We start from the raw sequence: 72,089 nt of genomic DNA, 5'->3' as shown, positions 1-72,089 counted from the left end.
TTTAAAATAATTCCCAATTTTGTTTAGCCTTTCTAAAATCAACTAGTGTAAACCACTCCGTTGGGGAGCTAACACTATTGATTTTAGATTAAGTGTATAACGTTATTTAATGTTCCAACGAAAAATAAAACATTAAATATCTTGTCATTATAATCTAGACTCTTTAAATCATGCGTAGGGCCTTATTTTTAAAGATCTAATTACAGTGAACATTTAATATTTTTATTTTCACGAGACAACCATTCTTGTAATATCAAGACTCTTCAAATCATGCGTGGGTCCTTATTTTTGAAGATCTAATCACAATGGTTATAATAACGAAGACAATGGGGTAATGTATAAAAATCCCCGCTCCCACTCAATTTTTAATCATTAATAATTAGGATTTTAAATTTATTCATTTACATGATATAATGCATGCAAAACGCTTTTATTTTAATCCAATTAAATTTAGAAAATATCTGGACTTTTAAATGATTCACTAATATTTAATTTGAGGCACACTTTAAAAAATAATTTACAAAAATAATTTTTCCATTCCCCTTTAGTGCCCTCTAATTAATTAGTAATCAAATTCAATTAATTTTCATATTTTAATTAATATAAATCAAGTCATTTAAATAAATATCATGGATCCAATACATAAATAATAATTAATTAACAATTATCTATTCCACACATTTCACACATCACATAAATAAATAAATGATAGATAAAGTAAATAAAATGAAATGGCCAATGGATTTAGCTTTTAACATTTAAAACTAAGTAATTACAAGGTGCTATAACTGTTGCACCCCATTTAAACTCCCACTATCTTTAAGTAGTGGAGAATAACTTTAAAATCCACTTTAGGGCAATAATTCACTCTTTAACGAGTGAAAACAACACAAAATAATCTTAAAAACCGAGCAGGGAGGTCCACCGTAAGGTCTTACTCACCTGTGGAAGACAAAAATAGGTCACGCACCCACCCACCAGCCAACACGCACTTGCCACATGCCTTCCATGCTCCCCACATGCTTGCACGCACGTGTAAGAGATTGCAGTAGGTGGCAACGCGTGCCACGCGCCAGTTGATGCTGGCAATATATGGTGCGTGATATTCATGGGCTATTATGTTTGGTAGTGCTGGGTGTTCACTATGCACTATGTAGGTGCGCCACATGGGATCATGTCTTACCACTAATCATCATCCAACGGCTGCTAGTGTAGCTGCATGTGCACCGCACCACACTGGATTGGTCTTCTACCTTGCCGGCGCTGCCTTGCCGCCGGCAACTCTCCGGTTGCCGGAAAACTGCTGAAAATCCAAAAAATTAAAAATGAAATTCCAGAATTTTTTTTGAATAATTCTAAAAACTTTTCAGAAAATTCCTGAAGCCAAAATAAACCCTCTTGGACCTTCTTGAAGCTTTATAGCATCCGTTGATGAAGATTACATGGCTTTAAAAAATATTTACAATTTGAAATACAATGGAAAAAATTAAATTACATCATTGAACTTTCAAACGGCTAAATCAAATCCTTAATTACATTCATCCAAAGATAAAATTACATTCATTTAACCTATAAGCTTCATCCATGGCCCAAACATACATCATCATTCATTCACAATTATGCATACATCATCATGTATCAATATATATCAACATATTTGAATATGCAAGAAACTTTTTCCCTAATTTAGAGAGAGAAATTCTACACTTCAAATATTTTCCAACCCCTTTTCCCTCTATTTTCTAGTCTATTTATAGACGGTTACAGCCACTCTTGAAGTTTCCTAATTGATTTCATTGTAATGGGTTGGTGTTGTCCATTTTCATTCATTTTGGGCCCAATCCCTTTCATCTTACCTCCAGTTCCTTCCTTGACCTCTTCGTGTTGGGCCTTCTGAAAGAGGGCTTGCTTCACTTTAGTGGTTATTGCTCGACCCGTTCTGAGCAATCCGAACTGAACCGAGCCCAGGTCATTTTTAATATCTTCACCTGCCCCCATAATCTCTTCCTAATTAATTGGGGTGAGATTATTGAAAAGACATAATCGTAATTTATGGCTCGGAGTAATGACATGGGGAATTGAACGGTTGGCTCAGATATCTATGCTTAGAGATTTGCTGCGCCACTTTCATTATAATTCCTTGGGTACTGAATTACTCTCACTTTCAAAAAACCTTAACCCCTTAGTTCTAATTTTCCTGCAACCATTCTCACTTTCGACCTTCATTATCATCTTATCTGATTGCCTCTACTTACGTTTCCCGGCGAGCTTCCCCTTAATTTCTCCGGCGGGTTTCTCTTTGTAATTTGGCTTTTGCTTTGTTACAGGATATTTTGTAATTTCTTCTCCAAGGTTAGTCTCTTTATTTGTTACTCCCTTTAAAAGAAAAGAACTTTTTATTTAGAAAGTTCTTCCCTTTTCTATGGCTTCCTTTGATTTGGACGCCATTCGTTCTAAGAACAACATCCCAAGCGACGTTTCCCTCAGACTTTATCCCACGAATCTGGATGGGAGCTTTGGTGAGGGTCTCCTTCCTGGGGAAATTCTATTATCTGCTCTTCACTTGAACGTAATTAGGTTTCCTTTACACCTTTTTTTCCTGCTACGTCTTCAACAAATTGGGGCTTTACCGTCTGCAAGTTAACCCTAATTTCCTTAAGGTAATATCAATCCTTTTGCTCTTGAACTGTGATAGGGATATTGACCCAGACATCATTGACCTCCTTATTTGCTATCGAATTAACAAAATCAAATACTATGAGAAGTATTTTCACTTCCACCCCATCGAGAAACGGTCTATCTGTACGGACAAGCTCTCTTCCGAGAAAGGTTGGAGGCAAAACCTAATTAGGGGTCAGTGGAAATTGGCAAACTCTATTCGCTCAATCTTTTCTTATTCCAACCACCTTTGGAGAGTGCTCCGTCTCTAACTATAAGAAGTTTAAGAGACATCCCACTGATTGCCATTGTGAAAATTTCCTTCCCCGTTTCTGTACTTTCCTTTGTAGATGCCCTCAAATAAATCATGACGAATTGGTTTACAGCGTTTGTAGGGCCAGACATGACATTCTGAAGGAGAGAGTATTGAATAACATCCCCTCAGCCACCGACTTGCTCATACCTTATAACCTCTCTGACATATCCCTCCTTGGATCTACCATGACCAACATCCGAATTCCTTCCTTCAGTAGGAGGAGGCGTTCTGCCCCCACTCCTATAACCACAACTGACACCCTTGCAACTACTTCACCTGTTCTGGTCCCATCCCAGGCTATCGATCATCTAATCGTTGGGCTTTCTGCACCAAACCCAATTGAAGTTGCACCAAACTCAACTGAAGTTCAAACCATTGTGCCAAGCAATGAACCATCTGATACTTTGGCTAAGACTTCCCCACATGGTGCTCAGAATACTGGGGACTCTTCTCAGAATTAGCTCTTCTCAGAACGGTGTTGGATCTTCTCCTGTCCGAGCTGAAGAATGGGCAAAAGGCCTATGCCCAAGGGTGGCTCTGATCAAAGTGATGTTCCTTTAGCCCAGAGGGCCTGGACCTCTTTCAGGGTCACCAGTCCTCCTCCCCCTCCTCAGTTGTCCATTTCAGAGGGTGAGTCAGCCAGAACCTATGGCTCTTCACCAACAGTTATCCCATGGCGCCCCTTCTTCTGGCGTGAGGATGGGTTAGTCATTGTCCCCACGAACTCCTAATTAAAGGACCTACCTACATCATTTGCCTTCTACAAGGGCCTCTGGACTCCCAAAGATATTTCAGATCAAAACAAAATGATCTTCAATGAGATATACCGGCGATTCCCTGCAGCCGCCGTTGAGGTAATTCTTCATTCCCTTTTAATACATTTCTTTTTCCATTCTGACCATTTCGTGGCTGGACTTATTTAAACACCTTTCCCTTTTTGCAGACTCTCTATGGGATGTTCACTTTTCAGAAGAGCATTGAAGCTCTAAACAAGAAGCTCAAGTCCTTCTCTGCTGCTTTTAATAGATCTGTTGAATCAGAAAGGCTAACCGAGGCTAGAAACTCAGAGCTGCTAGCTAAGCAGAATGAGCTGGAGAACGAGGTTAACGCTCTGAGGGCTGAGAGGGACGATTTGAAGGCTGAGAAGGACGTCCTAAAGGATGAATGTGATTCCCTTCAAGATGAGGTTGATATTCTGAAAACTGAGAAGAATGTTATTCAAATTGAGAGGGATGCACTGAGGACGGAAAAGGGGGACCTGCAACGCACTTTGATTGCCGAACGACTGACTCATTCAAATTCCGAGGAGAGGTGCTCAAATGAACGCTCTACTCTGTTGAATGTCATCGGAAGAGTTGATGGTGGCATGAGAGCTCTGTATGCTCGTTTTACCAGGATAGGAGCTCTTAAATATGCCGAGGGGTATAGAGATGGTTTCATTGACCGTTCCCCCCCTGAGGGTGAATCAAGCTCCTAAACTGGTCCAAATGAGCTGGATGCCTCCTTTGATATCAACCCACCGAATATCTATCAAGATCCAGATCCTTCCCCCGCTAAAGACGTATTCATTGAGTGCAAAGAAATCGCAACTTCAGGGGTGGTTCCACTTATTCGCCCTACTCCTATGAACGTTTCTCGTATCACCACCATTACTCCTGTCACTGCTGCTGTCACTGACAGAGATCTATCAGCTGATGAGGTCATTCACCTTGACTCTCCCTCCAGAGATGGCGATGCAATCAATGGCGGAGAAGACAACAATGAACCAGCTAGTGATGATGGGGGAGGCAACGGATCTAGACTTGGAAAGGAAGCTGCAGACTAGCGTTCTGTTAATTTTTTTTTTTTTTCCAAACATCAACTCATGTACTTCAAGAACCCTTCTTATGATGAATGAAATGATATTTCTATTTTGCCAAGCTCCCATCCTTCAATCTTGAATGAGTTGATAACTTGATGAGTTGATAACTTGATTCTTCTATTTGGTTTTTTGTTTCACAAGTGTTTGGCGTTCGGCTGGAATACCTCTTGCCACTTCACACACACTTACTTCCTTTTCTTTTTTTTTTCTTTTTTTTGTGTTTGGCATTCGGCTCTTAGTGCCAGTAGCCATTTACTTTGCCGAGTGCCTGACGATGGGCTAGAATGCCACTTACCACTTGGCATTATCTTGTGCAAGTGTTTGGCTTTCAGCTCGTAGTGCCAGCTACCACTTACTTTGCTGAGTGCCTAGCACTATGCTAGAATGCCACTTGCCACTTGGCATTATTCTGTGCAAGTGTTTGGCGTTCAGCTCATAGTGCCAGCTGCCACTTACTTTGCTGAGTGCCAATCGCTCGGCTAGAATGCCACTTGCCACTTGGCATTATTCTATGTTTGGCGTTTGGCTCAGAGTGCCAACTGCCACTTACTTTGCCGAGTGCCTAGCGCTCGACTAGAATGCCACTTGCCACTTGGCATTATTCTATGCAAGTGTTTGGCGTTCGGTTCATAATGCCAGCTGCCACTTACTTTGCTGAGTGCTTGGCGCTCGGCTAGAATGCCACTTGCTACTTGGCATTATTCTATGCAAGTATTTGGCGTTCGGCTTGTAGTGCCAGCTGCCACTTACTTTGCTGAGTGTTTGGTGCTCGGCTAGAATGTCACTTGGCACTTCGTATTATTCTGTGCAAGTGTTTGACGTTCGGCTCATAGTTCCAGTTGCCACTTACTTTGCCGAGTGTCTGGTGCTCGACTAGAATGCCACTTGCCACTTGGCATTATTTTGTGCTTGTGTTTGGTGTTCGGCTCATAGTGCCAGCTGCCACTTACTTTGAGAGAAAAAAGAATTTTTTGCTCACTTCAATTTTTGAAATCAACTAAACTTTTTTTATACATCTTTGTAAAGTCTACACACTTGTAAGAGCATAACTCTGAATGAATGCTACTTAAAATATAATTTAATCTTTCTACTGGTAGTACCTTTTTAGAGAGGTGGCATTTCATGGCTTGTCTCCAGCACATACGCCCCTTTTCCTATGGCTTTCGCCACTCTGTATGGGCCTTCCCATGGTGAAACCATCTTTTTGACAATCTCCACCTTCTTTTTCAGAACCAAGTCACCAGGGGCAAAGTTCCTATGTTTCACCATTTTGTTGTGACGATTCATGAGTGTCTGCTGATAAGATACGAGTCTTACTACCGCTGCATCTCTTTTCTCCTCCCATAGATCAAGATTAAACCTTAACATGTTATCATTCTGCTCTTGATTCCATGCTAAACTTCGAACAATTGGAACTAAGTGCTCAACTGGTGTTACTGCCTCGGTGCCGTATGCTATAACGAAAGGGCTTTCTTCGGTCGACCGTCTTGCGGTTGTTCTGTAAGCCTACAAGACGTTCGGAAGTTCGTCTAACCATTTTCCTTTTTCATCTTCGAGTTTTTTCTTGATGCAAGCAAAGATTGTTATGTTCGTGATCTCAGCTTGACCATTTGCCTGGGGATGGCTGATTACTTCCAACTTTTGATTAATTCCATACTCTTCCAGCAGTTCCGTCACTTGTTTGCTATCGAGATTAGTCCCATTATCCATAATGATCGACCTTGGAACGCCAAAGTGGTAAATAATATTATTCCAGATGAAGCGTCTTACCTGACGTTGGGTCACACTAGGGTATGGTTCTATCTCCACCCATTTGGTAAAGTAATCTGTTGCTAGCAGAACGTACTTGTTCTGCAACCTCGCGGTGGATAGAGAGCCAACCACATCCATCCCCCATTGTGCGAAAGGCCATGGCTTGGCCATTACGTGCAAGTCTTCAGGTGGTTGGTGGATTAATGGTCTGAACTTTTGGCACTTATCGCATCTTATAGAGAATTCTTCTGCATCTCTCGACATGTTCGGCCAAAAATACCCTTGTGTCATTGCTTTATGGGCCAAAGATCTTCCTCTTGAATGATTACCACATACCCCCTCATGGATAGTTCGCATGATTTTTCTAGCTTCTGTTGGGGTAACACATTTCAAGTTCGGACCCAAAAAAGACTATCTGTACAATTGGTTGTGCACAATGGCATACTTCGCGGCATTCGATATGATTTTTCTTGCTTCATCTTTCTATTCAGGCAGCACGCCATCATGTATAAAAGCTATGATTGGGTCAATCCAGCTTGGCTCATATGGTATAACATTAACTTGCTGAGCGTTCGAACCAGGCGGTTCATTAAAGACGAACGACTGGTACATCAACCGGGATGACCCTAACCAATGTTTCTCCAAAATTGGACACACTACAAGCCAACCGATCAGCATTTTCATTATATTCCCTTGGCAACTGGATGAATTTGATCTGATCAAAGTCTTTTGCTTCTCGCAGAATAGCAAAGCAGTAGGCCTCCATTGTCTCATCTTTGGTTCAATATTCCCTAGTCACCTGCCGAACAATTAGTTATGAATCACTAAAAGCAACTAGATTTTTGATCTTCAACTCTTTAGCCAGCTTCAGTCCAGCCAGCAATGCTTCGTATTCAGCTTCATTATCGGTTGCACTGAACTCAAGTCTGATCGCTTGGCTCAACGTGGTACCCTCTGGTGTTTGCAGCTTGATCCCAATTCTTGCCCCCATTTGATTTGAAGAGCCATCAATGAAGAGTTTCCATAAAGAACCTCTATGATCTTCTTCTAAGTCTTCAACATCACATTCAAGCAGGAAATTAGCCACTACTCGACCTTTGATGGTTATTCTGGGTTCGTATGTTATGTCAAATGAGCTCAACTCTATAGCCCACTTTATCATCCTTCCTGATAAATTTAGCTTGTGTAGGATCATCCTTATAGGAAAGGTTCTTAGAATGACAATTGGATGGGATTCAAAATAATGCTTGAGCTTCCTTTTCGTATTGACCAATGACAGGATCATCCGTTCGGCCTTTTGAGTACCTTCTTTCCGGCTCTGCCATTGTTTTGCTAACATAGAACACTGGGAACTGCTTTCCTTCTTTACAACGAACCAGAACTTCACTTGTCGTAATGCTGGACACACCAAGGTACATAAAAAGCTTTTCACCTGGTTCGGGATGTAATGACCCGTATTTTTCGGATAAATTTTTTCCGTTGTCTTTTCCCTTCTGAGTTTGGTTTCTTGTTGATTAGTGTCGTCTCGAGTGCTCTGGAGTGATTTCTGAGACTCTTTTATGTGGATTGACAACTTCCTTTGAGGACCGAGTTATTCCCACATTTTTCGTTTTTTGACACTATTCACTTTTTGTCTTTTTCCCTATTCCGTCTTTTCCTCATTTCTCACTCTGTTTGCGTAACCACACTTCTTGTGTTCAGAGTTGGTTTCTGACTTCATATATCTTCATTCCCAATGATTTCTATGAGATACGTATCTTTACTTTCGTGAGAAAGTACTCTGGTTGCTCTAGGTGTCCATAGGAGCATAAATGCAAAGTTCTTTGGAAACTTTTTCTTTTCTTGGGGTGTTTTTCATAAATATCTATTGAAGATATTTTATTTCAGGGGTATCTAAGAAAATATCTTTTGGAAGATATTTTTATTCTGGGGCAGTTTTGCAGTTTTCACTTTTTGGAGGGGTCATTGTGCAATTAATGAAAGTTATTGCTCAATTCCTTGTTTTGAGCCTGGATCCTCATATGGGATTCATTTTCATATTTCATTGAGTCATGGGCTCTTAGAATTTCCTCCTGGACGATGTTTTCCAGTTTCAAGGTTTCTGGCCCCGGTTTACGCCAAACTTGTTTTGGGCATAACTCTCTGCTCGGGACTCAGTTTTTGATGCTGTTTCTTCCGTTGCTCATATTTTCTCATTTGGAATCTTTTTTGTTCATAGAGTTTTGCCGTTTGAGAGCGTTTGCTCAGATTTCACTTTTCCGGACTCGGCGGGGCCCGTTCAGGACACTTTTTGAGTTTTTCTAAAAATAGGGGGTCTTTAAGTGAAAAATCAGATTTTTACTCTCTCTCTCCTCTCTCTTGGCCGGATCTAGAGGCAGCCATGGCTGCCATATTCTCTCTTTTATTTTGAGCTTCTTCCCTTCAATGATATACCTTAATGCCTTAGTGTTTATTGTTCCCCTCGGCGAAGCCTTCGATTCCAACCAATTGGAATCTTGTTTTGGCCATTTCTTGAGTTTGGGTTTGAAGTCAAGTTATGTTTTTGATGGGGCTTGCTTGGGATTCATGTTCGTGGTGTTGTCCCCGACAAAACCTAGGAGTTTAGTCAGATTCGGAGCCGATTTATTTTGGTGGGGATTTGAGATTTCATCTCAAATGGAGGTAGGGAATGTTTTAGGCTTTTGTGTGTGTTGTATTGAGTGTTTAACATGATTATACAACTTATATATGTGCCTTGTATCAAATCTAGAAAGTTAGTAATTTTTAATTCTTTGTAAAAAATTTAAAATTCATGATGATATATAACTTTGTTTTGAATTGTGGCGTGGTAAAAAATCTTGTTTTAATATGTTGGTTAACATATATTAAATTTGGATTAATTAAATAAGAATTGCTCTTTTTAATTAATATTTATCTTTTGTGAAAGATTAAAGTTCATGGCCGTACCTTGCATGAAATTGAGTTATATTATGCTTCTAAATTAAGTTTTGGCATGTTAGTTAACATACTTTAATTTGAGAGCATTTGGTTGAGTTTGAAAATTTAGAGACTTTAATTAAGAGAATTAATTAACATCTAATTTTGTGGTTTCATGGGCCTAATTAAGCTTTTGTATGAATATATGTAATGACCATAATATGTCTATTAGCATATATTAAATTGGGGCCAATTGGAAATGATTTGAAATCTAGAGAGTTTAATTATTTTGATGTAATTAGATTCTATCTTGTTTATCCATGGATTTAATCATGTTTTAGAAGGTGCTTCTATTTTAAGATCATGGATTTAGACTTGTGAAGTATTCACTTGATTGTGTTATATGCATTGAAGGGCATTGTTGTTAAATTTATATTCATGAGAGTATGTTTCTAATATGAATATATTGTTGGCTTGTGATTTCGTAGCATTATGGATATGAAATGCTTATTATGCACAATTGAGAGTTATATTGCTAACTTGTTACTATGTAGTAGTAATATGTATAAGTTATGAACTTATTTGGCTTATTTTGGAATCTTGGAACATTGTTGAGTTGAGATGGCTAGGGTTTGCTCTAGTACGGGGACGTGAGTCCTCTAAGTCATTGAGATAGTGCGCACTTAGGGTGGTCTTCCCTGCGAGTTAGTGCCCGGAATAACTATTGAGGTCTCGGCAAAATTCTGAGCGTAATGTCCAACTCTTCCACTATTTGTTTTCGCATTCAATTCCAAGTTGACAATCATGTTTACCTTGTTGACTTGTGGTTTTGGCTATTGGCGATTTTGATATTGTTAAGTATATCCATACTAAATTGATATATTTAGTTTATTTCACACTTTTAGATTTTTAGTTGATAACCTAGAGAATCTATGTCTTGATGTGTGCTATTATATATTCTAATTATGCTAAATTGTTATATTTAGTTGATGTTGCATTTTAGACTTCAAGTTGATAACTTTGAGAATCTATATGTTGTTGCTTTATGTAAGCATGCGCCTATGTTGTTGCTTTGTGTAAGCATGCTCCTATGTTGTTGCTTTGTGTAAGCATGCTCCTATGTTGTTGCTTTGTGTAAGCATGACCCTATGTTGCTAAAATTGCATGAATGAGGTGATTAATGCTAGAAATGATCTTAGGTAGTTAGGATGCTCCTTAAGTCTCACCTTTGACATAGACGTTAGGTCGAATGAACCACAATAATTAAATCATGCAAACTTGTAAAACGTAGGTCGATGCATGCTCATTTCCTACGAGTAGCTTTATGTTACTCACCCCTACGATACTGGGGCATATTTCAGGTACAAGAATCAAAGTTGAGGTCTTCATTATGCTTGGATGGTTTGTGGACTTGAAGAGTTCCATTTTTGTGAAGGTTGGCTTGGAATGCCAATTTTAGTCTTATATGCCAACATGTGTACATTTGATTCCTTATATGTAATGTGTACATGAGTACACTCTTTATGATGTATTTGACATATATGAGATGAGGCCGGAGGCCAATGACATGTAATTTGTATCCTATGTAAATTTTAACTTCTTGGAATATTATGAAAGTATTGAAAAATATTGAGTTTTTGCTTCACAATGTTTGCATTGGGTGTTGGAATTCCATTTTGATTCTTCCATTAGCATTCATTCACCATGTATGAAGTGTGGCCAAGGGCCAAGTGGCATTTTGAAACCATTTCATGATTTTAAATTCCAAGTTTTCGTTTCAAATTTCGTTTTTGGCATTTTGGCCGTTGGGGGGTCATATTTTGTATCGGCCATATTTTTGAGCCATGGACCATTGTAGCACATCTTACTAGATAAGTTACCTTTGCGTCCATGGTCGTTTCTGGGCAAAGCTTCTTCTTTGGTGAAATGAGCCTCCTACGGACTCATTTTACACTTTTGTTGCATATTCTGACCTAAGGGTATTTTGGGAATTTCCTTTGGGAAATAAATTCCATTCTTCACATGGTTGAATAGAAAATGTGATTTTAGGGGGGGGGGGGGTTTCTTTTTTGTATTTTTCCAGAAAATGTCGTCTTGACATCGGAAATCGATCCCGAAGTTCAGCTTCTGTTTTTCCATTTAGCAGCTTTTTGGACCCTCTGGACCAGTTTTCTTGGGAGGGCATTTTGGGCATTTTACAGTGTGTATTTTTTGATTTTTCACATGAGTCATGTAGAAAACTCGATTTTGAGGGGGATTTCTTCTTTGAGTTTTTTGAGAAAATGTCATCTTGGCCCCCAAATTTCCATTTTTTCCAGAAAAAACCCTGCTGCTAGGTTTTTGGGTTACACTTTACTGCCCTCTTCACATGTAAACGGTTACGAGGGGTTTTGTAACCGGTTACATGTGCATGGCTAGTGTTTTGGTTGTAAATTTTGGCCTCCTAACTGGTTAGGAAGGTCTCCTAACCAGTTAGATGTTCATGAATTGCCTCTTTTGGACCGTTTTGCCCCTTCTTCTTCCGTTAGCCATATCTTCTTCATCCGGACTCCGAATTAAGTGATTCTTGAGTCTAAATTCATTAATTTTTCGTTATCTTTCCAACGGTGTGCTCGGTGGCACCAACCTTTAAGCTGGAAATGATGATTTTGCCCCTAGGTTCATTCTTGTTTGTTTTTGAAACGTTGTTTCTGCATTTGATTCCTTTGGGTTCCGTGACCTCGTTGAGGGTCATAATGGTGTCTTAGAGCCATGTTGTATCTCTAGAGACCATTGTTTTATCTTTTGCCTCCGCACTTCGGATCCGTTATCGGGTCATCTTTCGGTTCATCACTGACACACCGGGTTGAAAAACTTGGGCCGTCATATAGGAGCAGATAAGACTGGAGGGTTCCGCATATATTCTTTCAAGCTGATCAGTGCATGTCATTGCTCATCCCCCTAGGCTTGTCTTCCATGGCCTCGAATTGTATCAAAAAATGGTTTACAGCAATCTGACAGCTTCAAAATGAATCGACTTAGTGCGGCTATCCGACCTGTAAGAGCTTTCACTTCCTTGACCATCTTTGGTTTTGCATTCTTGATCAGAGCTTCTGCTTGGGCTAGGCTAGCTTCGATTCCTCTATGATTAACCACGTGTCCCAAGAATTGGCCAAAGCTCAAGCCTAATGAGCATTTTGTTGGATTAAGCTTCATTCCATACCTTCTCAACACATCAAATACGTCCTATAAATGTTCCAGGTGATCATCTTTCTTCTTACTCTTTACCACCATGTCATCAATGTAAGCCTCTACAGTCTGCCCTATTTGATTTTTAAAAATCTTATTGATCAGCCTCTGATAAGTAGCTCCAGCATTCTTTAATCCGAATGGCATAACTTTATAGCAATAAGTTCCTCGTTCGATAACAAAAGAGGTTTTCTCTTCGTCAATCGAGTCCATGGGGATTTGATTGTAACCTAAGTAAGCATCCAGGAAGGTTAATTGTTCATATCCTGTTGTGGCATCCACCATTTGATCTATCTTTGACAATGGGAAGCTATCCTTTGAGCAGACTTTGTTTATATTGGTAAAGTCAATACATACACTCCATTTCCCATTCTTCTTCTGCACAACAACTACATTTGATAGCCAAACTGGGTATTGGATCTCTCTGGTGAATCCTGCATTGAGCAATCGATCAATCTCCTCGGTTATGACTCGATTACGCTTTAGAGTAAACCTTCGCTGCATCTTCTTTACAGGCTTTGCGTTCGGATCTACATTGAGGGAATGACAAGATACGAAAGGACTGATCCCTGACATATCTGAATGACTCCATGCAAACACATCTGCATTTTGAAATAGGAAACCAATCAACCTTTGTTTCTCCCCCACTACCAGTCTTGAACCTAGTCTTGTGGTTCGGTCTGGCTTCCCATGATCGATCTGCACATCAACAAGAGGTTCTTCTGTCATGATTGAAGGCTCCTCCCCCTACTATTATTGAGTGAGGGCTCTTGTAATTGCTATCTTGGGCTAACAGAACGAATGGGAACTTTTCCTTTTCCAACAGATTTTAAAGATACAAAGTAACACTAATTTGCCGTTACCTGATCTTATTTATATATATCAATCACCCTGTTTCCATTTGGGCCCGAGCATCGCATCACTTGATGCAGAGTTGACGGAACACCTTAGACTCTGTGAATCCATCCTCTTCCCATTAAGAGATTGTAAGATGGATGGATCTCAATGACCACAAAGCTCTCTGTTAGAACTCTCTCAGCAGCTTGTACTGTCAATTCCACTGTACTAATGGGCTCCACCCGTTTCCCATCGAACCCCAGCAATGGATTTCCGGTGGGTTTGAGCTTTTTTAGCATGATTTCGAGCAAGTCAAATGTTATTCTGGGCATGACATTCGTACTGCTCCCTGGATCAATCAGAACTCACCATACCAAGCACTCTACAATCGTCAAACTGACGACCAGTGGATCTTCATGAGGGGTCTGAAAGCGCAACAGGTCTACTCTATCGAACTTTATCTGAGTCAATGCGCTCTACTGGTACAGAGCATTCACATATCCTATTCTCCTCTTCATCAGTGCTTGGCGGAGGCGCGTCCTGAGGAGCTCCTCTGACTGCTCAAGTCAGCCATAAATTGCATTAATAATCTGAACGGGCTAAGTGTTATTGTAACTTGGCTTCTAATTCCTCTTTATTTGTTCTACCGGTCGGTTTTGCTTCGTCGCCAGCCCTTAAATATATCCAGCAAACTCTCCTCTTGCTATCAATATCTCCACCTGCCTCCTTAAGTTCCTGCATTCGTTAGTCTAATGGCCAAAGTCAATATGAAAAGCACAATGCTTAGACTAATCTCTCTGCTCAAGAGGTTATCTGATTGGTGGAGAAGAGCAAAACATATCTTTGTTTTCTTAGTATAGTCTTGCGAGAGTTACTCTGAGTGGAATGACCATCTCCTCTTCTCTAGGCCTTTTTTCTGCCTCCTAGGAGGTCTGACGCTGTGGCGAAGCTTATTTCTGACGGATCTTGGCTTTGGTCTTCTCCTCTGTTGATATAATCGATGTCTTCCTTGCATTAGCTATTTTTTCTTCTTCCAAAAACACAAAACCATTAGCTCTTTTATTCAGCTCGTCCATGGTCTTCGGCGTATTCACCACCAGGCTCATATGGAACGGTGTCCCTTAGTTCATTGCTAGCTTGAACACTTGAACTACCATGGATGGATGACATTCCATTACTATACTCTTGACAAGGTTGAACCTGGTGAGAAAAGCTTGAAGTCACTCATCCTCGTGCTGCTTCATTGTAAACAGGCTCGAAACATCCTAGGTCGGATACTTATTCCGATAATATTGACTAATAAACTTGTCACACAAGTCCGGGAAGCTAGTTATTGATCCTTGGGCCAAATTCTTGAACCAGTTAAGTACAAGTCTGGTCAAGCTTGTTGGAAAGCACTTGCACATCAGAGGATCATTCTCCGTGTTTAGAGCCATTTTCAATTAAATATGGTAAATGTGGTCAATCGGATCAGTCGTTCCATCAAACAGAATGAAAACCGGCATAGAAAACTTTCTTCATTCCGGAGCATTCAGGATCTCATCAGTGAATGGAGAGATGACTGTTCTGGCTGATGAACGGAGGGCCTCATTCTCCCTTGAGAACTATAGGGGAATCCTCTGGTCTACAGGTCTCCATTCAGAGCTCATGTAGTCATACGTCGCCATTGAAGGCCTGTAGGGTGGATCAAACGATCTCTTCTTTGTGAATTCACTCTGGCATGGTGACTTAGCTCTATGATGGCCATACACCATAGCTTTATCGCGCCTCAATCTTCCCTAACTTGGAATGAACGTTGCGGCTTTTACTCGCATGATCCGTTCACGATGCTGATCCAAATGGATAGATCCCTCTCGATCCTCCATCTGACAGATGTCTGGCGGTAAATCGCTTGGCATGATCTCTACATTATAAAGATTCACGCGATTGTTTCCTTCCGGATCATCTTGATGAACATCATTGGACTGCAAAACTCCCTATCCTACTAGAGGTGGACATAGAATAGCTGGATCTTCCCGACGTTCCATTCCAGCTCGTAATTCTGTATTCTCTCTTCACAGGGCTTCGATCATACTCATCAGTTCATCGAGCATCAACTACTGACCATTCTCTATTGGATTTGAGCTCTCTTCACCTATCATCATTCCTGACCGGAGCAAAGTCATCAACCGCCAATTCTGGATCAGATCTGAGCTTCGATAACGTGAATAATGCTAGATCTAGATTCAGACCAGTTGAATTCCGATCTCAATTGGCTAGATCTGGAACTCTCTTTGCCGCAGGCTTGCGAAATCTAGCTTTGCTGAGCAAATTGCAGCTGCGTAGATCTAACGCCAATTTCTCTGAATCAACTAGAAGCAAGACTCTGCAAAAAGAATCATGATATCACCGATCTGATTCAACTTCCATGGATCAAACTTCTTTTTCACAAATTAGTTTGACTTGAATCAATGTTGACTGAACACGAATCAATCCCCATCGATTCCCACAGACGGTGCCATTGAAGATGCAAGAAACTTTTCCCCTAATTTAGAAAGAGATATTCAACACTTCAAATATTTTCCAACCCCTTTTCCCTTTATTTTCCGTCTATTTATAGACGGTTACAACCACTCTTAAAGTTTCCTAACTGATTTCATTGTAATGGGCTGGCCTTGTCCATTTTCATTCGTTCTGGGCCCAACCCCTTTCATCTTACCTCCATATATTTCCTTCCTTGACCTCTTCATGTTGGGCCTTCTTAAAGAGGGCTTGCTTCACTTTAGTGGTAATTGCCCGACTCGTTCTAAACAATCCGAACTGAACCGAGCCCAAGTCATTTTTGGTATCTTCAATATTAAATCATATATCAACATACATCAATAAATATATATATATATATATATATATATATATATATATATACCCATATATAATTTGGATCTATGAATGATGATTTTGATAAAAACATGATCTCTAGTAATGAATCAAACCATTCTCTGCTACCACTGTTAGGAAACGTGCAAGTTTTAAAAAATTTCTGAGGGATTTTCATACATAGATCTTGATTTATCACATAGAGACAAGTTTTATTCAAAAATAAAATATGATGTATCATTCAATTAATAGATTGAATACTTACATCATGGTTTGAGTAAACCTTAGATCTCTCCTCTAAAGTGAATGTTCTCACTTATTGCAGATCCCTTTGCTAGATGACTTCTCCTTGAATCTCCATCTTCTTGATAATGATTTTGCCTTTAGGAATCACCCATAAGCCTCCATGAACGACCTTGGAAAACTAGGCTTGTGGGAGCCTCTATTAGATGAGAACAGTAACCCTAAAATTCTAAAGAGAGAAAATATTCCTTTTTCTTCCAAAAATCCTACCTAAAATATACATGGACCATTTATATATAGGCAACATAAAGATAAGAAAAGGAACCAATAAATCCTTCTCAATCTCTAATTACCATATCTCAAATCTAATAGGATTCCAATATCAAGTTGGGTTATGAGTGAGAATCCTTTGGGCTTATTATTTTCTTGGCTACAATGAATTAATAATTGGCCCGATCCATGCACCCAATTTAATTAATTCATAAATTAATTTCTACTCCACTAAAAGAAATTAATTGAACTCCAATTAAATAATAAATAACCTCTAAGTTAATGTTATACTTTGACCCCTCTATGTATAATTAGTTATCGGATAAATAAAGCCATCAATCCGACTACTTAATTAATATATTTATTTTGGTACCTTTGATTATTTCCGGCTTGATCACAATAAAACATTTGTTTGACAAAAATAATAATTTAAATAAATAAATATATAATAAATTATTTTGTCTAAAAACACACGAAGGCCTTCAAATTTACTTTGTTATCAACCATAATCAATACAAAATAAATACAAGTAGCAATGATGCAAATATTGAAAATATAATTCTCTAACTATTAATTACATAATTACCCAAAGTGTCAGTCTAAGGATTCCAAAGATTCCGCCAAATAAATCAAAGTAATTACTAATTAATAAAAGAGTCTATACTTCTCTCATGCTTAAAAGTCAAATGCCATGACGATGATAGAGAGTAATTACATACAACGGCTCTTACAATTTATCTCAACCTAATGTGGATCCAGTTCAAGTCTTAATTAATAATGAGTCCATCCATAATTACCGACTATGAACTATTTATGATTACTATTTAAATTCATGTATTGATCGCCATCACATACATTTATAAATATCTCTTGTAATCAAGTGGACACTATCAATTCCATAATGAATCGAAACATAATACCTTGAATTCACCAATTATATAAAACATAAATATTTTAGATATCTTAGGAACATATGTCACTATAATCTTGTTAGGAATTTTCTGTGCCAGGGCATATAAATCCCAACACTTGTCAGAGTTGTATTATATGTTCATACATATGTTAAGATAGCTGCATTGCATTAAACAACTGTGATTTAGCCTGCATTGTGATTTATACAGTCTCAGCAACTGTTTGAAGCTGAGAATGACAAGTGGCTGTTACAAGGCCATTTTGGTCTTTCTACTTGGAGTTCAGGTGTGTGACACGTTGCTGTGGTCCTAGAGTGAGAGTATATACACTATATTGCATTTCTTAATCACTAAGGGCCTGTTTGGTATGTGTAATGTTTTGTGGTGTAGTGTTCCAGGCCCGCTACAGTACCACTATTAGGGCCCAAAACATGTTTGGCACAGGCCTGTATTGGTTTCAACAGTCAGAACATTTTCTAAAATTGGGCCAAAAGTTGGAACAACAATTTGGTATTCTGGTTTGTTCCAAAAATTCAGTCTGCCCAGAAATCACTGTAGCGGGTGCAACAAATGCCAAAACTTGTTCTAATTTGAGAACATGTATAAAAAGAAATTACGTATATGTTTTAGGGCTAGGATTTATATTGCGCAGCTGAGGCAATTCGGCGACTCCAGTACGGCTGACATCTATAAATCGACGACCCTATTTCATGGTGAGCTCCTCTGGATCTTCGCATTTCATGTGTAACATACTTAATCCTTCTTCTCTCTCTAAAATTTCGACGGTGTGTGAAGATTGGGCTTGAAATTGACGACTGTGTATGAAGATCTGAAGAGCTCTCTCTTCATCACGTCTCTCCACTCTCGAATTATCTTCTCTTTTTCTCTAGCCGATTTACGCCAACGATATGCCGGTAGTCGTCTGTAACTTCCAGTGAGCTCCAGTTTTCTTCTCTGGCGACGATTTGGCAAGAAAATTTCTAAAATCTGCCCAAGCTCTCTCTCTATTTCCTCACTCTCTCATCTCGGGTATGTTGAGTTATTATAATTTTGTTTTTAATTTTTTTGAGAGAATTTTGATTTGGGCACAACCAGTATAATCAATGTAATTTTGTTTTTAATTGTTTTGAGAGAATTTTTAATCAATATATGCATGTTTAAAATTGGTATTTGCAATCAATTCAATAAAAAGAGTTTTACAAAAATTTGTTTGTTATTTATCATCCATGTTGTTTCTATATACAATATAAATGCTATAGTTAGAATTTTTAGAATACAAATGGGTATAACTCTGGAATGTTTGCCATCTAAAGAAAAGTTTCTATAATTACAGGAAATCTAATAAAAATATAAGCCAATATTTTAGTTAAAAAAAAAAAAAAATGGGCTGAAGGAATTCTAATTTCTGTGCAAGTTAGTGTCATTACAATTAGATATTCAGTTTATTCTTCTTTGTAAATAAATGAAAGATGTAATTGGTCTATATTTCAGCTTGCTTCATCTCCTCCATCAAATAATTGGTTTTTGTTAAAGATTCCAGTGACGTCCCATCATTTATCATTACTTTTTATTATTATTATTTTTACTCATAATTTTAATTTTGTCATAACTTGGTTGGCTCAATATTTTAAAGAAACTCAAATGTTAGTATACAAAATTTAATAAAGAAGTAATCCTGAAAATATTCTAAATCCAACAGCTGACATTGTGCAGTTTAAAAATTGAATATTAATATATTTATAACTTATTTATAAAGATAGAACATCTTTAAGTTAGGTTTTGACTATAAGCTATTTTGGTGAACATAATAATAATAAATGGTGAGACCAAGAGCATGTTGTGATTACACATGTATGATAGGTTAAAAAAGAAAGAATTAAGTTTCATTTCTATTTTCTCTAAAATATGTTGTAAATATTACTTTTTAAGTGGATACTTTATTTAAAGAATAAGAAGTACCCCCAAAAAGTCTTCTATTACATACATGAACTAAAATTAGATCTTTTTTAGTTTATCAAAATTAATATCAGAACAAGTACACATGTATATAATCAATATATGCAATGTTCTACACCTAAAGAACTCAGAATTAATTTCTCTCTTCCTGATACGAGTTATTTTAAGAATCTCACCAACATGCATAATTTATGGGACCAGAGTTGTTAATGACCCTTTTAACCTATTCTTATTAAAACTATGTAATTATGTCGTTTCTTACATTTTGTATTATACAAATGGATATTAGAACAATCATTGAGTTGTATGATGATGATGACGACGAGAATGAATATGTCATCATAATGGCATGTATGTTGCATTACTATATGAAACATTACCATAAACAACCTTGTAGGGATTCAATTTTAAGAAGGAAAACATATATATTGGAGATCTTGAATGATCATGGAAGTAGATGTTTTGAAAACTTTAGGATGTCCACCCCTATTTTTTTGAAGTTGTGTGGGGAGCTTAGGTCATTAGGGTTGAAAGACTCTAAAGGTGTAAGTGTTTATAAACAAGTTGGCATATTCTTGCTTACTTTAGCTCACAATGAAAGGAATCGTGTGGTAGCAGAAAGATTTCAACACTCTACCTGTATAATTTCAAAACACTTCCATTCGGTTTTACAAAAAGTGTGTGATTTAGGGAAAAAAATTATTGTCCCCCTAGATTTAACCCAAGTTCCTAACCATATAAGGAAGTTAAAAAAGTACTACCCTTTTTTAAGGAATTGCATAGGGGCAATTGATGGAACTCATATTCATGTGAACATGCTTGTGGACCAGCAAATCCCATTACGTGGTAGGAAGGGGGATATCACACAAAATGTAATGGCTGTTTGTGATTTTGATATGATGTTCACGTACGTTGTAGCAGGATGGGAGAGTTCTGCTAATGATTCTAAGATATTGAACGAGACCATTAATAATGAAGATATGCATTCCCCATAGCCTCCAGACGGTAAATGTCATACTTCTTACAATTTTGCAATAGTTATTTTAAAATACAATGGTACAATTGTTTATAGTTTGTAAAATGACAGAAAAATATTATTTGGTGGACTCCGGGTATGCCAATCAACCAGATTTCTTGGCTTCTTACGGGGTCAACGGTACCACTTCCAAGAGTACCGTAGAGCTTCTAGGCAACCCCGAGGTAGAGAGGAAACATACAATCACAGGCACTCGTCTTTGGGGAATATAATTGAGCATTGTTTTGGGATGCTTAAGATAAGATTCCCCATCTTGAAGCAAATGCCTCCATATAAGTTTGAAACTCAGGTTGCTATTGTTTTAGCCTACTACACACTTCACAACTTTATAAGAAAGGAGGCGCAAGTAGATGCAATATTTGATGATGCAACTATGGAGGCGCTGATAGATGAAATATTTAAAGATGAGAATGATGATGTTTAGGATAATGTGCCGCAGTCTCGGTCGCGACCAATGGATATTTTATGTGATCATATTTGCTAATACTATATGGAATACAATTCAGCACCCTTGAAATTGTATTTAGATGTTTATCATGTTTGGATAACTATAATAACTACTTTATTTTAACTATTCGTTAGAATTTGGATAACTGCAATAACTACTTTATTTTAACTCTCTTTTACGATTTTGATAAATGTAATAAATTGTGCCAAGTATATTTTAACTCTTTTTTAGGATTTGGATAACTATAATAACTACTTTATTTTAATTCTTTTGTTACGATTTGGATAAATGAAATAACTTGTGCGAAGTATACATTATACATTTTACCACTTGTATATGCAATCATGTATGATATACAGGGTGACGGGCCACCTTGTGCATGTGGAAGGGGTCGAATGAATCTTTATACGGCTGGAACTTTAAAGAATTATGGACGTTCATTCTATAGATGTACAGTTTGGGGGGGGGGGGGGAGGGGGTATACAATCCTTTGCATTAATTATTTTTTACATTACACATGTTATTGTCGCAGTGGCACTGTAACAATATACAAGCCTTTGATGTTTTAGTCACATGCTCGTTCATTTATATGGTTGGATGACATGCACGAACGTTTGCAAGTGGGTGGTCATGCGGAGCAAGAGTTGGAGGATGTAGTCACTGTTATGCAAGCTCAACAAAATAGGCAAAACTATATTATCTATGGTGGTTGTTGTTGTCTTACAACAACTATATTATTTATGTTATTACTCATGTTGTTGTTATTGGTTATTATGGCTGTTGATAAATGATGTAATATATTAGTTCAATTTTACTTCATAAACTTTTATTGTGCCTGTGGATAAGTGTTGAAAAGTGATGTAATATTTATAAAACTCGTGTGTGTAATATCTTCAAACTCATGTAATGTGTAATGTTGAAAGTTTATTTCAATTCGATATTGAAACAATGTATTCGACAATTATCAAAACAATATGCAGCATTCATAGGTTTTACAATTTATAATATATATTTTTGGTTTTTATAGATTAGTTAGAAAATATTGTAAACTAAAACTTAATAAACTAACATAAACAAAAAAATAAAATAAAATTATTAAAAGTTATATCAATTGTATACTAAAATTATACAATAATTAAATTCTACTTTATATTTAATAAAGTTATTAATAATGTATTGATGAAAACATTATTTAAAAACACTCTTTACCAAACATATTTCATGTTTTTATTTCAGTGATTTTGGTTACACTTTCACTCTTCCAAACATGTTTTGTTATCATATTCCTTAAAACGAAATACCTTACCAAACGTGTTCTACCATGTTTCTGTTCCAAAATTCTCATTACAAATTTTTATCGCCAAACATATTTTGTTCTCATCTCAGAACACTCCATTACAAAACACTTATTCTGTTTTAGGCTAAAACAAAACGCCCGGGAACACAAAGCATACCAAATGGGCCCTAAGTCTTGGATAAGAATGTTATTACATCCTTTACATTGTGAGTTGTAATTTCTGGTATACTAGAGGACAAACCAGCTGAGTTGTGACGGCCCAAGTTTTTTAACCCGGTGTGTCAGTGATGAACCAAAAGATGACCTGATAACGGATCCGAAATGCGAAAGCAAAGACAAAACAACGGTCTCTAGAGATACAACATGGCTCTAAGACACCCTTATGACCCTCAACGAGGTCACGGAACCCAAAGGAATCAAATGCGGAAGCGACGTTCCAAAAACGAACAAGAACGAACCTAGGGGCAAAATCATCATTTTAAACTTAAAAGTGGGTGCCACCAAGCACACCATTGGAAAGACAACGAAAAATTAATGAATTTAGACTCAAGAATCGCTTGATTCGGAGTCCGGATGAAGAAGATATGGCTAACGGAAGAAGAAGGGGCAAAACGGTCAAAAAGTGGACAACCAAGAACATATAACCAGTTAGGAGACCTTCCTAACCGGTTAGGAAGCCAAAAATCTCGACCAAAGCACTGCCCATGCACATGTAACCGGTTACCAAACTCCTCGTAACCGTTTACATGTGAAGAGGGCAGAATACTCAACAAGGAAAACCTGGCAGCAGGGGTTTTTCCGGGAAAAATGGAAATTTAAGGGCCAAGATGACATTTTCTGGAAAAACTCAAAGAAAAAACCCCCCTCAAAATCGAGTTTTCTACATGACTTAAAAGGAAAATCGAAAAATATGCAATGTGAAATGCCCAAAATGCCCTCCCAAGAGAACTGGTCCAGAGGGTCTAAAAAACTACTAAATTTAAAAACTGAAAGCTGAACTTCGGATGCGATTTCGGATGCCAAGATGGCATTTTCTGGAAAAACACAAACAAGAAACTGGCCTCATCTCATACATGTCAAATACATCGTAAAGAGTGTACTCATGTACACATTACATATAAGGAATCAAATGTACACATGTTGACATATAAGACTATAATTGGCATTCCAAGCCAACCTTCACAAAAATGGAAGTCTCCAAGTCCACAAACCATCCAAGCATAATAAAGGCTTCAGCTATGATTCTTGTACCTGAAATATGCCCCAGTATCGTAGGGGTGAGTAACATAAAGCTACTCGTAGGAAATGAGCATGCATCAACCTACGTTTTACAAGTTTGCATAATTTAATCATTGTGGTTCATTCCACCTAACGTCTATGTCAAAGGTGAGACTCAAGGAGTATCTTAGCTACCTAAGATCATTTCTAGCATCAATCACCTCATTCATGCAATTTTAGCAACATAGGTTCACGCTTACACAAAGCAACAACAATGGAGCATGCTTACACAAGCAACAACATATAGATTCTCAAGGTTATCAACTTGAAGTCTAAAATGCAACATCAACTAAATATAACAATTTAGCATAATTAGAATATCTAATACCACACATCAAGACATAGATTTTCTAGGTTATCAACTAGAAATCTAAAAGTGTGAAATCAACTAAATATATCAATTTAGTATGGATGTACTTAACAACATCAAAATCGCCAATAGCCAAAACCACAAGTCAACAAGGTAAACATGATTGTCAACTTGGAATTGAATGCGAAAACAAATAGTGGAAGACTTGGACATCATGCTCAGAATTCTGCCGAAACCTCAATGGTTATTTCGGGCACTAACCCACAGGGAAGACCACCCTAAGTGCGCACTATCTCAATGACTTAGAGGACTCATGTCCCCGTACTAGAGCCAAACCCTAGCCATCTCAACTCAACAATGTTCCAAGATTCCAAAATAAGCCAAATAAGTTCATAACTTATACATATTACTACTACATAGTAACAAGTTAGCAATATAACTCTTAATTGTGCATAATAAGCATTTCATATCCATAATGCTACGAGATCACAAGCCAACAATATATTCATATTAGAAACATACTCTCATGAATATAACTTAACAACAATACTCTTCAATGCATATAACACAATCTAGTGAATACATCACAAGTCTAAATCCATGCTCTTAAAATAGAAACAACTTCTAAAACATGATTAGATCCATGGATAAATAAGATAGAATTTAATTACATCAAAATAATTAAACTCTCTAGATTTCAAATCATTTCCAATTGGCCCCAATTTAACATATGTTAATAGACATATCATGGTCATTACATATATTCATACAAAAGCTTAATTAGGCCCATGAAACCACAAAATTAAATTTTAATTAATTTTCTTAATTAAAGTCTCTAAATTTTCAAACTTAACCGAATGCTCTCAAATTAAAGTATGTTAACAAACATGCCAAAACTCAATTTAGAAGCATAATACAACTCAATTCCATGTAAGGTATGGCCATGAACTTAAATCTTTCACAAAAGATAAATATTAATTAAAAAGAGCAATTCTTATTTAATTAATCCAAATTTAATATATGTTAACCAACATGTTAAAACAACATTTTCTACCATGCCACAATTCAAATCAAAGTTATATATCATCATGAATTTTAAATCTTATACAAAGAATTAAAAATTACCAACTTTCTAGATTTGATACAAGGCACATATATAAGTTGTATAATCATGCTAAACACTCAATACAACACACACAAAAGCCTAAAACATTCCCTACCTCCATTTGAGATGAAATCTCAAATCCCCACCAAAATAAATCGGCTCTGAATCCGACGAAACTCCTAGGTTTTGTCGGGGACAACACCACGAACATGAATCCCAAGGAAGCCCCATCAAAAACACAACTTGACTTCAAACCCGAATTCAAGAAATGGCCAAAACAAGATTCCAATTGGTTGGAATCGAAGGCCTCGTCGAGGGGAACAATAAACACTAAGGCACTAAGGTATTTCATTGAAGGCAAGAAGCTCAAAAGAAGAGAGAGAAGATGGAAGCCATGGCTGCCTCTAGATCCGGCCAAGAGAGAGGACAGAGAGAGCAAAAATCTGATTTTTCACTTAAAGACCACCTATTTATAGAAAAACTCAAAAAGTGCCCCGAACGGGCCCCACCGGGTCCGGAAAAGTGGAATTCGCGCAGACGCGCTCAAATGGCAAAACTCTGTGAACAAAAAAGATTCAAAAATGAGATAATATGAACAAGGGAAGAAACGGCGTCAAAAACTGAGTCCCGACCAGAGAGTTATGCCCAAAACAAGTTTGGCGCAAACCGGGGCCAGAAACCCTAAAACTGGAAAACATTGTCCAGGAGGAAATTTTAAGAGTCCATGGCTCGACGAAATGTGAAAATGAATCCCATATGAGGATCCAGGCTCAAAACAAGGCATTGAGCAATAACTTTCATTAATTGCACAATGACCCCTCTAAAAAGTGAAAACTGCAAAACTGCCCCGGAATGAAAATATCTTCCAAAAGATATTTCTTAGATACCCCTGAAATAAAATATCTTCAAAAGATATTCATGAAAAACACTCCAAGAAGAGAAAAAGTTTCCAAAGAACTTTGCATTTATGCCCCTACGGGCACCGGGAGTAACTAGAGTACTTTCTCACGAAAGTAAAGATACGTATCTCATAGAAATCATTGAGAATGAAGATACATGAAGTCAGAAACCAACTCTGAACACAAGAAGTGTGGTTACGCAAACAGAGTGACAAACGAGGAAAAGACGAAATAGGGAAAAAGACAAAATAGGGAAAAGACAAAAAGTGAATAGTGTCGAAAAACGAAAAGTGCGGAACTGACTCGGTCCTCAAAGGAAGTTGTCAATCCACAAAAAAAAGAGTCTCGGAAATCACTCCAGAGCACTCGAGACGACACTAATCGACAAGAAACCAAACTCAGAAGGGAAAAGACAATGAAAAAAAATTATCCGAAAAATCCGGGTCGTTACATGAGTTGGCAATGGTTTAATGGTCTATTCTCAAGAAGAATGTCAAAATATTCTCTAGTCAATGATTAGTTACAGGTGTCATATGTATATCCTTCTTGTAGTAGGACTTATGAAGTGAGCTCAAGTATATATATGTTATTATGGAATTTTTGTGATTCAAGCCTCTTGAAAAACCCTAATAGTGACCTATATTAAACAATACTCGAGAGCTTCACATGAACCAACATTTTTAAGGTTTTTGATGATGATCTGAACTTGAAATCTTCATAAAAGTCATTGAATTGATCGTTGTTGCTATGTTCATCATGGAGGTTAATTGCTGTCAAGTTTTGTTGGTGCAAGGGCTGGTTTAAAGGTTCATTTTGAGCCTGAGGTTGCTGTGGTGCTAAGTCAAGGTTGAGACTCGTATATTTGAGCTATTTACATTTGATGAGCACTTATTCTTGAACTTCACTTTGCTGCAAATGATTTTCATCTCTCAGACCTATGATTTCAGCTGTTTTCTGGTTTATCCTTGTGATTCATATACAGATTGTTTATATCTTGCTATACAACGTCTGGTCTAAATGCTAGCAAGTTTATATTGATGAATCAAGGCTGTTGAATTTGATTTCTGGATAAAACTATGGTCAGTTTTGGTTTTGACCTACCAAAACCCTAGTTCTTCATTAAACAGTTGTTGTCAAGACCTTATTGAGATTATATTGTGATACACATGTTGTACTTATCTTGTTTATCATTTGAGCATGTTTTTAATGGTGATATAAGGCTGTGGGATTGATCTCAAAATTTTTGGGACACAAAATTCCAGATTTACCCCTCAAACTCTAATTTCCGCAGAAAGGGTTCTAGAGGCTACAGATTAGTGTTTTGAGCTGCACAACCTCTCTTATCTTTTTTGTAAGCTTGAATTTGTTGATATACAATCTTTTATATGTATTTGGTGAGCTGTGAGAGCTTGCAAGGTCCAAGCATGGGTGTTTAAGTCAGGGGGAGTGCATGTGTGCACTGTGTTGAGCTATTGCGTGTGTAGAGACTGTGAAAACTAATGTTTCAACTTGTACAAGGGCGTGTGCAGAATGTGAGACAGTTGAATGTGTTTTTCCCTATTAAGAGGGTTTCCTTGTATATCTCCTGTTCATTGTATTTGCTTGTCAACATTGATAGTGTTGTGAAGTAAAAGGATTCACCCCCCTCTTGGTCCAACAAGTTATGGCTTAATATATATATATATATATATATATATATATATATATTTATATATATCTTCTTGATTGAATTATAATCTGCTCGTAGCAATTTGATTTCCGAATATGCATATATGTGAATTTCTCCATAGTTGAAGCAATTGACTATGTTACGAGGGTTGCGGTGAGTCAATCCCTAAGTTCTTCTCACTTTGATCTTACCTTTTGTTAATTTAGTTTATTTTAAGTTTTATTGCAATTTTGAAATAGAAAACAACAAAATTATCTTTCTCTCGAATTAAATTAGGATTGATTTTATGCTTGACAATCCATTACACTCCTTGATTTTATACTTGACAATCCAGCATAGCCCTATCCTATAAGGATTTGTTCTATTGCAAGTGGTCTTTTATTATTGACACACATCAAAGGGAATCAAGTTCATATGGAATGAGGCTTGTGATTAACTTTTTAGGAGTTGAAGGTCAGGTTGACATCGACTCCAGTTTTGATAATACCTTAACGAGGTTTGGGTTATGTGATTTATTGTGATGCTTCACGAGATGGTTTGATTATGTTTTGATGCAAATGGAGCAGGTATAGGTCTAGATAGTTGAAAACTCACGAGTTGAATTGTTTGACACATGATTTAGAGTTGGCAGTAGTGATTTTTGCTTTAAAGAGGTAGAGGCATCACTTGTACAGGGAGAAGTTTGAAGTGTTCTCCAATCATAAGAGTCTCCAGTATCTTTTCTCACTAAAGGACTTGAACATGAGGCAACAATAAATAGTGGAGTTTATGGAGGACTATGATTTTGAGTTGTAGTATCACCAGGTGAAGGCCAATGTCATGGCTGATGCCTTAAGTAGGAAGTCACATGGAACTTTAGCTAGTATCTCCATTTATAGGTGAAAGATGTTGGAGGACCTTGCTTGGGTTTCATTTGTGTGATGATGGTTCACTGACTATTTTGTTTAGCCTTGTGGCTCAGCCTACCATTCTTAGCGGGGTGATTAAGGCACAAAATGAGGATAGTGAGATGGAGTCCATTAGCAAGTGGATTTCAGGTGGAGAGATTATGGAGGATTGGACCTTGTATTCAGATGGAGGTCTTAGGTTCAAGGGAAAGACTTTTATCCCTTTATCTTAGGATTGGACCTTGTTTTGCTTTATTTTATATTGTAGTAATGAATGGCATATCTTTTATAAATTCTAAATTCCTAGGTTAAACAAGTGTGGAAGATTGCTTATGCAAATAAATTTTGTTCTGAATCTGTCAAATTAAAGTGGAAGTTATTATTTAGTTTAGCATATATAGTCTATTTCCTACACCAGTGCTTCTATGGTCATTGAATATAATCCAATTACTTTATTTAGCCAATGTGCTTTCAATGTACTTGCATCCTTACTATTCATTTGATCGATTAGTTGAAATCATTAGCTGATCGATCTAATGACAATGATTGAGAGTATTCATTGTATCTTTTTTCACAAGAATTTATAGGCAATAAATTGTCTGTTTGGGACTGAAATGGATGACTAATTCGGATATTGACTACTTGAAACAAGGATTTGATGATAAAAGAATTAGATTCAAATTCTTCGACTCATAACCAATGAGACTCTAAATCATCTTCCTTCTTCACTTGTCATCACTATGAATGGAGTAAGTCAAGTGGTCTCTCTCCAAACTATTCTACTACTATTACATCTTAATTTGGCCTACCATATTTAATTTTTAAAAATCATCTTTAATAACATTATTCCATATTATCTTTCCTCGCATCATCTCTTCTCTTATGTATGGGTCGCGCCATCTCACGCGGCCAACGTAGCTCTTTAGTGGTTAAGCTAGGTTAGTACAATGGGTGGGCATTTGTCCGCTGACCTAAAAGCTTAAATTATTGGGTAGTGTTGCATATTCACCAATTTATACCCATTTTAATTTTCATTCGAATTCGATATGGAATACCTCTAACATTTGCTCCTACCCGAACTCGAACCCAGACCCCTCCGGGCCGAGCGTTTGGCATAACACCTAATCAATAATTGGTTTGCCTCTAATGCTAACTATAAGGGGTGGGCGCTTACTCGCTGACATAAAAACTTAAATTATTGAATAGTGTTGCATACATACTCATTTTAATTCTCATTTGGATATAATGTGGGACACCTCTAACAACTAGCCACTTTGCATTGTTTTATTACTTTTTAGGGTAAATTACACTCAGACCCTCTGAGGGTAGGTCATTTCTCACATAGATGAAGATTTTGGATTTAATTTTCACTTATATTTGAAAGAGTGATTTCGTATTTTACTTATACCCCAAATGTCAATTTGTATTGATATCAGAGTACTTTTAGGTGTAAAATGACTATGCTACCCTTTGACCTTCTTATTGATTTTTTTTTTTTTACCAAACTACCTCCAAACACCCATCAATCCTGTTTATCCCTCACCCAATAAAATAATAATAATAATAACTCATTTCATAGTTCATTTACTCAAACATCTTGCTTTCATTAAAACCCCAGGACACTAAAAGAACAACCCTAAACCAAGAGGTGACATATCCACTACACAGAGAAGCCATACCAGTATACCAGAGACTAATCATCAGCAACCTGAAACACATCCTCCCTCTCCTCTTCTTTCAATATCTCATTTTTAATCTCACAGTTGATTTCATGGATCTTGTAGAAATTGAGAGGGAGATAGAGCCTGCTGTAGAAATTGTCCAAATTAATTCACTATAATACTTCATTGTCGACCAGATTATAGAATTTCGTTTAATTTTTTTTTTTTCATTTGTTGGAATATATATTTAGCAATGAATTTACTAATTTTCTAAATCAGATATGATCTCTCTCAATTCTAATTCACATTCTACCTCCCAATAGTGTTGTAAACTACTTTATTAGGAATCTGTGATATAGTATTGATCTTTAAGTATATCTTTGTACCCATATAATTATAAATTATTTTTGAAAAAATCAAAGAAATCATTTGAATTTTGTCAGAGCTTGATGGGGACGCGAAAACGGATTGGATCTTAGAGTGCTTGAATATATATATATATAGGGGCTTTTTTGTCATTCAAGATTACAGATGTTTGGTATTAAAAAATTGAGGGTAAAATGGTCAATTCGCATATATTAGAGGCCAAAAAGTAAATTGGGGTATAAGTGAAAGTTAAAACCAAAATCTTCATTTACCTGAAAAATAACCTAACTTCAGGGGATCTGAGTGTAATTTACCCTACTTTTTATATATACAAACACATATAGATACGGAGAGAGTGATTGGCTGCATTTTTTTAGGCAAAGCACATTTGTTGGCCCGTAGTTGTGTGGAGCCTGCCTTTGGCCAACCCCCACACGACTATTATTCTTGGCCAAACAAGGCCTCATCTCTATACAAAAAGGCATTATTCTAGTTTCGTTTTTTAGGGCCATCACAAACCAATGATCCTTAAGTGCATTTTAAATATAAAAATAATCAAGAGTCCTATTTCATGAAGAACCCACTAATATAACTAAAAATAAATACAATACAAAGATGAAGCAAACGATTCAAATGAGAGACATTTATCATTCAAACCAGTATATTTTGAGGATTTAAAGCCATTTTCTTCACCATGTTCCGATTCTTTGGTCAGCTATGAAACTTTATGTGCCCCATTTTCTTCCTCCTGTGATTTTGCAAATCCTCGCCTAACACCATGTCATGATGAGGCATGTCAGTCGAGTAAATAAGAGCTGCATTTGAAGTTTCAAAAATATAATGCAGAAAAAGCTGGTAAATGGAATATAACCTTCAATAGAACAATTTCCATGTAGAAATCACCTTTCTCGTTGCTTAGTTCACAATGTTTCTTTTGTCAGCAAAAATTTAAGTTGATAGGTTCCGTTGTAGGTGAAAAGTCTGCCCGAGACCTCAACTGTTGAATCTTAATCCCATTTACCTGCACAGAGATTTGAAAAGAGAACAAGTTACGGTCTACTTGGTTTGTTACGTACTCAGAAAACAAAAATCATTTCCAAAGAATTATTAAAGACAGTTAACTGTTTTTTAATTGAATTTTTAGAAAACAATTCTCAGAAACTGTCAACTAAGCAGATTTTTGTACAATTTTTTGATTTTCAGGTTTCAAAAAAGAGAAACTGTTCTCCTACTATTCCAAGAAAGCCCTTAGTTTTACAGTGACTAATATATGCTTCTATGAAATTGTGGTCTCAAATATAAATAGACTGTGGGCATATTAAGACAAGTTTTCCATTTGTGTGACTTGTCTGAATCCTTCTGTAGACCACCCAATCTCTGCTAAAAAATAGCATAATGAGACCAGAAATTTAAGTTCTCTTATGAAGGTGACAATGATGGTAAGAACTTGAACTCACATGCAAGTTTGAGTGTTTTTTTAAGAAACCTTAAACTACGGCATCGCAAGGACAAAACAGTGATTTGGAGACAAGAAAGAAAAAAATCATAGATGCCAAGCATTCAAAATTCAAGTTATTAATATAGCATGGAGTCTTCTCTTGGGACCCATATGTTACAAGTAAATGTACATGTTGGGATTATATGCCCTACAAGCCAATTAATTATTATTAATTCGATATTTTATTAATAAATATGATATTCATGCATTGGGCTTTACATATATTTGTATGAGATGCATTATAGTCCTCAAGTTGCATTATAAGTAACTTAAGTGTGTAAATGAGATTTACACACAGGAGATTTGGGCTCACCGGTTTCTTGCACCTTGGCATTGTTCGCAATCAGTGATAAAAGTTGGACACTTTTATCTGTAAGACTGTAACATACTTGACCTCTATAAGATAGGATGGTTTGTCTCGACCATTGGGGTAGTTGACTCTAAGGTAGTGTGTTAGTGTGCTTGGAGTACATTGAACTGGATTACCATAAGATCACACCATACAATGTATTGTCATTATTCTGGTGTGTTTCTTATCTACTAAATTCATAGGCTTTAAATACTGAGAGATTTAGTGAACTCAAGTTTCAGTACTAGTCACTTTGACTTACCAATGTGTGAGATCTTTTTAAGGTCAATACCACGGTATCTTGGGTGGCTAATGTTGGAGCTCCAGGAATACAAATACTCAACATGGAACCCACTCTCTTTATAAGAGTTAGAATATCTCCTTGATGCAATTTAATAAGTTTGATCACTGGAACCTAGCCAGGACATTTTAGTAAAATGTTTACTAAATTATTTTTCTATTATTTATTTAGAAAAATATTTATTTGAAAAAATCCTTTTATAAAAGAATTTAATTCAGTGATCATAAAAAAGATTAAATTGGTTACTCAAGGAATATAAAATATAAGTAAGCCTTAGGTAGGACGGTATATATTTTCCTAAGGCTACTTATGGATATTCGGTAGTGGAAGGGTTTATATGTAATTTTTAAATCTTAGAGTGCAATTACAATACTATTGTGGTGCTTATTGTAATTAATTGGATAAGATAGAGTTATGAGAGATAACTCTATCTCTATCCAATTAGAGCTAGAATAAAGAAGCCCTCTTGGATCCTCATCTCTAGTCGCAGACTTTTAACTGACTCTATCAAGTCATATATTTGGTAACGCTGCGATACAAAATTATAGAGTTACACGATATAATATACCGAGAGTGAGAGAAAAGGTAAGGGTTCCACAAACCTACCATTGGGGTCATAGAGATGAAGACTCATTAGTTTTCAAGGCCAAAGAACAAAGTGAATACTGTTTTCGAATACGATGATTATTCAATCGTCCAAAGGTGTGAAATCTCTTTACAGTATTTATTGATTTGTTGAAAAATCACTTGGTTGCGCTCCTGAAATTTTTTTAAATGCTTCCGTTGTGCCTTCAATTGGTATCAGAGCCACCCATGGGATTTTAATTAAATCATAGTGATGATTTGATTTTTTGATAAAAAAATCTATGTTTGATTATTTTTATTCATGATCATGGAATTAATTTTGATAGCATGAATAAATTGATGATTTGATTATTTTTATTCATGATCATGGAATTAATTTTGATAGCATAAATAAATTGATGTGTTATATTAGACCAGACCCCATCTGATTATTGTGTACCTACGGTTTGTTTTGGGTCAGTGCGTTGAGCAGCCGTTGGTAGCAAAAAGAGACTACCCAGCGGGAATTATCTTTTTGTTATTATTATTATTAGTGTAAAATAGTCCATTAGATGGGCATCATTGTTTTCCATTAATAATTTAATACCGAAGGTTGAACCTTTTCCATGGTGATTCACACACACACACATATATGTGTGTGGGACGCACCGGCTAGACAAAGGCTATATAAAATAGTGTTATATACGCAGTCCATATAGATTATTTTATATTTAATATAATGATGGGGTTCGTGCACAGTAATAGTCCTGTGATTCTTCAATATGTTATATAATCACAATTCATGTATGAACAGATTACAGACCACATTGGTAGTCAAAAGGTAACTTTTTGACTATCTAGATAATGATCAGACTATTCTTTTTGGTCCATTACTTTACTGTTAGTTCAATGATATATGCGAAATTAAAATTTCGCCTGTGTGCAGTATGTGTTATTTTTATGCAATCTGTTCATAAACTAAATTTACATTTGTATGTATAGTTGAGTTTGATCAAAGTTGCAGGTAAAGAATAATTATTCATCCCTCTCATGGTCTGGTATAATTTATTTTATTATATGTGATGTAATTAATTAATTAGAAGCGGTGTTTTAAAGGGCTAATCTAATAAGGATTGGTTTTCCCTAGCTAAATAAGATTAATTAATTTTATCTTGTTTAGGACTTTTGTGAGCCCTGAATTAGGTATAGAACAAAACCTTGTACTATATTTTTAAATTTAGGGTTGAAGTTCTTGAAGAGTTCAAGAAATGATTCAAACAAGATACAAGTCACAGGCTTCCAATGGAGGAATTTGGAAGCACAAGGTGATCATGAGATGACATTTAGCCGGCCATGAGAGGGGATTAGCACTATTTATGGTGCAACATGATTTTTATTTGCATGCTTATATTCATGTGATGGTTAGATGTTTAAATCATGAATTATTCTAGTTGTGTTTTAGTTAATTTTTAACTAAAGAAAATTGAAATTATTTATTTGGGTGGTTTTGGGAAAATTAGCACTTCTTAAAAAAATTTCAAAATTCTAATTCTCTGAAAATTAAATATTTTACTTTAATTAAATTTTGTGGAAAGTGTAGGATTATCCCATAGTTAAGTTCAAAAAATTGAGTTAAGTTGATCCAAATAGATTAGGCTCATTGGACCTAATATATTTGAAAAAAAAAAAAAAAAAAAAATGGATTCCAATATTGTTTAGATTAAAATTAATTTTTTGCATGATGATAGAATGCATGGAATTTAAAGAAAACTCTCTAATTTTAAAAAATCAAGTGGGAGTGGGATTTAATCTTAAATTCCACAGCCTTTCATTGTCGATCTATTGTAAGGTGGAACAAATACCTTGCCGCCAATTTTGGGTGCTCCTCCGGAAGGTATTTGTTTAACTGGTTACTAGATATAGATCTTGCATGATAGAACTAGCAGCAGGCGGATGGGGACGGTCACCATTAGGAGACGGACCTCATTCAATTGCACTACTTCTAGACAATGGTATACACGTGACTGAGTGGGAGTACACTCCACCTCAAGGGGTATTTTCACTTAGAGGCCAGGGATAAATCGATTGCCATATTGCATTTGGCATGAGATGCCTAAACAATGGGATATGGTGGAAATTATTTCCGTCTAATCAAGGTAGTGACATGATCTCTTGGTAGTGGCATGTTCTTATAGTCCCCTGAGAGAAACGAGTGAATACCTACATGAATTATGATTACCGATGTTTTCATTATATCAGAGGTTTAGAGAGGCCCACTGAGAGACTATATGAAATTTAAAGTTTAATTCTTGTTTCTGAATGTATGTCCTTTTATTTATGCGTGAATGTTTATATTTCAGATGTTGAATATTTTCAATCCACTTGCATCCACTTTTAAGGACAACAAATTAACCAGGTCGAACTATGTTAATTGGAAGAGAAATTTTCACACTGTGCTCACTCAAAAGTGCCCTCCTGCACTTAGCCCTAATGACATCTAGGAGCACAAAGAAATTCATTCTAGTGTTGGGGTTGTCAAGGTTAAGGGCAAGGAGCAGGATAAGTTCAAAGGGAATTGTTTCCATTGTGGCAAGGAGGGACACAAGAAAATGAATTGTTTAGTATATCTTGCTAAAAAGCACTCTGAAGATATTTTTCATTCACTTGTTGCTGAGACATGTTATGTGGCAGGATCTACAGATACCTGGTGTGTAGATTCTAGAGCCACTAACCATGTTTGCAATTCATTGCAAGGTTTCCAGGAAACCAGAAAGCTAAGTGATGGGCAAATTTATCTTCAACTTACTTCATAAGCAAAAGTAGCAGCAATATTAGTGGGAGTGGTTATTTTAAAAATAAATGGTAGGAGTTTATTATTGGAAGATTGCCTTTATGTACCAGAAAGCAGAAGAAACTTGATTTCTATTTCGGCTATTTCAAAATCTGGTTTTTCAGTACTATTTGATTCAAAAGTTTTGATAAAGAAAAATGGAGAGTTTATTTGCTCTGGTACATTGGTGGACGGTCTATATCTAATTACTCCTACACCTCACTCCTTGTATGATACTGAAATGATTGATACATCGAGTGTCTTACCACAAAAAAGGAAGATTCCTTCAAATAACTCTACATATCTTTGGCATTTGCGGTTAGGTCATATTAATCTAAATAGGATCCAAAGACTGGTTAAGGATGGACCTTTAGGCTTTTTAGTGGTTGAACCACTTCCAGTTTGCGAATCCTGCTTGGAGGGTAAAATGACCAAAAGGCCATTTACGGCCAAGGGGCATAGAGCTAAAGAGGTACTAGAATTGGTGCATATAGATGTATGTGATCCTATGAACATCAGGGCTGGAGAAGGAAATAAGTATTGCATCACTTTCCCAGATGACTACTCTAGGTATGGCTATGTTTACATATCTTTGGCATTTGCGGTTAGGTCATATTAATCTAAATAGGATTCAAAGACTGGTTAAGGATGGGTCTTTGGGCTTTTTAGTGGTTGAACCACTTCCAGTTTGCGAATCCTGATTGGAGGGTAAAATGACCAAAAGGCCATTTACGGCCAAGGGGCATAGAGCTAAAAAGGTACTAGAGTTGGTGCGTACAGATGTATGTGGTCCCATGAACATCAGGGCTAGAGGAGGATATGAGTATTTCATCACTTTCATAGATGACTACTCTAGGTATGGCTATGTTTACCTTATGCATCGCAAGTCTGAGGCTTTTGATAAATTCAAAGAGTTTCAGGCAGAAAATGAAAGGCAGACGGGTAAAAGCTTAAAAACTCTTTGATCAGATCGAGGAGGGGAATACCTCTTTAGTGGATTTGAGGATTATTTACGAGAAAATGGGATTATATCCCAAACATATGCACCAGGCACACCACAACAAAATGGTGTTGCTGAAAGAAGGAATAGAACCTTACTTGACATGGTACGATCGATGATCAGTTATTCAAGTCTACCTGTATTCTTTTGGGGATATGCTCTGGAAACGGCGATTTATATTCTGAACTTAGCTCCATCTAAAGCAGTTCCTAACACTCCTAAGGAATTGTAGACCGGGCGTAAGCCTAGTTTACAACATTTACGTATATGGGGGTGTCCTGCACATGTGCGGAAAGGAAAGCTTAAGAAGATGGGACCAAGATCAAATGTTTGTCTTTTTGTGGGCTATCCAAAGGGTACAAAAGGTTATTCATTTTATGATCCTAAAGAGCAAAAAGTATTTGTTAGCACGAATGCTATTTTTCTCGAGGAGGATTATATAATGAATCACCATTCTCGAAGCAAAATTGTTTTAGAGGAGTTGATAGATACACCAATCAATCAAGGAATGGACATAACAGATGTTCCTAATGAGACATCGGATACCACAAATCCAGAACCTTTTACTATACCGGAACCTCGGCGCAGTGGGAGGGTTATCAGGCCACCTGATAAGTTAACGCTCTTAGGAGAGTCTTATGAGATGATTCCAGAAGAGCAAGATCCCTCCAGCTATGAAGAGGCTATGAATGATTATGACTCGGGACTTTAGCAAGATGCTATGAAGGCTGAGATGGAGTCTATGTACTCCAATCAGGTTTGGGAACTGGTAGAACCACCTGCAAATATTAAACATATACATTGCAAGTGGGTCTATAAATAAAAAAAAAAAAAGGATCAGATGGGAAGGTTGAAACCTTCAAAGCAAGGCTTGTTGCGAAAGGGTTTACTCAAAAAGAGGATATCGATTATGAGAAAACTTTTTCGCCAGTAGTCATGCTTAAGTCTATTCGTATTCTCTTATCCATTGCAGCTCATCTCGATTACGAGATTTGGTAAATTGATGTCAAGACGGCCTTTTTGAATAGTCATCTTGTAGAAGACATCTATATGATGCAACCAAATGGGTTCATAGCAAAAGGCCAAAAGCATATGGTATGCAAGTTATATAGGTCTACTTATGGACTTAAGCAAACGTCTCGTAATTGGAGCATTCGGTTTGATCTAGCAGTCAAATCTTTTGGATTTGATCAGAATCTGGAAGAATCTTGTGTATATAAGAAGAGTGAAGGAAACGTAGTGGTATTTATACTTTTATATGTTGATGACATACTCCTAATTGGGAATGATGCAAGGTTGTTATCAACTGTAAAAATTTGGTCATCCAATCAATTTGATATAAAGGACTTGGGAGAAGCCAGTTACATTCTAGGGATTAAGCTTTTGTGAGATCGTAAAAATAGAATGTTGGGCTTATCTCGGGCTGCTTATATTGATAAGATATTGGTCAAGTTTGGTATGCATAATTCCAAGAGGGGTTTATTACCTTTCAGGCATGGAATTGCTCTTTCTAAACAACAGTGTCCTAATACACCAAAGGAGGAAGAGTGCATAAAGGCATTTCCTTATGCTTCAGCAGTAGGAAGCCTCATATATGCTATGCTTTGTACTAGACCAGATATCTATTTTGCAGCCGGCATAGTCAGCAGATATCAGTCCAACCCTAGATAAGAACATTGGATAGCGGTGAAGCACATCCTTAAATATTTGAGGAGGACCAGAGATTACATGTTAATCTATGGGGGTGATGATTTACTTCTAGTGGGTTACGCAGATTCTGACTTCCAGTCAGATAGAGATAACAGGAAATCTACCTTAGGATATGTGTTTACCCTTGGTGGAGGAGCCATTAGTTGGAAGAGCGTGAAACAATCTTGCATTGCAGACTCCACCATGGAGGCCGAGTACGTAGCAGCTTCAGAGGCAGCTAAACAAGCTGTATGGCTTAAGAATTTCCTCTTAGAGCTTGGAGTGGTACCACTGGCACGATCTCCTATTATCTTATATTGTGATAATAGTGGGGCAATTGCTCAGTCCAAGGAACCGAGGAACCACAAGAAAGGAATGCACATTGAGTGCAAATATCATCTCATTAGAGATATAGTTCAGCGTGGGGACATTGTTGGCACTAAGATTGCATCTGCAAATAACCTTGCAGATCCTTTTACTAAGACTCTACCTACTAGGGTTTTTGAGTCTCACGTTGAAGGGGTGGGTGTTAGATGTAATGGTAATTGGCTTTGAGTGCAAGTGGGAGATTGTTGGGATTTGTAATACCCCGATATTTTAAAGGATTTAGTAATTGGGTTTAATTACTTTTATTTTATTTTTAAATGATTTATTTGATTTAATTTGAATTAATTCCGTTTATTTTAATTTTTAATTGATTTGTTTTATTGAGTGCTTAGATTAATTGTTTTATTTTATTTATATTTTGTAAATTATTAATATGATTATTGTTATGTGTGTGCTTAATTATTGATTGAATTGTTGGCGTATTGATTGTATTAGTATGGTATGACTTAGTTATAAATTCTTGATTGTTTATGTGCTTATTGTAATTAGTTATTTTAATTTAAGTGTTTATTTAATTATTTTATTTATTTAAATTAATTATATTTGGGCTTAAGGGAAGTTAGACTAAAAGATGTGGTCTTGGGCTTATATGAAGCCTTATTGGGTTAATTAATAAAGGCCCATGGTTATTTAATTATTTAAATGATCATTTTTGTATTAATTATAAATATATAAAATTATATATAAATATAATTAATTAATAATTGTTATGGAAAGATATATATAGAGATATATGTTTATGGATATATATAGGTCTATATGATTTAATTAACCCATGGATTAATCATGGAAGGTATATATATATATTTGTAATATAATATGTGTTTATAGATATATATTATTTAAGAATTATTATTTTATTTGAAAGTCCTAGTAGGAATAGGATTTGGTATCTAATGTGTATAAATATACGCATAAGACTTTAGGGTTAAAAGTTTACACGTTAAAAAAAAATAAGAGAGAGAGAGAAAATGAGAAGGCCGACAAAGAGGAGGCCGGATTAGAGATGACATCGGATTTGGAAGAGGCAATCAAGACTTGAAGCTTCGGTTTCGTTTTGAAACCTTCAGGCGAGTTCTTTTCTAACTTTCCTCTTAGAACTCATAAGGATTTCACCTTGAGTATCAAAATCTAAGGTTAAATTTATTGATTAAATGATGGTTAGAATGGAATATTTAAAATATGAATTATTATATATATATATATTTTTGGAATTTTAGATTTCTATTGTTGTATATATGTGTTGTATATTTTGTTACATCAACAGATAGACTGGATTTGGATCCAAGAGGGGTTAATTAGTGTTTCTAAAATTTCTGGAATTTTTGTTAAATTTTCTGGAATTTTCTGATATTTTCTGGTATTTTTGGTAATTTATTAGAATTTATTTTTATATATTTATTGGAAATATATATATATGTATATTATTTATACATATATACACTGTTAGTGGAACGCCTCAATAGGGAAGCAATTCAGTGTGGCGCGGTACATAGAATAATGGTGCGCACACTAATCTAGACCACTAGATTACTTAAATATTAATAGATTGATTCAGTGCATTACGGTACATGATATGTTAATGCACATGCGGAATCCAGCGGTTTGATTTGATTGATGAAAGGGAGATAATCTGGTGCGGGTGCATACATGTGAGCTCAAGTGAGCTAATCTGGTGTGGGTGCATTTGTGTGAGCTCAAGTGAGCTAATCCGGTGTAGGTGCGCTCACAGTAGTGTTTGAGCTCATCCAATTATGTTGCCTGTTTGTGGCATAAAATTTAAACGGTCATAACTTAGTCATCTTAAATCGAAATTGGGTCATTCTTGAACTCAAATTCAAGGATTTTTCGTCCTCTTTATAATGGTATCAATTTCATTATCAGATTCTTATCATACTAAGAGATATTTACATTTTAGTGAAATGGTGTTGGAAAATTATTGAAACTGATATGGAGTATTTATGGAAAACCATTTGTGACGTTATTTAGTGACTTTTAATTTGCGTAAATGTCATTAATTAGTAGTTTGGTGATGGAATGAGTTATATATATACTTAATTATATATGTGTATATATGATTTAATTAATTTATGTGTAGGATGGAAGGAACTATATGTATATATATATTTATTAATGTATATGTATATATGATTTTAAATAATCAAGGATTATTAGTGAAGGTATTATACATATATATATATTATATAATATATGGGTATATGTATATATCATTTAAGATAATTAAATTATTATTCTTATTTGATATATTATATTAGGCTGGTTATTAAATTAATCTTATGCATATAATATGCATGAAATGGTTATGTGTGAATTAATTTATTTTTAAATTTAAAGTTGATACATAGTTGAATTGTAGGCATGGATGAGTTGCCATAGGCGTAAGTATTTTGCCTAAATATTTGTATGAATAAAATACATACACAGAAAGTATGGTCGAATTGTTAATTTAAAAGTATAAATATATATACTTAAAGGAGGCATGGTTGAATTGCCAATGTATAAATAAATATATTTATAATTGCATGGTTGATTTGCCAAATATGTAAGTAAATATACTTGTGGAGGCATGGTTAATTTGCCAATGAATAAATAAGTATATTTAAGGAGGCATGATTGAGTTGCCAATATATCAATGAAAATATTTATAATGGCATGGTTAATTTGCCAAAGTGTAATTAAATTGTTATGTGTTAGATGATTAAAATATCATCTATGGTTATTGTATGTATAGACTGGATTAGGATTATATATTCTTAAATTAGAATAATCTAGTACTTACTGGTTAGTGTATTATTTTATATTAATAAAATAATATTGGTGGAGACATGGATGATTTGTCAAAGCTGAGATTTTGAATATGTGATTTAGTTAAAATCATCATCGGGTTTTGGGATTAATTATAATATGCCTTTTATTATAATTTATTATTTAAATGATTAAACAACTGACTAGGATGGGATTAAGGTCAAAGGAGTTTTTTTTTTTTTTTTAAATGAAATGGTAGATTGATCTAGGTATGAATATTATTTTAATAATTATTTAATAGGTATGGAAATTTAATAAACCTATTAACGGATGTGATTAGTATAGTATATAAAATTATATATAGACATGTACATCGTGCTTTATTTAAATTAAAACTTTATTAAGTTTGGTTTGATCAGAGATGATTTGCTTATTGATTTTCAAAGGCCTGGTAGAGTGAACTTGCTTGTAGGGTTTAACCCACGATTTATTTTTCAGGTTATTAGAGGTTTCAGTCTCGAGGTTGAGGATCCGCAGCTGGGAGACTGTCATTCGTCTATTCATCTTGTGTACTTTTAAATAGTATTGGATTATTGGATAATGTTTTAAGGGGTCCTTGAGTTATGGGATTTCCGAGTTGTAATTGTTGGAGAATCATTAAGTAATATTCATTTATTAGTTTTCTTCAGCGGTTTATTTATTCTTTATTATTCATCTTTGTATTCTGTGCTTGTTAAATACTAAAATTGTTTTGATATTCCTTGATTTTGTGTGCGGACTTGATCAACCCGTGTTCCGAAATTAGGAGGTATCACAGTTGGTATCAGAGGATTATATACCCTACAAGCCAATTAATTATTATTAATTCGATATTTTATTAATAAATATGATATTCATGCATTGGCCTTTACATATATTTGTATGAAATGCATTACAGTCCTCAAGTTGCATTATAGGTGACTTAAGTATGTAAATGAGATTTACACACAGGAGATTTGGGCTCACCGGTTTCTTGCACCTTGGCATTGTTCACAGTCAGTGATAAAAGTTGGGCACTTGTATCTGTAAGACTGTAACACACTTGACCTCTATAAGATCGGATGGTTTGTCTCAACCGTTGGGGTAGTTGACTCTAAGGTAGTGTGTTAGTGTGCTTGGAGTACATTGAACTGGATTACTATAAAATCACACCATACAATGTACTGTCATTATTCTGGTGTGTTTCTTATCTACTAAATTCATAGGCTCTAAATACTGAGAGATTTAGTAAACTCAAGTTTCAGTATTAGTCACTTTGACTTACTAATGTGTGAGATCTTTTTAAGGTCAATACCACGGTATCTTGGGTGGCTAATGTTGGAGTTCCAGGAACACAAATGCTCATTATGGAATCCACTCACTTTATAAGAGTTAGAATATCCCCTTGATGCAATTTAATAAGTTTAATCACTGGAACCTGACCAGGGCATTTTAATAAAATGTTTAATAAATTATTTTTTTATTATTTATTTAGAAAAATATTTATTTGGAAAAACCCTTCTATAAAAAAATTTAATTCAGTGATCATAATGATTAAATTGGTTACTCAAAGAATATAAAATATAAGTAAGCCTTAGGTGGGACGGTATATATTTTCCTAGGGCTACTTATGGATATTCGGTAGTGGAGGGGCTTATGTATAATTATTTAGTAAACAGGCTTGTCGTAATTTCTAAATCCTAGAGTGCAATTACAATACTATTGTGGTGCTTACTGTAATTAATTGGATAGAATAGAGTTATGAGATAACTCTATCTCTATCCAATTAGAGCTAGGATAAGGAAGCCATCTTAGATCCTCACCTCTAGCCCCAGACTTTTAACCGACTCTGTCAAGTCATATATTTGGTAACGCTGCGATACAAAATTATAGAGTTACATGATATAATATATAGAGAGTGAGAGAAAAGGTATGGGTTCCACAAACCTACCATTAGGGTCATAGAGATGAAGACTCATTAGTTTTCAAAGCCAAAGAAGAAAGTGAATACTGTTTTAGAATACGACGATTATTCAATCGTCCAAAAGTATGAAATCCTTTTACAGTATTTATTGATTTGTTGAAAGATCACGTAGTTACGCTCCTGAAAATTTGTTAAATGCTTCCGTTGCGCCTTCAGTACAAACAATGCATGATGAAAACAAATGGTTTGAGAAGTCATATTTACTAAATTAAAGAAATATTGTAAAAACAAATAGATGTTTGAAGTTTGATGTAGTACTGCCCATAATATGAGCTTCATTCACCATCTCAGAGAAACAGAACATCATTAAAAATACAATGAAAAATTTAACTATTGGCAAATACTGGAGTCAATTAATTTAGTACACCACAGAAAGACCTAATGAAAACCTTGACTTTTGTGATGGTTATTCCATATATGTAATACTAAAATGCCAAAGACCAAAAGGGAAGTTCTCAAGAAAATATTACCACAAGGAGAAGAGGCAGTAAGAATCGAGAGCTCCACGAAGCTTCACATGCGCGATTTCAAGGCTCTTTCTCTCCGACATGCCAAATTGTATTTATGTACACCCTACTACGAAAAGGAAAAGGGAGAAGAAAAAACTGCAAGCGCAAAATTTATTATATGAATAACTGAATCCTGATGTAGTTAGTATATTGCAGAACATGAATTGAAGCCATGTCAACGAAAAAGCATAGCATAAAGAAGTAAAATGGCGCAGAACATGAAAGACGGAAGCATTCAGGATCAGTTTAGCCTTCACATTAGCAAGCAAACACCTGCAAGCATCTTCTTGTGACCGAGTGAAACACGTACACACACATGTAACTATTCGTATGGAAAATGAAGATGAACTTATTGAACTACAAGTCAAAACCTCTTGATTGTGTGGTATTACACGCAATTAGTACCGGAAATTTTTTAGCAGAATTATAGTTTTACGTAGTTGATTAGGTTTGCCCGATTACCTAGGCCTTATGCAGTCTATTAGTAAGCATCACCACAAGTACATAAAATTCTGTTATGTGAACAGAATTCATACAATTCCCAGCTACATAACTTGTTATCTTCCTATAAAAATTAAATTCAACAACAATTCCTAGCTACATAATTTTCAAGAGTTGCTAGAGGGAGGATATAAACATGTAAAACCCGAGAAAAGAGAAGAACTTGAAGAGGAAAATACCGTAAAAGAATGAGGATGAAACTCATGCATTCATATCCTCTGGAGGCATTTTCAATGGCTGCCTAAGCTTTCGCAGATGATGAGCTATCTCTGTCAAGAGTTTTGTCCCGTCACCGCCCTTCTGAAGTGTCATAGCAGTATGTTTCAAAAATCCACTATCTGCTTCAATGGCTCTCAATCTCTCCTTAATTTGAGACATTTCTCTCGTAAGGTCAGCCTTAATTTCTTGTCCTGCCAACAAGAAACACCATTCTATGAGATTAATGGATGAACAACATAATTCAAGCAACTACACCAATCCAAAGCGAAAAAAAGAAAAAGAAAAGTCACCTGTGTTTTTATCTTCATGCTTAGTAATGTCAGAGTTAGACTCTGAAGAATGAGGTTCTTCACCTGAAGAAAAATTAATTTTTTTCTCCAAATCTGTCAACTGGCCTAGAAGATAAGATCTCTCGCGGTCAAAATCAAACGATGACTCGTCAAAGGTTCCTCCATTTTCTTCCTGCAACGGCCCAGATTGACGCCCATTTTCTGTAGTTTGATCTACTTCACGAGGGCTTCCACATTCACTTGAGAAAGTTTGAGATTTGAATTCCTGGTAATCTTCAGCATCGAATACACATTCCTCACTGCTTATTTTCCTTATGAGTCCATATTTTTCTCTGTATGTCTCGAGCTCAACCGCCATATCCTTGACCTCATCCTCTCTCTTGATGAGCAAATTCTTCATAACTTGTATGGCTTCTTGGTCATACTCGGCCTGCTCATCCATCATTCTTTGATACTGCAAAGCCTCCATTTGAACAGCGGCTTTCTCTGCTTGCAACCGCGTAATCATGGCCATTGCATTGTTTGCTGCAACGGCAGAGGCACTTCTTTCTTCATCCAATTCCATGCACAAAGCTATCATTGACTTGCGATCCAATCGGACTTGTCTCTTCAATTGTTGCAAAATGGAGTCACGGTCAGCTTCATTCGTCCTGTTGGTGTCAGTTGACTCCAGAAATAACTCCGACTTCTCAATTTGCAGTTTCCTGGGAAACCTAGTAGAAAACCTAGGACTTGCTGCAGCTGAATCTGAAAGTGGGATACCGAAAAACTTGTTTCCTCTAGTAAAACTAGGGGTCATTTCCTCAGGTTCTGGTAGCAATGGCGCGGTGACAGCTTTGTTTTCTTCCTTCGTTGCTACATAATATCAAACACGTACACCGTCATTGCCACGGTGAAATGGTTCAAAAGTTATGCAGTGCCATGGGAACTACAAAACTCAGCAAGATAACTTGTACACAGTATTAACAATTGATAATGTAGGCATGGTCACAATGGATAAATAAACCAGTATCTAGTGGTAATTCCCAGTATTTTCAATTGAATTCATGATGATTCATTCATTCAAAAGGTTTTGCACTTACATGAATGATGTGCATTTGCACAAACACTTAGATGTTGCCAAATTTGTTAATACTACATGACAGAAAACACAAGAAGAAGAAGCCCTTTTTCCCCACCACTTGGAGTTGGCTACATGAATCCTATGTTTCCATTCCGCTCTATCTAAGACCATAACAGCAATCAAACCACGTTAACTTTGGCCTTCCTCTTCCCCTAGTATTACTCTCAAAGTGAAATATGTTACTCTTTCTAACCGACACATTTAAAGATCTTCTTTACATATGTCCAAAGATCAATCTTAAACGTATTTTCTCTCATTTTTTTCTTCAATTTTAGTCACTCCAACCACATGTGGTCCTTTCTAATTATATCCTTATATTTACTTAAAAAAATAAAAATAATAAAAAATAATAATAATAAAAAATACAAACATGTATAATATACTTTAAAATTTTAAGAGTTCATGTGTATGATTATTGCAAAAATGTAACTCAAGGGAAAAATAAATGAATTTAAAAATAAAAATAAAAAATAGAAGGAAGAAGTTGCAACATGAACTCACATTGGTTATCTGCATTTGATCCATCCTCATCTTCTGGATGCTCTGATTCGTTGTCCGAGATGAACTTGAGCTCCGTGTAACGGATGTGAGGCAGGTCAAGATTCCGGGGTTCCTCATATCTCAATGTCATCATTGGTGTTCGGGGAGAGGGAGCAGGAGCTTGCGAAAGAAGGCTGGCATTGATTGATGAACTCCGCGTCATGGTACTCCTCGAAGAGGATCTCATCCTCAGAGGCTCCCCACAACAAGAACACCTATAAACAGGACAAGGAGTAGGACTATTCCTCACATCGTCTCTCCTCCCTCCCGATTTCAGCTGAATCTTGTGATCATCCTCCACAAAGGAATCAATGTCCTTGTGCAGAATCCCAACTAGGGACCTGTAAGTGTCGCGGTCTGATTCTTTCTCGGTTGAGAACGAAAGGAGGCACCCCTCACACATGCTCCAAATGTCTGAGAGCGTCCGGTGGACGTGGCAATAGGCCAGCGACGAAATGTCCTTCTTGTGGGCTTCACACATTGTGTCATTGTAGTAGAAGTCAGGGTTTTTGTGAACCAGAAGATGATCAATCCTGGTGCAGAGCAAGCAGGGCAAACGCAATTCGAAGAACCTGGCGAATTCGTTGGAGAGAAACGCTAGAAACCCGATAAAGAACAGCAGAAATATCATCACCCATTCGAGGATGGCGTAAATCAAGAAATGTGGTAGCTCCCCTAACTCCTTCTCAACAAAACGCCTGAATGATCTTGATGAGGCCATTATACATGTACCCGAATCTAAAAACTACAATATTTTTTTTGTTCTATATATATATATATATATATATATATGAATCCTAAGACTTTATGTATATGTATATATGTATGTGAAAATTGAAGTAGGTGTTGATTTGAACAGATTGAGAAGGAGGGATCAAAGTGCAGGGAAAATGATGAGACAGATCATGACCTTGGTAAGGAAGAACTAGACCGAGACCGAGACCATGACCTCTCTCTCTATCTCTCTTTCTCTCTCTTCTTGTGTGTGTGTACGAAGAAGGAGAGAGAGATCGTTGCCAAATACAAAGGTTTCAAAAAAATTGGGTGTTAGTGTCGGTTTTGCCATAGATAGAAAAGGTGAGGCTGTTAGGCGGAAATTTTACCTGAATTAACGGTCATTCGTGCACTCTCCAACAAATTAAGACAACGCACAAACGTTGTCGTTTACAAAAAAAAAAAAAAAAAAAAAAAAAAAAAAAAAAAAAAAAAAATCAGATAACTTTGGGGCCCTCTACAAAAAATAATCAATCTGTGATGGCCCTCCACCACCATTCCTTGACATATATAGTGTATTTGGGCGGGGTAAAAACCCTAGCAATTTATACTTGCAAATACACTGACCTTTTTTGGCTTCACAAAAACTGTTTAAATTGGAGGAATATTTGCATAAATTTGATGAAATTTTGATTCAATTTATACACTGAAATTTGAAATGGGAAATTTTCAAATGACAAAAATGTCGTCATTAAGTCTGATTCAGATACGAAGCTCAGGACAGACTATCATTCTAATATTTTCTTACTGGATACGCCAAATTATTCAAACAATTTGATTAAGAACTTTGACAAGAAATATGGGTAAATAATACGCAATTAAAAGAATATATTCAACCAATAAATAAAAAAATAAAAATTGAACTACCAAATTGACTTTAATTGCAAGAAACATCAGCTCATGGGCAATATATAATGAAAAATAAATAAAAAATTTGAGGTTCTCATTATGTTCCAAGCTGAGGCTGCTCAATTTATTTGGACGTAAAGTATTTTTTGAAAAACACTTTCTTTGTTTTATGGTGTTTAGTTGTCGTAAAATTTTTACCAAGAAAAAAAATATTAAAATTTAACAAAAATAACTTATTCATCAATTTTCAATAAGTTATTTTACACGCTCCACCCGATGAACTTGACCTCAACCTCGACCTCCTTTGTTAAACACAAAAAATTAAAAATAAAAGAAAATATTTTACATGAAAAAATAAAAGATTTTTCGAGAAAAATATTTTAACCAACGAGCCTTAGGAGTCATTAGTTGTCAAACCAGACCTTTTCTCTCAAGAGTCAGAAATTTAATACCATTAACCAACAAGCATACAGCTAATGGGTGGGACAGTAACAGTCAAGCAGAATCAACATCAGTCCAGACTTGACTTCTACTCCAATTTAAGGTGCCTTGAGTTGGCAATTACCCTGTTCAAGTTTTGTCTGGCGCTCCAAAATTGATTCCACCAATGATCATGACAACCACTTAGCTTACAGAATTGCCTTGCCCGTGGCGCTTGCTCGCGCGAGTGTGTGTGTGTGTGTGTGTGTGTGTGTGTGTGATAGATAGAGAGAGAGAGCATACACATTACACAGCTACTAAAGTTCTGTAACCACAGAGATGACAACTGCCAGAGTTTTAAAACATACACTGAACCGGAAAAAATGCACTTGTATAATCTTCAAAAACAGTTGTCTGTCCCCAGGAAAGCAACCAAATTGCATATATCAGAATATAATGAAAAGGAATTATAGTCAAACCACCAATTGAATTAACCATTTTCCAGTTTACACTATCATCCCGTAAAATATTCACACAAGCTCAAAAATTGCTAGTATATCTAATTGACAGTACTGCGAGTGCTGGTGTGTGTTACATAAACAAAAGATATTTTTGATACAATGTTTTTTTGTTAAATTTTATAAATATGTCTAATAACAAAACTGCCCAGTCAAATAACCTTGGGATGTCGTTAGTTAACTAACTGTTATGGAGACCGATTAAAGAAAATCTCGATTGTCAGAAACTGGGACCAGCTAGCTTGTAAGCAAAACATTTGCAGACATGTAAGGCGAATTGCATCCCTGCACCTGAAGAGAATTGAACATTCTCAATAAGCGGGCTGTTAACAAATACACAAAGGTATGTTTTGAGGTTGATGATATCATGCAAATTTTTCTTCCTGCAATATGCAATATGTCAATACATTTATGAGATAAATGAAGCCAGGGATAGCCTGTCAAATATCACTTCACACTAATAGAGGAAATCGTTCTCTTTCATTTCTGAGAATTATGGGATGCATTTTCAATGATGTAGATATATTCAAACATAATTATATTATATATATATTCTGGAATCCATTCTGGGACCTGCTATCCTGTCTCACTAAATAAAGCCCAAGATTACTAGAAAACAGACATAAAGAAGAAAATTCCACAGCAGATATCCTGATAATGATCTATTCATAATTATACATGTTAGGACTATAATGCCGGCAAAATTGTCAAAAAGGTTTATGGACTTGTAATCATATATTTATTATTTATTATTATTATTTTTTTTTTTTTTTTGTGATTTTTGATTGAGTCAGTTTTGGTCAAAATGCCATGATGGTTAACAAAAAAATAATCATGATTTGTTAACAAAAAAATGGACAAAGTTTGGTGAAGAATGGATGGTGATTAAATGGTGATCGCATGCGATAGGTAAAAGGTAAACGATTTGATTAGAAAATTTAAAAACCTAACTCAAAAAACTTTTACTTTAATAAACTTTGTAGCATAAATGGCTTCGACTTTTCTAAAACTTGTTAGATTCAAATTAGGATACTTTCTGAAGTTTGCTACAAATATTTTACAAACAGAAAGTTAAGCGCCGATACAAACTTCTATGCATAGCTGTATTCAATAAGTTACGAACTAATGAGAAGAATTCATACAGTGATGCATGTATGACTGACTGCAGAAATTTTGGTTTTTAAATTCCAAAAATGTTTCTAAATTGCTATTCCAACCATGACCAGAAAAGAGAGAGACTTTAAGAGAAATGCCATGTTTGATCTCTCTCATATCTTCTAGACATTTCGTGAGCTTTTTTATCTATGCACATACTTGTTTGTTTGAGGACAGAAGGTACTGATGTGTATACAGTTGTTCTTAAAGTTGGACGAAAATCTAAAACAACTGCTGAAGGCAGATTTCATAACCACTTCACATCTTTGTGTCAAAATGCTACTCGTGCAACGTGTGATGCTTGTGGTGAACTAAGTCGCTAACCATCATTAAGGAGAGAATACAGATTAAGGGATAGAGATTGCATTGCCAGTAAGCAATGACTGAAATTGAGGATTCAAATTGTCAAGAATCAAGTGGAACTGCATATGACGGCATGTGGAACCACCGGGCAGTAGTGAATCAAAGAATATGAAAAGGCTAGTGGTCTTGAGGTAGAGTTGAAGTGTTTAACGGGCTTGTGACATAGTGATTCTTCTTAGTCAGAATGGATTGGTTAGCTTCAGATGGTGTCCTCATGGTTTTGTCCCAGTTGAATTTTTCACTATTTTTTGGTTGATTGAATGCTCAAATCAAACCCGCACCCCCCCCCCCCCCCCCCCCCTCTTTCTTCTCAAATAATAATTTTTTTTGTAATCAGTGAATTTAAAGGAACTTCAGCATATTTATCCAAAAAAAAAAAACTTCAGTGTGCACAACTTTCACTGCAGACTTGCTATTTTTCCAACCTTTGGCAAACAGTAACCCTAACAAGACCCAGTGTGCCACAATCTTATTATACTTATTTAAATGCCTTGTATAACAGTCAAACCACATATTACCCACAGTGGCATCCAATAATAAGAGATTAAACTGATCAAGAAAACCTAAAATGAACAGAACGTCTTATATATCAAGAAGGCCATATGAGAGTAAGGGATTGCATTCCTGAGAATGTTCCAGCTACCAAGTTTCTCCAATTGTCACAAGTAAATCCACATAAAGAGAATCAAGTATAATATAGTACGACAATGAGAGCACAAGTATTACAAGGGAATTTCAAACAATAACTGAAAAATGAATGAGCTTTCATTAAACAGATTTTACAGCGTGAGGGAATTAGTTACCTGCAACAAACAAGTAGGAATTTGGATAAACCCCTGTAATAAAAGATCAACCTTCTCCAGAATGTTCTGTGGAACAGGAGTAATGATGTAGAGTAACTGTTTCGAAGTGTCAATGCCTCTCACAATCCCTGGTTCATATTGAATCAAGAAATAAGAGGAGAACACAAAAGGTTCCAATAAATTAGTGCTACCATATTTCAGCCTTTACAATGAAAATAAATCCACTTTTTCTTTGAAAAGGATATAAACAAATGGAATTATAACCGTGTGTTTAATTCCATCAATTGAAAATAATTCTTGCAGACAACCCCAAGGGGTTGGCTCAAGTAGGGAAGTCACTTGGCCCTGTTGCCTCAGGAAGCATAGGTCTAAGGTTCGACTCCACTTAAGTGCAAACAATTCCTTGGAGGTGGGCGGTGTGAGTACCAAGGAAAAATAATAATTCTTGAAGACAACGAATAATATTATACGGTTCAAATTTCACTTGTAGTAAAAGAAATATGATTTACTGCATTAAAGGCAAACACTTCCGGTATGCAACCAATCTATGATTAACAAACATGTAGGATTATTTTGGGACAATCATTTTCCACCGAGATGGGTACAAGTATCCTTAAAGAAAAACATCAACAGAACAGGATGGGAACACTTTGAAAACAACAATGCTTATTTATCCATTGCATGCAATACCAGTTATAGCAGAACACAACAGCTCCCACTGGCTATTTTTTGATATTCCAAGAAAGTGAGCCACTCCACCATCAATATGCCCACATGCCCAAACATATAGATTTGATGCTCAGCCGACCCACACAGTGATGATGTGTAACTCAAGCTCTCAATAATTATGGCATAGCTATGTCATGCATGGTTCGATAATTTACAGCACCATTCATATATACCAGCCCAGTCTTCCAGCATAGCAACTAAACATATTGGAACTTAAATTTCATTTTATGAAACAAAAGACCAGCTCAACTCCTTCATAACTGTGAAGACTGAAGATCAGTGAGTGAGAAGGTTTTTAAAAATAAATAAATATGGAGAGGGACTTGGAAGACGAAGTGATAGACTAATATTATAAAAAGTTTACAGATCTAGTTTCCATCAAAACTAAAGGAAGTTCGCAAAATTATTTCAATCAGCAGTATAAAAATTAAATTCTTATTCTATGTGATTCCATGGGTAAGTAATGTCATTTTCATAGGAGATTTCTTATACTGAATCGTGTTCTACAATGGCACGTCCTTATTATACCACATCACCCCCAACAAAATGGTGTTAGCAGATAAAAAGTTTTCTCCTCCACTTTCTGAACAGTATCAAACACGAGTAATCTGTCCAAGGATTTTAAATTTCTTTGAGAGAGAAAAACAAAATATTTATATTTGTTGAAACATATAAAAGGTGAAGAGAGAAATTAAACATGAAGAACACAACAAAACAAAGCCCAAAGGGCCACATCACTTTTGTTATATTCTCTCTTAATCTTTGTATACAACGATCACCTCTATTTATAGGCAAAAGAATACAAGTGATAATTATGGAAAATACATTGATGGAAGATTTTTAAAATCAACCCCATTAATCACTCCAATCAATATTTTATCATAGGCTAAAATCTCTCCTACGATATTCTCATATCAAATATTCTACAATAATATTTTCCAACAACCCCTCTCAAGTTGGTACACGGAGATTTTAACTTAAGTGTCCAACTTGAAACTAAATATGAAGTTGTGAGAGTCTGAGACGAGTAAATCTGACACGAGTTGATCCGAAGATCCGAGACGAGGCGAGGGTTGATCATGAGATTCAAGATGAGTTGATCCGGAGATCCGAGACGAGTAGAGTATGGAGTAGGGTATGATAAACCTGCTTTGATATCATGTTAAAACATATAAAAGGTGAAGAGAGAAATTAAACATGAAGACCACAACAAAACAAAGCCCAAAGGGCCATGTCACTTTTGTTATATTCTCTCTTAATCTTTGTATACAACAATCACCTCCATTTATAGGTGAAAGAATACAAGTGACAAATATAGAAAATACATTGATGGAATATTTTTAAAATCAATCCTATTAATCACTCCAATCAATATTTATCATATGCTAAAATCTCTCCTATGATAGTCTCATATCAAATATTCTGTCAAGGAGTAATTTAAGGGTTCCTATTCATATATTTACACTTGCAATGCCAAAAAATAAATAAATAAGGTAGTAGTAGTATCACAAATTCAAAACAGATCATGACTGCACAAAATACTAAGGTGCCATACAATAAAGAACAGAACAAATAACAAATGAATATAGGTGAGCGACTACAGTGTGTGGTAGAAGTAACCTACCCAGACCAACACATGAAGGCAAATGTTCATAATCTGCAGAACTAACCGCCAAGCCGACAATGGTTGCATTTAAACTGTAGAAAGTTTCAGCAGTTGGGACCTATCATAAAGTATTGTATTACGAGAAAAGTCATCTTACCTGTTTAATGTATATGGATGGAGAAGTAAAAGCAACAATGTAGAAAATTTCTTAATAGAGAAAGTATAATTGTTGAAATTTTGTCCTGTTATGTCCAGGTAATACTAAATTGGACAGAATTGGATAGAATATATCAAAATCATTTCTTGTAAAATGCACCAAAACTATATTATTCCTCAAACAATATTGAAGCAGTTAATATTTGGTATCCAAACCTGACAATGGAGATGTTTAATCTTGACACTAGATATTGAAATTTCATAAGGAGGATGAGAGGCCAATGCATTAGCAAGATCCTTGATAAAGATAACATTCAAGTCAGTCGGAAAGCACTGCTTGAAATAATCCAATATACGCTGATCACGCAAATCGCGTGCATTATTTGATTTTAGAATCCTGGCAAGAAAATAAGTGGAAGAAGTAAGAAAACTTCATCTTCCAAAATTTCCAACTTTTCTAGGAAATAAAATTATATGTTGCTTACTAATTTATAAAATCAAACAGATATTGACTAGCAAAAGCAATAAAATTTTCCTTTTTTGATTCTTACACAATTTAATGACCTTGACATTCACAATAAGATGGAATATAGAAACAAGTCAAACAACAAATTCCAAGATTCAAGCTCAAATAATCTAGCCTACTAGAAAATACAATTACTAAATGAATAATATTGTGCCTTCATTCAAACTATGCCTTTAATACAGGCCCCTACTTCCCAAAGGGAGGTCAGGGATTCGAGCCTCAGTAGAGGCATGTGTGTGTGAGTACCAACTAAGAAAAAAAGATCACCATTGACATGAACAGATTAAAATTCAGGTAAGGCAACCAAACCAATACAGAAAAAAGGTCAACATGTGCCAAAGGTGACAATGTTTCTACCAATGATTGACAATTATAACGAGGAAAAATAATTACAACAGATAATACAAAACAAAACTTCATTTAGGAAGTAAGAGTTCCAGATCATATATGAAGACAGCTAAGAACATACGATCTTTTCAAAGAGTCCTGGCGAGCTGAGTTAACCTCAATTAGATTCACTGCGGTGTCATCTCCCTCGTCTAACCAGAATGGCCCAGTAGGCAAATTCTTACTCTCAGCAGATATGCATATCTTAACTACATGGGTAGGAGCAATATATTTTAACATATCCACCAGTATATCATAGCCAATACCTGGTACACGAGGTGAATGAGAAAATTACAGATGGATTGTTGTAGCAAAAAAAAAAAAAAGAAGATCATCAAGTTGATAATATCCAGCACACAAGTTGTATAAGACCAGCAAAGACGAGTTAATTATTATTACAATTAAAAATAATAGGAAGAAGGATATATAGAGCATACCTTTCACCCAGCCAGGAGTATTAATGACAAGGGGCAATCCAGTATTACCAGGGTTTTCCCTCTTGTTAAACATGCAGTACTTATTCCAATAGTAATCATATAGGGAAAATATAGATTTCAAGTAAGTTGTTGGATCCCTTTTCGAGGAAATGTCACCAAAGAAGAAGCATCTGCAACAAAAAAAATTCAGGAGAAAATTACCCTCATACGTACAATAATTCTCTTTCTTCGTTTTTTTTTTTTTTTTTTTTTTTTTTTTTTACTTATATACATTTCCTAAGATATATAAATTTCAGTGCATTCTTCAAAAATTATGACAGGCATGAGAATGCCTGTGTTTAATAGATGTAGCTTTATATTAGAATTATGTATGCACAGTGGTAATGTAAGAAACTATCCTTACACTTCTTAGCAAAAGTGCTAATTTTACATTTCTTAGGGAAAGATACATAAATTCAGTGAAATCTTCAAAAATTATCAGCAACTCTCAAAGACTAGATTGCATTAAATCAGACCAAAATCAAGAGTTTGTCTATCACAGGTCGAGTTCATTTATGGCACACAGGAAATTTTAAAAGATCACAATTCATACTTGATGTAGCAACATTCCATGCAAATTCTGAGGACCAAAACATCAGATCAATAAGCACAGTCAACTGCCTAATAATTAATAATCATGGGAGAGCCCGAAAATGGTAATTAAAAGGCTTATGAACTATAAAACTTTCAGTGATTTTTATTAACAAAAAAAACTCTTCACAACTACTTGATTTTTAGTATAAACATTGACATACAAAAACTAAGTTCCAAGAGTGATGAACTGAAAAAATAATAATAATAAACAAACAAAACAAAACAAACCAAACCAAAAAGAAAAACAAAAAGGCCATTACCTGGTATTCATATTGCAGGTACGAGGTGCTGAGAGTGAAATAGTAGAGACACACCTAACCAGTGCATTACTTTTTGCATAAAATTGACTACTGTCTCGCTCGAACCACATCCACGCACTTGTTAGCATTAATTTATGTTATTAAAAAGCTCTCTTCTTTATTACTATAAAATAATGTCATCATAGGTTTTGATTATATATACATCTATGTATGCATTTTTCTATTATACTATTTATTACTGCAAAAAAAAAAAATTAAAATTTAAAATTTAAAATGTTAATTATTAAGTAGAATTATTAGTTGTCATCATAGAAAGAGAGAGTTCCTCATAACATGATTAATTAATAGAGATTGTTATAAAATATAAACTATTAGAATGTCAAACTGTTGTATTTCTCTAGGAACTAAAATTTAAGTACAAATTTTCCGCCTCCAAGACAGCTAAGTTCAAGTAAAAACCACATTTTAAAAGCAATTAATAAATTATTTAAAAATATCTAAAACACCCAAAAATGTTCCACTTCCTAAGCAATCTATACTAAAAACCTAAACCTTTATCTTGTCATAATTATATTTCTTTCTTTATCAAGTATGCCCCTACTCTACCAATCAACAACCTTCCACCCATCTGATGAATAACCAGCCCACACCATGAGCAGCAAGGCATGCACTACCATTATCCTAAAAGCCTGCAGCTCCAATAGAATATTGGTGAAATTAGAGTTTCACTTCACTGTTTTTATGATTTTCTTTTTCTCAAGCAAGATGAGGGTTTCATCAAAAATTATACTTACTAAAGAAAACATAAGCCAGATATTCCCATATAATAATATAATTAGGTAAATAATTGAAGTATGAACCATCCAGAACAAAAGGATTTGGAGAGCAGAGAGAACTTTTCAGCTAAATCACAACAATTCACAAAATAAAAATACAATATGAATGCCCAAAGATAAACAATGTCCACACTATACATACATCAAAACAAGTCATGGTGCTTTCAAACGGACTTCCTTAGGGCAGTTTTTGCATACTAGTAACAACATCATAACAGTAATGACAATACAAATGCTGATGTGATAAAAGAAAACACATTTAACGAATGAGTCAATAACCAACAGCTATAGATATTAACGTCCGTATCAAATGATCACCAGAAACCTGATCATCCAGCCATGCAATACACTCCATACTGTGCAATTGATTATTACTTGAAAACCCCATTTATAAACCTTATTTGGACTAAAAGTATTTCAGTTGTTATTAGTCACATAAAGTGTTATCAGATCCACAGAATACCATAGAATCCAGAACAATCAAGATGAATTCCAGAATTCATACCTCTCGGGCGTTTTCAGGCATGCAATTTTTAAATCTAATTAAGGGAAAATAAAAAAGAGAACAATTGATTAGAAACAGGATAATTACATCAATTCAGATAACACAAAACTGACACTTGATAAATAAAAAAAAGAATTCAAAAACAATATATTAACCAAATTGATCAGAATGTAGACAGATACCTGTAGTTATCTTGTCAATTGTAGTCAGTGATAGACAACCAGGAGGAGTAAATAATGTCTGCCCAACATCTGTTTCCAAATAAGCTACTTTTTTGTATCTGATACAATTACAAAATAGATTTAGTAAATGAAAATGTTGTGTATCAAACACCATAAATGTCAGTCATGGGTTCATAAGGAAACTAATATTCATCTAAATAAACAACAGGGGAAAAAAATTAAAAACAAACTAATCATTCAGAATAGAATGAGTGTAATTCAGAATTGGTCCACAAGCATAAAATTCGTAATCCAGGCAAGTGTAGGAAATGAAATAGCTTTCACTTAAAAAAAAAACTAAATAAATAAATATAATTGAAAGTGCAGTTTTACTAAAAGCACAATCCCACATCAACATGTTAGTCTATGCATACTCAACCGAAATAATTTCAAATTCAAAGCAACCCTAGATAGGTTATTGAGGACATATCACGCATAACGATCAAATTCAAGAGTAGCTGCACAATAATCACTTTAATTTGTATAACCACTTTACAGAGTAACTTCTACTGATACAGAGACATATAAATTACAGAGTTCCTGTAGTAGAGAACGGGAAAAGCTGAACTGAAGAATTTCAAATTCTTCACATATGCACATACCCATATACCCATGTAATTTGCATTAACCAATTCCACATGAACATGTAAAAAAAAAAAAAAAAAGTTGTGTGTGTGAAAGAGAGAGAGATTGTGTTAAACCTTTGAAGGAGAATGTTGACGAGATGGCGAGAGAAGGTGGTCTTGCCGCTATTCTTGGGGCCGCAGATTAGAGTAACTGGAGGCGGCGAAGTGATCGAATCACCGATTGCTATTGTCTCTGCGGCGTCGGACCATTCATCTGGGATGAATATTGGCCTTTCTTCATCCATGGCTGCTTCTGTGTGTTGTGTGTAAAACCTTTGGAAAAAGCGAAATAGGAACCCAGTCCCATAAATTGGAATTACTTGTAATCTTTTCGGCGCTGCTCCTGATGAAACTGAAGCTAATCTCCCAAACACAAAACCCAAATCTTATCCTTCGACTTCGAGCATCCGAGAAGCGACAGAAGCCCTAGAACACAATTCCTTTTTTAAATTTTTTTTTTGGGTTAAGAAGTTCAGTGGCTAAAAGACCGCCAAACTGAACAAAATTGGGCCCATAAACCCAACCGTTTTATTTCTATTATGGGCCAACATTTTTTATTTCTGTATCAGCAATTTTTTTTATGTCGGATCAGCTTTTGTTTTGGGCCAAATTTTAAGGCCTAGTTTATAAGCAACCCCAAAGATTTGGGACCAAAAGCGGTTAGTGGTGACCATTGAGTTGGGTTAAAAGCACGGAATGTATTTGCACCATCACCATCTTCAAATAAAGTATTTTCTACGGTAGCACCATGAATAGCGCATAGCAAAGCAGTGCCTAATACACCGGCAACTCCCATCATATGAAATGGGTTCAATGTCCAATTATGAAACCCTTTAAAAAAAAGGATGAAGCAAAATAAAGCCGCTACGCCAAAACTATATAGGTTGGGCCAAAATTTGAGGCTCCAAATAAGTTAAATAAAAAGAATAAAGAAAATCAATTTGTGCAATTTTTTATTACAAATTTGTGATGGACCCATTACATTGTTATAAGATTAACCATTTGTGCTTTGATTGTTCTTATAATCAATTCATTTAGTTACTCAGAATAAAAATAAAATTCAAAGAATTTAATTAAAGAACAACTTTAAGTTTTACTCCTTTTTTTTTTTTTTTTTGGTGTGTGTTTATTTGTCTTCCCCTGGCGGAGGGTTTTCTAGCTTTGATGGCTTTTTAAATTCGTTTTTAGAAATATCTTGTCCGTTGAAAGGTAATTTTAATAGAAATGACAATGAGGTGAGTATAGAATGAGAGATCCCTCGCCACTCCACCCTAAAGTTCTTCCGAGAAATTCAGGCTATTCAATGATGGCGTCGTGGCAAGAAAATGTGGTATTAAAAAAGTACTAAGAAACCAACGGGCCAGTGGCCTAGCGGTATCGTCCTCTTACTTTCTATAAAGAGAGGTCAGGGGTTCAAGTTTCAGAAGAGAAATGTGCGCGTAAGTACCACGTAGGAAAAAAAAAAGTGCTGAGAACGGTCATGCACCTTGTGGGACTATTGCTACCCAATTACCGAAATTTCACTCGTTTTTGTCATCTCCGAAGACAATGTCATTTTTGACATTGACAGAAACTACTGAGGAAACAATTTACGAAAGTCAGAGGCAATAATTAAGGTTCGATCTCCTGAACACAGCGATGATTATAAGAAATTTAAATTTTCTTCAATTCTAAATCGATTTGGTGTTCTCGAATGTAACATTAAGTCCTCATACATTTTCAAGGGCTTTTCAATAATTTAAATGATAGATAACAGTGATATATATTTATGCAAATAAATAAATAAACAAGGTCAAGTGTGTTTGGGAGAGTTTATTAGATATTATAGGAAAAATATGTTTATGCTAATCAATAATGATTGGAGTCCTTTTTTAGGCTTCTTTTAGAGATAAAAGAGCAATAAAGAATCGTGTTAATTAGGTTTTCAATCTATAAAATGATTGGTAGAAGGGGAAAAAAATATAATAAAAAAAAAAAAGAAAAGAAAATGGAACAAGTTTTCACTTTTAGATTCTTAGTACAAGAAAAAGTTCATGACCTACAATTTTTCATCCATTCAAAATTAGATGAAAAAGAGGAGGGAAAATAAACGACAAGTTCTATAATATATAATCAATAATGTAAAGTGACACTATTATTTTTTTCTCAAATATAAAAAACCTCCTATTATCTTCTCAAATAATGCATGGTGTCAGATTCTTTTCTTATTGGTCAAATATACAAAATGGAGAGATTTTCATTTTTAAGCATGTTTTATTTAGATATATCTTTGGAATTGTTATCATGAGGATGTTTTAGGTGTTGATTTATTGAATCTCCACCACTTCGGCTCTGTCCCATATGGTGGTAAAAGTGGTTCAATATTGTTAACAACTCCAATATGACCCTCCCTATCATGTCCAAGCTCTAAACCTGACCGTTGATTATTAGTTCCACTCAAATTTGTAAAAAAAAAAAAAAAAGGAAAGAAAAAGAAAAAATAATAATAATAATCATTGAGTCCAGGACTCCAGACTCATATTTGGGAATTCAAACCCATGGAACCCAAATATAGGTAGCAAATTGAGTTTTCACTGTTTGAATTTGATGCTGAAAAATAGGGGGAAAAAAACCAAGCAGATCCATTCTCAAAATAAGAAGAAGAAAAAAAATGAAGAGCCAGGACCACCTTGACAAAATAAAATTCAAAGAAACAAACAAATAAATAACCCGTGTCACATTTGAATTACAAATTTCTCAAAGTAGACTCGTCTCAAAAGGATTTTTATTGCACTATTGTAAATGAAAATCAATTCTTCTCATTAAGAAGAAACACACTCACACAAGAAGTATCACTAAATTGGCCGAGCCAAGCCAACATTTGGAATTTATGCATCACTAAAATTCAAATTGATCAAAACATAACACATACTACAGAATGACTTTAGCAAGCAGACAATGAAAACTATTAAAAGTACGCACCTTCACACATAAAAATTATAATGATCATACAATCTTACTGCTTTTCTCACTAAGAAAGCAGGAAAACACACAAATGCAAAAATGATTCCGAATCTATGCAACAAACTTGTTGACGAAAAAGCGATGCAGCCTTTGTTCAAGGAGCAAACAGTCTTCAAAAACCACAATAACATTTAAAGAACATCGGTCCAAGATCACCAGAAAGCTAAACAAACCTAAGCGATGCAGCCTTTGTTCAGGGAGCATACAGTTCACAAACCACAATAACATTTAAAGAACATCGGTCCAAGATCACCGGAAAGCTAAACAAGCCTAAGCGATTGCAGCCTTTGTTCAGGGAGCAAACAGTCTTCACAAACCACAATAACATTTAAAGAACATCGGTCCAAGATCACCGGAAAGCTAAACAAGCCTAAGCGATGCAGCCTTTGTTCAGGGAGCAAACAGTCTTCACAAACCACAATAATATTTAAAGAACACCGGTCCAAGATCACCATAAAGCTAAACAAGCCTTGGGATGCAAATCTCTGCTCCACATAACTGAATGCCAAGATCAACTACTTTTTGCCCTTCCAAGTCTAACCAACAAACCTTAGCCCATATTCTTTCATATTACTTGTTACAAGAAAGCTATAGAAAGTTTGGTCCAGGACTCATGGACCATGTAATCCTTTATGACCCATAATTTGACAATATCACCATCATCATCAATACAACTGAAGAACAAGCATCCACCTCAACCCCCAAAGTCGTCTAATGATTTCCCGAGATATTTGGGAGTTGTACCTCCCGAATAAACTATTTTCAAGCAATGTGTATAGAACTACACCAAAATGCAACAAACTGGCGATGAAAAAGCAATGCAGCCTTTGTTAATACATCTGTTATTGGAAGAGATAACAATAAACAAATATAGCGGAATAACTCTTCTCCCTATATGCAAGCAAATATAGTATATCTCTACTTTTATATATGCTGAAAATAATAGGAAAAAAAAACTATCACACCAAGCCACAAGAACACAAGCAATTTTTTACGTGGAAAATTTCCCCAATGCGAGGAACAAAAACCACGGGACCTAGTCCAGTTGAAATCTCCACTATCAACCAAATAATGGGTACACAAAGTCTTCTCTAATCGCAATTAGAGGCTACAATACATCTCATCAAGATATCAACAATCTTGACAAAAACAAAGAGAATTGGAGAGAAAAATACCAAAACCCGGTTATTGTTCACGGGCACGAATCACTGTTCCTGAGCTCAAAATCCAATCTCCACCATTCAGATTTTAACTCATTAAGTCATTAACCTCTCCTCCAAATTTCAGCTCGATCGGACCAGAGACAAAGTGGGATCAGACGTTTGATGAAATCTAGGCATAATAGAAAAAACTAAAACCCGGTTACTGTTCACGAGTACGAATCACTGTTCCTAAGCTCAAAATCTGATCTTTACCGTTCAAATTTTAACTCATTGAGTCGTGAACCTCTCCTCCAAATTTCAACTCGATCGGACCACGGACAAAGCAGAATCGGACGTTTGATGAAATCTGGGCAGAATGGAAAAACTTGCGTTTTTCTTATCTCTCTTGTGGGAAAGCTACGGCTTCTCTTCCTCTCTTTTTATTCTGACTTCCTTAGGGTTATTCACCCTAAAGAGCTGGGCTTTGGGCTTTAATAAAACCCACTTGGGCTTTCCTCCATATAGAAGGAAATAAACCCAACAAATCTCCCCATTTCCACTATGTGGAAACAATCGCCATCCCAGCGATCGAACAACAAACTTCAAGCTTCTCTCTCGGTAGGGTATTTGTCAACATATCAGAACCATTATCATCAATGTGAACTTTCTCAAGTTCAAGTAACTTATTGTTCAACGTATCTCTGATCCAATGGTATCGTACATCAATGTGCTTATATCTTGCATGGAAATTGGAATTCTTAGCAAGATGAATAGCACTCTGGCTATTACAAAACAACACATACCTCTGCTGCTTGAAACCAAGTTCTCTCAAGAACTTCTTTGCCCATAGCAACTCTTTAGTCGCTTCCGTTGCTGCAATAAACTCTGCCTCTGTGGTAGAAAGAGCAATACACTTCTGAAGTCTCGATTGCCAACCTACAGCCCCACCTGCAAAAGTGATCAAATAACCCAAAGTAAACTTACGAGTATCCACACCCCCTACCATATCTGCATCTGTGTAGCCAACTAATAATTGTTGTCCGTTTCCCAAACCAAGTCTCAAACTGGAAGTGCCTCGAAGATACCTCATGATCCACTTCACTGCATTCCAATGTTCTCTTCCCGGATTTGACAAGAATCGACTAACTACACCAACTGCATGGGCTATATCTGGTCTTGTGCAAATCATTGCATACATCAAACTTCCTATTGCTGAGGCGTAAGGAACTCTTTTCATGTCTTCCTTTTCCTTATCTGTAGAAAGACATTGCTTTATACTCAGTCTGAAGTGGGTAGCAAGAGGAAAGCTAACCACTTTAGTGTTGTCCATATTGAACCTCTGAAGCACTTTTTCAATGTACTCCTCCTGTGACAAATATAATTTCTTGGTACTCCTATCACGACTGATTCTTATGCCAAGAATTTTTGTTGCTGGCCCCAAATCCTTCATAGCAAATGACTTACTCAATTGCTTCTTCAACTGGTCAATCTTTAAAGCATTCCTGCTAACAATCAACATGTCATCCACATAAAGCAGTAGAATAATAAAATCATCATCAGAGAATTTTTTAACAAATACACACTGATCAGAAGTTGTCTTCTTGTAGCCTTGCTCTCCCATAACAGACTCAAACTTCTTATACCACTGTCTCGGTGCTTGTTTCAAACCATATAGGCTTTCCTTCAGCTTGCACACATAATCCTCTTTCCCTTTCACTTTGCAACCCTCTAGCTGCTTCATATAAATCTCTTCCTCCAAATCACCATAAAAGAAGGCAGTTTTCACATCCATCTGCTCAACTTCCAAGTCAAGACAAGCTGCTAGGCCGAGTGCTATACGGATCGATGACATCTTTACGACTGGAGAGAAGATCTCATTAAAGTCAATACCTTTTCTCTGACCGAACCCTTTGACAACCAATTTAGCTTTGTACCGTGGCTGTGAAGAGAACCCATTTGGCTTCTTCCTGTAAATTCACTTGTTTTCCAAAGCTCTTTTTCCTTTAGGTAGCTTTACTAACTCAAAGGTGTGGTTATCATGCAATGAATGCATCTCATCTTGCATGGCCTCAACCCACTCTGTCTTGTGTTCATCTTCAATTGCTTCTGCAAAACACTAGGGCTCTCCCCCGTCAGTCAATAACACATACTGCTCTGCTGAATACCAAGTGGAAGGACGTCGGTCTCTGGGAGACTTCCTGGATGGAATCTCTGGTGGAATCTATGGCGCTGTCAACTGCTCATCAGTCTCAACATCTCCCTGAACCTGTAGGGGAACATCCACATCACCTGTACACTGGTGGTCATCCTGAACATCATTCTTAACCTGAGATGGTAGATTCTTCAAAGGAACTGGATCTACATCAGTCAAGATATCACCTTGTTGAGACATAGATTTCCCTATTTTCTCAATATCCTGAATCGTCTGATCTTCTACAAACACAACATCTCTGCTTCTCACAATTTTCTTCTCAACTGGATCATAAAGCTTATACCTAAACTCATCTTGGCCATAGCCAAGGAATATACACTGTCGCGTTTTCACATCAAGTTTGGACCTTTTATCTTTTGGAATATGCACAAATGCTTTACACCCAAAAACACGTAGATGATTATACGAAACATCTTTACCTGTCCAAACTTGGTCTGGCACATCAAACTGTAGAGGAACACAGGGTGTAAGATTCAATACATGAACAACTATGCTCAATGCCTCCCCCCAAAAGGATTTTGGCAATTGGGCTTGTGAAAGCAAACATCTCACTCTCTCAACTAGTGTCCTGTTTATCCTTTTTGCTATGCCATTCAACTGAGGAGTTTTTGAAGTTGTCTTTTGATGCCGGATACCCTGCTGTCTACAATACTCATCAAAAGACCAGAATACTCTCCACCGTTATCAGTACGAATGCATCTCAGTTTCTTCCCAGTCTGTCTCTCAACTAGGGCTTGGAATTGCTTGAATACTGCCAACACTTGGTCTTTTGAATTCAAGGTATATACCCACAACTTCCTTGAATGGTCATCTATGAAGGTCACAAAGTATCTAGAGCCACCAACTGTTCTAGTCTTCATAGGGCCACACACATCTGAATGTACCAAATTCAGTATCTCTGGCTTTCTCGAATGAGGGGAATTCTTGAAGGAGACTCTGCTCTGCTTCCCTGACAAACAATGAGTACACCTTTTCAGAAGTGTACTTTTCAGTCCATATAGTAGACTTTTCTTCCCTAGTAGAGTTAATCATTTCTCACTTATGTGAGCTAGTCTCTTGTGCCACAACTATGTTGTATCATTATCCTCCATCGCATTAACAATGTCGTTGGAGATCTTTGCTTGCAGAACGTACAGTGCAGAGTGCTTTATGCCTCGAGCCACAACCATAGCACCCCTAGTAAGCTTACACTGGCCATCACTGAAAGTGCTGCAATACCCTTCATCATCAAGTTTACCTGCAGAAATCAAATTCAAACGAATGTCAGGAACATGCTTCACATCTCTGAGAACTAACTTCGTGCCATTATTCGTCTTTAGATAAACATCCCCAATTCCAATGGCTTTAACCAAGCCATCGTTGCCCATCTTTACTGTTCCAAAATCACCAGATTTATAAGATGTAAAGAAATCCTTCCGAGATGTAGCATGAATGGAGGCACCACTGTCAATCACCTAATTGGTCTCATTGTATGCAACATTTATCGTCTCATCATCATAAACAATGAGGAAGTAAGTGGTGGTAGCAACTCTGTCATCACTATCTTTGTCATTTCCATTCTTTGTTCCTTTCCCTTTCTCATTCTTATTTCTTTCTTCAATTGTCTGCAATATTTCGTGATGTGTCCCTTTTTCCCGCAATGATGACACTCAACATTTGCAAACTTGTTGAACTTGTTTCTGCTGTTATTTATGTTCTTCGGACCTCTACTCTTACTTCTACCCCTCTTTTCTGTAACCAAGATCTCTGACTGTGAAGAGGATCCCTGTGTTTTTCTTCTCATCTCTTCATTTAACAAACAACTCTTGGCCATATCTATTGTGATTACACATTTTGGAGCAGAGTTAGACAATAAAGTTCTGAGTGTCTCCCACGAGTCCGGTAATGAACTAAGTAACCATAACCCTTGTATCTCATCATCAAACTTAATACCCATTCCAGCCAGCTGATTAATAATTCCTTGGAATGTATTCAGGTGATCAGATAAAGGAGTCCCGTCCTGGTATCTCAAAACCATCATATGCTTAATCAAAAACAATTTATTATTTCTAGTCTTTCTAGCATATAGCTGTTCAAGCTTACTCCATAGAGAATGTGCATTTGTCTCTCCACTAGTATGGTTTAAAACATTATCATCTACCTACTGCCTCATTGTGATACCCCTCGGATCCGAGACACGGGTTGATCAGGCCCAGGCCCAAACCCGAGGGAATATCAAACAATTAAAGTATTTTAAAGTGAACACAGATGACAAAATGAAATAATAAAGATGGAATAAAACTGAAAGAAACATTAATTATAAAACCCTCCATGCATAACTGAAAAAATAAAACTCCAATCCTCCAAAACTTCAAGGTTACAACTTGGGAATCCACTGGGAGACCCCTAACCAAAAGTTCAATTGAAACTGAAACTGAAAATAGATAATGCTAGAAACATCGAGAGAAATCCTACGTAATCAGATAAAGGTGAGACTGTCCTCGACAAGCACGATCAAGCTCTAAGGCTGGAACCGTCCTGTACCTGAAAAGAATAATGAAGGAGTGGGTCAGACCCACGAGCAAGTTCTAATCTAACTGCAATCCATACAGTGACCCGATATGCAGATATACCGTAGACACCTCACAATATCTATCTAGTCCATACGTAAAAATATATCCACACTAAGGGACATTCACTAGTCTATAATAGGGGTCTCAACCTGAATAGAAGGCAACATGCGAATACGCACCCAAAGGTGGGCATGAGTACCTAAACCTAACAGGGTACACCTTAACCTATTATAACCAGCTATGCATCCATTGCATATACGCACCCTAACCAACGAGTCTGAGACTCAAGCTCAGCTCGTTGTACCATAAACATATATATAAAGTCCGTCCAAATCTAGGGTAAGTAGTTCAAATAATTAATAAACTGACATACAACAAACCCACTAATTAGTCACTCAACTTATTCAGTCGATGTGACTTAACTACCATCCATTAATCCAGGAAGCCACTCAACTTAGTTGCAGTTGATATGTCTTAACCAAAATTAGGATTCAATATTTATAAATCCATTCCTTTAATTCGTTAGGTTAGGTTTAGGCGTTTTGAGCTAAACCGTTCCTAATATGTCACCGTCCCATACCGGTACATACCATCCTCCATATCCAGGTAAATTACAATGTATACATAATGAACAAGTAATCTACAGTCCAAAAACCACTATCCAAATAATTGCAGAAAAAAGATTAACAATCTAGCAATTAAAATCCAGTATTAATCTATGTAATTGCATCAAAGAATTTAATATTCTAACCATTAACATCCAAACCATGCATAGTTCAAATTTAATATAACAATAACCCTAATAAAAATAAGATTTATTAGGATACTGAGTCTCCTTAAATTGCCAAAATTTAATTAAGCAACTAATTCGTCCTCCATCCGTTATCGGCGTAGAAAATTTATCAATTTTATACTGTTTTTCTCATGGATCAAATTAAATCAATTCAAGGTTTTAATCACACCCTAAATTAACTATTTAATCCCTCTATGAAGTTCCGTTAAATTTATGAAATTTAATCAAGCCATTCAGTTCCTTTCTTTTGTTAATAGCATGCACGGTTGTATATTTTTACACCGCTTCCTCCTTTATAACAGAGACTTAACCCATACAACAAGAGGTTTAATATTACTTAAAATTAACCCTTTAAACCCTCTGTGAAGTCCCTACAACCCATCAGAACCATTCTAATGCTCAAATAGTGTCAAAAGTATCAAACAGTGCCGTAAAAACCAATTTCAAAACTTACAAAAGGTTGAAGCCTGCTCTAAAATGAAAGAGCAGGCTCTTTCTCACTTGGAGCCGGCTCCAAACTCCCTTGGAGTCGGCTTTTGCTGAAGGAGAGCTGGCTCTTGCTTTCCAGAGCCGGCTCTCTCCCCCTTGAGAGCCTCCAGTTCAGTCTCTGCTCCGTTTCAGCTCATCTTCTCCATCTCCGATCCAGTCCTAACACACTATTGGTCTCTAAAACTAATTTTAGAAGTTTAATTAACACCCAGTAGCTTCCTATTAATTCAATTACAGTAACTAGAATCAATTATAAGGATTACATTTGAATTAAATTGGCTACTGAACTGCATATACTTTAAAACCAAACTGAAATGGATTTACCACAACAGTTCCCTTCTAACTCATTTGTTCTTCCTCTAATTTAAATTTCAAGGACTTAAATTACATCTAGTATCCATTCAGATCTTGGTTCATCGCAGTAAGGTTCAAAACCAAAAGTAAAACAGTGGAACGTTTCATGCCAAAACAGAGACAAGAAAAACATACATGTTATAATTGTTTTGTAAATAAATTTTCACAGATAAAACGATCAAGTAAAACATATATAAAACATGCATGGTTCAGTTTAAGGCCAATTAATCTCCTAGAGACTATCTAGGTGCACAGAACACAAGCCAAAGGGAAGGAGGAAGATAAGAACTTGCCTGTAGTTTTAGACTCAAACCTTGTCGTCGTCGTCCTAACTTCCGGCAACCACTGCAACACTGTCTAGCCTCCTATTACTTTTGTTCTTCCTTTTTCCTAAGCCAAATCTTGAAGCCTCGGTTGGAAACCTCACAAACTTGATCTGCTCTCTCAAAGCCTCACTCTGTAACTCTCTGTATCTATGTTACGTGAGTAGGTTTTTTTCCAACCCTTAATACAGATTATAACTATATATATATAGGCGTAAAAATCCTAAACCCTAATCCTTGTTTAATTAGAGACAGAGCCCTAATTCTAAACCTAGTCGGCCCATGAAACTATCTCTGTTACGGCTTACCTATACGTGAATTTTCAACCCCAAAGTTAACTGTAACGTAAAACATAATTAAATTAAAAGTCAATTAAATAATTAAATACACTTAATCAATTAAATAATAAAAGATAACACATGTCACATAGGTAAACAATTAAATCAAATTAATAAATAAAATAAACACATGTCACATAGGTAAACAATTAAATCAAATTAATAAATAAAAATAATTAAACCAAATAATCACCCAAAAACAATAAAAATAATAAATAAAAATACCGAGACTATCCTTTTTAAAATTAGGGGTATTACACTCATATACCTACACACCTGTCGATGTAACAAAGTCCATTCCAGAACAGTCTCGTTTTCTGGTTTTTCAGCACTAAACACCGGTAAGTAATAATCTTTCACATAAAGAAGATCCTCAATTTTCCCTTTCCATATGTGATAATTTGAACCATTGAGATTAATCATTCTACTCGTATTTGTTTCCATAACTCAAACTACCAACCTGATAATCTATCAACCTGGAACTCTGATACCACTTTGTTGGGAGAGATAACAATAAACAAATATAGCTGAATAACTCTTCTCCCTATATGCAAGCAAATATAGTATATCTCTACTTTTATATATGTTGAAAATAATAGGAAAACAAAACAATCACACCAAGCCACAAGAACACAAGTAATTTTTTACGTGAAAAATTTCCCCAATGTGAGGAACAAAAACCACGGGACCTAGTCCAGTTGAAACCTCCACTATCAACCAAATAATGGGTACACAAAGTCTTCTCTAATTGCAATTAAAGGCTACAATACATCTCATCAATATATCAACAATCTTAGCAAAAACAAAGAGAATTTGAGAGAAAAATACCAAAACTCGGTTACTATTTACGGGCACGAATCACTGTTCCTGATCTCAAAATCCGATCTCCACCGTTCAGATTTTAACTCATTGAGTCATGAACTTTTCTTCCAAATTTTAGCTCGATCGGACCACGGACGAAGCAAGATCGGACGTTTGATGAAATCTGGGCAGAATAGAAAAAACCTAAACCCGGTTACTGTTCATGAGTACGAATCACTGTTCCTGAGCTTAAAATCTGATCTCCACAGTTCAAATTTTAACTCATTGAGTCGTGAACCTCTCCTCTGAATTTCAGCTCGATCGGACCACGGACGTAGCGAGATCAGACGTTTGATGAAATCTGGGCAAAATGGAAAAACCTGCGTTTTTCTTCTCTCTCTTGTGGGAAAGCTACAGCTTCTCTTCCTCTGTTTTTATTCTGACTTCCTTAGAGTTATTCACCCTAAAGAGCTAGGCTTTGGGCTTTAATAAAACCCACTTGGGCTTTCCTCCATATAGAAGGAAATAAACCCAAGATCTGTAAGAACAAGCATCCACCCAAAACCCCCAAAGTCATGTAATGATTACTCGAGATATTTGGTAGTTGCACCTCATGATAAACTAGTTTAAAACAATATGTATAAATCTACACCAAAATGTCACAAACTTGTGGACGAAAAAGCAACGCAGTCATTGTTCAAGGAACAAGCGGCCTCTTCATAAACCACAATAACATTGGTTACAAGATCACACGGAAGCTTTACAAGGATTGGGATGCAATACAAATCTCTGTTCCACATAACTGAATGCCAAGACAGAAGACTTTTTATCCTTCTAAGTCTAACCAACAAAGTGTAGCTAAAATTCTCACTTCCCAAATTTTTTTCATTTATTTGTCACAAGAAAGTTATAGAAAGTTTGGTTCAGGACTCCTCTACCATTTAATCGTT

At 35.9% G+C, this 72,089-nt stretch overlaps 2 protein-coding genes and 1 long non-coding RNA gene across 4 annotated transcripts; 1 reads left to right on the top strand and 2 right to left on the bottom strand.

Moving 5' to 3' along the window:
• The first annotated feature begins 18,342 nt into the window (after nt 1-18,342).
• LOC132285853 (uncharacterized) lies at nt 18,343-21,754 on the top strand. Its single transcript, XR_009472624.1, has 3 exons — nt 18,343-18,561; nt 18,644-18,877; nt 21,648-21,754. It is a non-coding gene; the product is annotated as an uncharacterized LOC132285853 (long non-coding RNA).
• Nucleotides 21,755-44,433: 22,679 nt separating this feature from the next.
• LOC132286096 (probable myosin-binding protein 5) lies at nt 44,434-48,533 on the bottom strand. The gene is made up of 4 exons (XM_059788360.1): nt 47,290-48,533; nt 45,666-46,520; nt 45,336-45,566; nt 44,434-44,751 (listed from the first exon to the last, which is right to left on the bottom strand). Exons 1-3 carry the CDS (start codon nt 48,047-48,049, stop codon nt 45,358-45,360), a joined length of 1,824 nt encoding a protein of 607 aa, XP_059644343.1. The 5' UTR covers nt 48,050-48,533; the 3' UTR covers nt 44,434-44,751; nt 45,336-45,357.
• Nucleotides 48,534-49,825: 1,292 nt separating this feature from the next.
• LOC132282372 (polynucleotide 5'-hydroxyl-kinase NOL9-like) lies at nt 49,826-59,578 on the bottom strand. Of its 2 annotated transcripts, none has more exons than XM_059784027.1 (9): nt 59,208-59,577; nt 58,468-58,565; nt 58,286-58,319; nt 56,052-56,221; nt 55,697-55,880; nt 54,918-55,098; nt 54,564-54,663; nt 52,211-52,338; nt 49,826-50,180 (listed from the first exon to the last, which is right to left on the bottom strand). In XM_059784027.1, the coding sequence occupies exons 1-9, from the start codon at nt 59,375-59,377 to the stop codon at nt 50,127-50,129; spliced, it is 1,119 nt and encodes a 372-aa protein (XP_059640010.1). In that variant the 5' UTR covers nt 59,378-59,577; the 3' UTR covers nt 49,826-50,126. The 2 variants fall into 2 exon arrangements, with proteins under 2 accessions (XP_059640010.1, XP_059640011.1); XM_059784028.1 differs by having other exon boundaries at nt 50,150-50,272; nt 59,208-59,578.
• Nucleotides 59,579-72,089: the final 12,511 nt, after the last annotated feature.

The sequence above is a fragment of the Cornus florida genome, unplaced genomic scaffold, assembly GCF_030987335.1.
Source record: "Cornus florida cultivar Cherokee Brave unplaced genomic scaffold, ASM3098733v1 CherokeeBrave_3.0.0_Hap2_Chr11, whole genome shotgun sequence".
NCBI lineage: Eukaryota > Viridiplantae > Streptophyta > Magnoliopsida > Cornales > Cornaceae > Cornus > Cornus florida.
Note: the sequence above shows the minus strand (reverse complement) of the source record. Positions and strands in the feature narration are given on the sequence as shown.

Bases quoted from the DNA above. Each gene is read 5' to 3' on its own strand.
- LOC132286096 (XM_059788360.1), bottom strand. From the start codon at position 48,049: ATGGCCTCATCAAGATCATTCAGGCGTTTTGTTGAGAAGGAGTTAGGG. The intron at 46,521-47,289 runs GTGAGTTCATGT...GATATTATGTAG, and splicing joins ATCAAATGCAGATAACCAAT to CAACGAAGGAAGAAAACAAA. The intron at 45,567-45,665 runs GTGACTTTTCTT...TCTTGTTGGCAG, and splicing joins GCATGAAGATAAAAACACAG to GACAAGAAATTAAGGCTGAC.
- LOC132282372 (XM_059784027.1), bottom strand. From the start codon at position 59,377: ATGGATGAAGAAAGGCCAATATTCATCCCAGATGAATGGTCCGACGCC. The intron at 58,320-58,467 runs GTATCTGTCTAC...TCCCTTAATTAG, and splicing joins AATTGACAAGATAACTACAG to ATTTAAAAATTGCATGCCTG. The intron at 50,181-52,210 runs GTAACTAATTCC...AATTCTCTTCAG, and splicing joins TTCCTACTTGTTTGTTGCAG to GTGCAGGGATGCAATTCGCC.